This window comes from Ovis canadensis, chromosome 14, assembly GCF_042477335.2.
Source record: "Ovis canadensis isolate MfBH-ARS-UI-01 breed Bighorn chromosome 14, ARS-UI_OviCan_v2, whole genome shotgun sequence".
NCBI classification, from domain to species: domain Eukaryota; kingdom Metazoa; phylum Chordata; class Mammalia; order Artiodactyla; family Bovidae; genus Ovis; species Ovis canadensis.
In genome coordinates, this window is record NC_091258.1 from 70959257 (window position 1) to 71031345 (window position 72089).

A 72089-nucleotide genomic window follows, 5' to 3' on the forward strand; every position below is an offset into this window, starting at 1 on the left:
CCGCCTCTGCAGAGCAGCCGGGCCTATACATTCTTTGATATTTACTTAGTTTTGATTAAATTGTTAGGTAGGTAGAATAGGGAAAAGGAGTCCAAAATGGCGGTAGCTAAAAGACAAGAAATGGAAAAGGAAGGTCCAGGGACCAGAGTGAAGACTTCAGGTAGAAGAAATACCATCTCTGGCTAAGCCCAATTTGCACAGGGCAGGCCTAGGTGGAGGCAAAAACATATAAAAGGAGGAGCCAAAGCCCATGCTCACTCTCTCTCGCACGCTCTCTCTCTCTCTGTCTCTCTCTCTCCCCCTCTCCCCCACCCTCCTCCACTGTCTTCCCTTCAAATCTCTGGGTTGGCATGGCCCCACACTTTGAGGATGGATTCTCCTGCTATCTTCTAAATAAAATAGCGCTGTAACACTGATTTGCGTAAGAGCTATAACACGGTTTGTCCAAGACCGAGACCTGTGATGAGCTGAGGGCTCTAATGTCCGTTGCTCCAAATCTTTGTTGTGACCAGACAAAGAACCAAGGAACATACAATCCCGTGACATCTATGGTGCCGTGACTTGGAGATAACCTGGCTGAAACAATCTCCGCGTAGAAGAGGCCAAGCACAGCCGGAGCCCAACTCAGCGAAGCTCCCGCGGTAGAGGCAGAACGCAAACAAAATCCAGCACAGGGGAAGGCCCATCGTGCTGGAAACCGGGACAGCGGAAAGCCCACGTGGCCCAGTCTCAGATCCCAGAAGACCTCCAGTTAAGGTAAGAGGTCCTCGCTCCTCTGGCTGGAGGGACGTGCCTAACGAAATCTTAATTCCTTTACAATCTCTCGTTTCTTGTTTCCTCGAACCTCCCATGAACAGGCAGTTGGCAGGGGGCACAATTGATGGACTCTGGAGAGGCTACTCCTCAGCATGTCCCAAAGGCACTATCTGCCGAGCCCTAGTAGCTGTTACACAAGCCAGTGGGGGTTCTTCTGTCCTTTCTCTTCTCTGTGCCAAGGATCAGACCAATGAAATTGTGAGCAGCAGTCAGATATTTAGCAAATTTTCTGGCGGGCTATGAAGGGGATTCCTTGGCACGTTGTTCCCACTGCTTTTTCCTCCTGTCCTTCAGCTTTCTCCCCGTACTCAAGCTCAGCCAAAACTATTGAAACTCAGGCTCTGATGTCTCATTGCAAAAATTTATTGAGAGACAAAGAGGTGGATTTGCTCTTCCAACAACACAAGAGAAGACTCTACACGTGGACATCACCAGATGGTCAACACCGAAATCAGATTGATTATATTCTCTGCAGCAAAAGATGGACAAGCTCTATGCAGTCAACAAAAACAAGACCAGGAGCTGACTGTGGCTCAGATCATGAACTCCTTATTACCAAATTCAGACTTAAATTGAAGAAAGTAGGGAAAACCACTAGACCATTCAGGTATGACCTTAATCGAATCCCTTATGATTCTACAGTGGAAGTGAGAAATAGATTTAAGGGCCTAGATCTGATAGATAGAGTGCTTGATGGAATGAGGTTCATCACATTGTACAGGAGACAAGGATCAAGACCATCCCCATGGAAAAGAAATGCAAAAAAGCAAAATGGCTGTCTGGGGAGGTCTTACAAAGAGCTGTGAAAAGAAGAGAGGTGAAAAGCAAAGAAGAAAAGGAAAGATATAAGTATCTGAATGCAGAGTTCCAAAGAATAGCAGGAAGAGATAAGAAAGCCTTCTTCAGTGATCAATGTAAAGACATAGAGGGAAACAACAGAATGGGAAAGGCTAGAGAGCTCTTCAAGAAAATGAGAGATACCAAGGGAACATTTCATGCAAAGATGGGCTTGATAAAGCACAGAAATGGCATGGACCTAACAGAAGAAGATGATATTAAGAAGAGGTGGCAAGAATACACGGAAGAACTGTACAAAAAAGATCTTCCGACCCAGATAATCATGATGATGTGATCACTAATCTAGAGCCAGACATCTTGGAATGTGAAGTCAAGTGGGCCTTAGAAAGGATCACTACGAACAAAGTTAGTAGTGATGTAATTCCAGTTGAGCTGTTTCAAATCCTGAAAGATGATGCTGTGAACGTGCTGCACTCAATATGCCAGCAAGTTTGGAAAACTCAGCAGTGACCACAGGACTGGAAAAGGTCAGTTTTCATTCCAATCCCAAAGAAAGGCAATGCCAAAGAATGCTCAAACTACCGCACAACTGCACTCATCTCACATGCTAGTAAAGTAATGCTCAAAATTCTCCAAGCCAGGCTTCAGCAATACGTGAACTGTGAAATCCCTGATGTTCAAGCTGGTTTTAGAAAAGGCAGAGGAACCAGAGATCAAATTGCCAACATTTGCTGGATCATGGAAAAAGCAAGAGAGTTGCAGAAAAACATCTATATCTGCTTTATTGACTATGCCAAAGCGTTTGACTGTGTGGATCACAATAAACTGTGGAAAATTCTGAAAGAGATGGGAGTACCAGACCACCCTACCTGCCTCTTGAGAAATCTGTATGCAGGTCAGGAAGCAACAGTTAGAACTGGACATGGAACAACAGACTGGTTCCAAATAGGAAAAGGAGTACGACAAGGCTGTATATTGTCACCCTGCTTATTTAACTTCTATGCAGAGTACATCATGAGAAACGCTGGACTGGAAGAAACACAAGCTGGAATCAAGATTGCCAGAAGAAATATCAAACACCTCAGATATGCAGATGACACCACCCTTATGGCAGAAAGTGAAGAGGACCTGAAAAGCCTCTTGATGAAAGTGAAAGAGGAGAATGAAAAAGTTGGCTTAAAGCTCAACATTCAGAACACGAAGATCATGGCATCCGGTCCCATCACATCATGGGAAATAGATGGGGAAACAGCAGAAACAGTGTCAGACTTTATTTTTTTGGGCTCCAAAATCACTGCAGATGGTGATTGCAGCCATAAAATTAAAAGACGATTACTCCTTGGAAGAAAACTTATGACCAACCTAGTCAGTATATCAAAATCAGAGACATTACTTTGCCGACTAATGTCTGTCTAGTCAAGGCTATGGTTTTTCCTGTGGTCATGTATGGATGTGAGAGTCGGACTGTGAAGAAGGCTGAACAACGAAGAATTGATGCGTTTGAACTGTGGTGTTGGAGAAGACTCTTGAGAGTCCCTTGGACTGCAAGGAGATCCAACCAGTCTATTCTGAAGGAGTTCAACCCTGGGATTTCCTTGGAAGGAATGATGTTAAAGCTGAAGCTCCAGTACTTTGGCCACCTCATGAGAAGGGTTGACTCATTGGCAAAGACTCTGATTCTGGGAGGGATTGGGGGCAGGAGGACAAGGGGACGACCGGGGATGAGATGGCTGGATGGCATCATGGACTCGATGGACGTGAGTCTGAGTGAACTCCGGGAGATGGTGATGAACAGGGAGGCCTGGCATGCTGCGATTCATGGGGTCGCTAAGAGTCGGACATTACTGAGGGACTGAACTGAACTGTTAGGATCCAGAGAGAAGCCACTCTTCAGGGTGTGAACCATTGCCAAGGGCAAGGGCTGGGGCCTCGGAATTAGGCCTAGCTAGGTTTTGTGAAGGGATGGAATTCATATGCTAATGAGTGGGAGGATCATCCCTACCATTGGGGAACCACCCACTCCTCCCTCTTTTGCCTTGGAGCTGTCCTGCCACCTCTGGTTGTGTCTGTTGGCTTATAGATTGGGGATTAAGTACTTGAATTTTACTTTTCATCTTGGACCCAGTTGGTTTTAATTGGTTTACATTATCCCCTTGTGCTATGTCATTCTTTCAAAGGTTGTGCTCTGCCCCCTTCCCTCCTGTTTCATGCTCTTTCCCTGAGCCCCATCCAGACCCACAAGGTTGCCTCTACAATCTTCTGGAGAGACAACCAGAAAATAGCTGGCCTTGGGAGGGAAATACTCTATAATATCCAACCCCCTAATCCTACCCAGTACTGGTCACACTGGGGACCTTGTGGACGCCCAAACTCCAGTCCGGGTGTCCCAGGAGGTCATTTCGTGTTGACCTGCCTAGGGATCTGGTCCTCGAAAAGTTGTCACGCCTCAACCTGCTTGAGGATCCGCTAGTCCCAGTGGTCCCAGGAGGTCGTCACGCCTCGACCTGCTCAGGGACCCAATTCTTGGGAGGCCGTCATGCCTCGACCTGCCCAGGGATTCGATCTCTAGGAGGCTGTCACGCCACAGCCTGCCTGAGGATCTACACCCTGATCCGGGGACGCCTGGCTGTCAGGTTGCAACAGTACTAGGTAGGATTAACTTACATCATATCTATTTCCGTCCATGGTGGGCAAACTAGCAATGAGTTACAAACCCCTTAATTCTACCCAGCACTGGTCACGCTGGAGACCTTGGAGACGCCCAAACTCCAGTTCGGGGGTCCCAGGAGGTCATCACGCCTTGACCTGCCTAGGGATCTGGTCCTCAAAAGGTTGTCACGCCTCAACCTGCTTGGGGATCCTCTAGTCCCGGGGGTCCCAGGAGGTCATCATGCCTTGACCTGCCTAGGGATCTGGTTCTCAAAAGGTTGTCACGCCTCAACCTGCTCGGGGATCCGCTAGTCCCAGGGGTCCCAGGAGGTCGTCACACCTCGACCTGCCCAGGGATTCAATCTCTAGGAGGCTGTCACACCTCAGCCTGCCTGGGGATCTGCACCCTGACCCGGGGATGCCTGGCTCTCAGGTTGCAACAGTTCTGGGTAGGATAAGCTTCAGAAAGACTCACCCCCTAAAGAAGTGCACCCATGGAAACAGAAGGAAGCCTATTACTTGTGGGACTGTGCCCAGTCTCAGCAATAACTCAGGAACCCAATGAGAACCCCATTGCCTTTCTGGAAAGGCTAAAAGAGGCACTCCAAAAGTTTACCAATCTGGACTTAGACTCTTATGAGGGACAGGTGATTTTAAAGGACAAATTCCTGTCCCAATGTGCATCAGATATCAGAATTAAGTAACAACAGCTACAACAGCAGGACCCCGCTGCCTCTTTAGATGAGATGGTCCAGACAGCCACCAATACCTTTTATAACAGAGAACAGGAGAAGGAGGCCAAGGCCCAGGAAAAGGAAAGAAAGAAAGAGACAAGGCATGCCCAGATGCTGGCCGCCCTCCAGAGAAGCCCTATGGCAAACCCCGTGTCCTTGAAGGACAAGGCATGAGACAAATGCCGGATCTGTAGACAGGCGGGCCATTGGGCCAAAGAGTGTCCAAACCGGGACAAGTCTCCTAGAATGGCTTGCCACAAATGCCATCAACTGGGACATTGGGCGGCACTCTGCCTTCAGGACCCAAGAGCCTCAAGGTCAAGCGCCAAGCCTACCCTCATGAAGGTTCAAGAGGACTGAAGCGGCCCACTCCAGCCAGCCCGCCTGTCACAGATAACCATCATGGGGCGGGAGCCAAAGGTGCAACTGGATGTGGCAGGTAGGTCCAAAAATTTCTTGGTTGACACAGAGGCTACCTACTCTGTCTTGATCTCCTTCTCCAGACCCTTCTCCCAAACCTGTACCATTTTGGGTGCTACAGGAAAAGCAACTACTAAAAGATTCACCCGAGCACTTCTTTGTTGCTGGGATGGACAAATATTTTCCCACCAGTTTCTGGTGGTCCCTGAGTGTCCTACTCCCTTATTGGGAAGAGATATACTCACTAAACTGGGAGCCACCCTTGTGATGGGAAGTTTTTCAGCCCCTAGAGCTCTACAGCTCCTGGTTACTACTAAGCAACCCATTACACCTTCAATAGAGAAGGACCAAAAACCATGGGAAGACAAAATTAACCCCCAGGTGTGGGACCAGGGGATTCCTGGACGAGCCTACCAAGCCGAACCGGCCATCATTGCCCTCCGAGATCCCACTCTGTTTCCTAACCAGAAACAATACCCTCTCAAAAGAGAGGCTTGGGAGGGACTACAGCCTTTAATAAATAAATTCCTTGCTTGTGGGCTATTGGTCCCCACCAGTTCGCCATGTAACACCCCAATCCTCTCAGTAAAGAAAAAAGACGGAACCTGGTGAATGGTTCAAGATCTCTGGATCATAAATGAAGCTGTAGTCCCCCTCCATCCCACAGTACCCAATCGCTATGTAATCTTGGGAGAAATCCCACCCAGTGCCAAGTGGTTTACAGTCTTGGATCTCAAAGATGCATTTTTTTGCATACTATTGGCTAAATAATCCCAATATCTTTTTGCCTTTGAGTGGGGGGCCCCAGGAGAAAAACACCAACAGATGACTTGGACAGTATTACCTCAGGAGTTCAGAGATAGCCCCCACCTGTTTGGACAGGCCCTTACCCGGGATCTCCTAGATCTGGACCTGGGACCTAATGGGTAAATATTACAATACGTAGATGACCTACTAATCTGCTTTCCAGATGAGAAAACTGCCCAACAACATGCAATTCAGGTTCTAAACTTCTTGGCAGAAAGGGGATATAAAGTCTCCCGGGCTAAGGCACAGATGGTCGAAACAAAGGTCACTTACCTGGGAGTTCAGATTACACACGGGTCCAGGAGGCTGTCCTCTGATCAGGTACAAGGAATCCTCCAGTGGCCCTCCCCCATGACTCAAAAGCCATTGCGAGCTTTCCTGGGGTAAGTGGATATTGTAGAATCTGGATACCCAACTATGGTCTAATTGCCCAGCCCTTATATGAAAGCTTAAAGGGACGAGATGATTCAATCCCACTGATGTGGGGAACTCCTCAAAAGAAGGCAGAGGCTACACTAAAACAGACCTTAACTTGACCACCTGCCTTGAGGTTGCCAGACCCAGAAAAAGCATTCCAACTTTATGTCCAGGAAAGAGAGGGAATAGCTTTGGGAGTGTTAACTCAAAGGTTGGGATCTGAGCCCCAGCCTGTAGCTTACTTGTCCAAAAAGCTCGATCCAACTACCCGAGGCTGGCCACCCTGCCTTCGAAATCTTGCAGTTATTGCAGTCATGATAGAAGATGCTTTAAAACTCTCCTTTGGGGGCAAACTAACTATTTTTACCAGCCACCAAGTAAAACAACTCCTAAATGGGAGAGGCCATTTATGGATGTCTGATCAAAGAATCCTCAGATGTCAAGTAATGCTGATGGGAAATCCAGGCCTCACTATATCCCCTTGTGAGGTTCTTAACCCAGCCACCCTCCTGCCTACCCCTGAGGGCTCTCTCCCCTTTCACTCTTGTCTAGAAACCTTGGACCACTGGACAAAACCCCGAGAGGGATTGTCAGAAGATCCTCTGACCAATCCTGAGGAAATCTGGTACACTGATGGAAGCAGCTTTGTCTTGGATGGAAAAAGAAGAGCCGGGTATGGAGTATGCCACCAGGTACTTCAGCCCAATTAGCTGAGCTCATAGCCCTGACTCAAGCTTTAGAGCTGGGAAAAGGAAAAAGAATAGCCATTTACACTGATTCCAAGTATGCCTTTCTGGTGCTACATGCACATGTGGCTATTTGGAAAGAAAGGGGCCACTTGACCACCTGAGGGTCCCCAATCAAATATGGTCATCAAATTCTTCGACTCTTGGAGGCAGTCCATCTGCCCACTGAGGTTTAGTCTCCCACTGTAAAGGACAACAAAAAGGGAACAGAGAAGTGCCAGGAGAGAACCAAGCAGCTGATCAGGCAGCTAGGAGAGCAGCATTACAGAACCATGACCTAATAGGGGTTGCCACCTTAGTTCCACAGACTAATTTGCCAGAAACTCCTTCATATACTGAAGTTGAGACTCTTAAAGCTAAGAGCGAGGGCTTTCAAGAAGAGCATATGGGGTGGCTCCAAAAGGAGGGACTCCTTTTTCTGCCTGGGAACCTCCAATGGAAGTTGGTTAACTCCTTACATGCCACTACTCATTTAGGAGAAAAGGCCCTCCAGAGATTATTAGAAAGGTCCTTCAGGGGAACAGGCTTCCAAACAGCTATAAGACAGGCGGTGTCCTCTTGTCCCACTTGCCAATTAAACAACCCCCAAGGAGCTCGAAGACTCCAGCTGGCCCAGCGCATCCAATGACGTGGGACCTACTCAGGAGAGGATCGGCAGATGGCCTTCACCCAGATGCCAGTTTCTCAAGGGTATAGATACCTATTAGTCATGATAGATACATTCACAGGATGGATTGAAGGCTTTCCCACCCAGACTGAGAAGGCTGAGGAGGTGGTAAAAAAAGCACTCCATGAAATCATTCCAGGATTTGGTCTGCCCAGGTCATTACAAAGTGACAATGGGACATAATTTACTTCCAAGGTCACCCAAGGGGTCTCAAAAGCATTAGGCATTACTTATTATCTCCATTGTGCCTGGAGGCCTCAATCCTCAGGAAAAGTAGAAAGAGCCAATCAATTCTTAAAATCAGCTATAAAAAGGATAACCCAGGAGACCTCCTTGGGATGGAAGGAGGCTTTAGCAATAGCTCTCCTCCACACCCGCATTGCCCCTAAGGAACAGGTTGGTCTTAGCCCTTATGATATGCTATATGGGAGACCTTCTGTTTATGTCAATGACCTCTTCCTAGATCCAGAGGTTCAGACCCTCCAGTCTTATACCATAGCCATTGGGCAATTCCAACAGGATATACGCTTGTGGGGTATAAACCAGGACCCAAAAGATTCTAAGGAGTCAGCACTATATGCTCCAGGGACTCAAGTCCTAATTAAAGTCTGGAAAGATGGGTCCCCAAAAGCTCAACTCCAGCCCACATGGAAGGGCCTCTACCCTGTAATACTTTCTACCCCCACAGCAATCAAGGTACCAGGACATGACTCCTGGTTTCACTACTCATGAGTCAAGCTGCGGAAAAAAAACAGAAGCGGACACTCAAAACACCTGTGAGCCCCTGGGAGATCTCAGATACCTATTCAGGACTACCAATGAGTGCCATTCTAATGAACACCCCCAAAATCTAGTTTCTGGGGATAATAAGATTTCTCAAGATAGCTCTAAAGAGCCAACACAGCTTGACAGAGATTATACTCCAAAACAGACAAGAGATAGATCTTCTGATCCCTGAACAAGGAGGGACTTGAGACATCCTGGCGATGTGAATTTAAACTTGGCTAATGTCCCTACTAGTCCTTGTTATGCTATGTTGATGATGCTTATGATTATTCCATGTACTGTCAGTTGTTTAACCTCTTTTGTCTCTGCCCAGGTCAACAAGCTACAACATAGAGTGCCAGTTCAACAAAGATGGGAAACTACAGCTGACCACAGAAAATACCACTTACCCTTAAATGGACACGGGTATAAGGACTCTGAGGCTTGAGACTAGCAAGAGGAGGAGGCACAATACCCCTCGCCGCCCCAGTTCAGCAGGAAGTACCCAGAAAGACCTTGACGCCCCTTAGCCCAAAGAATTGGGCCTCCCATCTCTTGAGGGTGGAATGTTAGCTAGGCAGAACAGGGAAGAGGCGTCCAAAATGGTGGTGACTACAGACAAGGAAGGGAAAAGCTCGCGAAAATGAAACAAAAGACGGTCCGAGGACCGGAGTGAGGACCTCAGATGAAACAAACAACACTCCTGGCTGGCCCAATTTACATAGGACAGGCCCGGGGAGAGATAAACATATAAATAAAAGAGCCAAAACTAGCTGGCTCACTCTCTCTCCCACGTGCTGGGGCGCTCTCTCCTCGTGTCTTTAGATCGACTTGCCCTCACGCCTCAAAGATGGATTTTCCTGCTCTCTTCTAAATAAAATAGAGCTGTAAAACAGCTGTAACACTGATTTGTCTAAGAGCTATAACACGGTCCATTGGAGACCTGAGAGCTACAACACGGTCTATCCAAGACCTGAGAGCTGTGACACGCCAAGGGGTCTTTAAAGCCCGTCACTCCAAATCTTTGTTGTGATGAGACAAAGAATCGAGGAACATACACTCATGTGACAATTCCAAATAGGAAAAGGAGTACGTCAAGGCTGTATATTGTCACGCTGCTTATTTAACTTCTCTGCAGAGTACATCGAGAAACGCTGGACTGGAAGAAACACGAGCTGGAATCAAGATTGCTGGGAGAAATATCAATAACCTCAGATATGCAGATGACACCACCCTTATGGCAGAAAGTGAAGAGGAACTAAAAAGCCTCTTGATGAAAGTGACAGAGAAGAGCAAAAAAGTTGGCTTAAAGCTCATCATTCAGAAAATGAAGATCATGGCATCCGGTCCCATCACTTCATGGGAAATAGATGGGGAAACAGTGTCAGACTTTATTTTGGGGGGTTCCAAAATCACTGCAGATGGTGACTGCAGCCATGAAATTAAAAGACACTTAAGCCTTGGAAGAAAAGTTATGACCAACCTAGATAGCATATTCAAAAGCAGAGACATTACTTTGCCTACTAAGGTCCTTCTAGTCAAGGTTATGGTTTTTCCTGAGGTCATGTATGGATGTGAGAGTTGGACTGTGAAGAAGGCTGATCGCCGAAGAATTGATGCTTTTGAACTGTGGTGTTGAAGACTCTTGAGAGTCCCTTAGACTGCAAGGAGATCCAACCAGTCCATTCTGAAGGAGATTAGCCCTGGGATTTCTTTGGAAGGAATGATGCTAAAGCTGAAGCTCCAATACTTTGGCCACCTCATGCAAAGAGTTGACTCATTGGAAAAGACTCTGATGCTGGGAGGGATTGGGGGCAGGAGGAGAAGGGGACGACTGAGGATGAGATGGCTGGATGGCATCACTGACTCAATGGACATGAGTCTGAGTGAGTTCCGGGAGATGGTGATGAACAGGGAGGCCTGCCCTGCTGCAATTCATGGGGTCTTGAAGAGTTGGACACGACTGAGCTACTGAACTGAGCTGAACTGAACTGATGTGTATTCGTACACATTTAACTTAGAGAAGTTAGAAATGCTAGATCAAAACTGGTCATTTTAGAATTGCAGATGATTGACTAAAAACTGCAAAACTTGTCAATTTGTCAATTAATCTATTTTGTCTATTTTTCATGGAATTCATTTCCTTAAATGTTAGGAGGTTACGTTTTTTAAGGAACTTCCACACTGTGCTCGCCCCATGACTGCCCCAGTTTACATTCCCTCCAGCCGTGTAGGAGGTTCCCTGATCTCCAAGCCTCGTCAGCGTTTATGATATTATTAGTGGGCTCTTTGTTAACTGTTATTCTGACTGGCATGAGGTGATGCATCATTGTAGCTTTGTTTTGCATTTCTTATTGTTTAGCGCTGTGAACATCTTTCATTTGCCTCTTGCCCATCTAAAAGACCAAGTTGCCCCACCCAGGATCAGCAGTTGTGGCGCACAGGCTTAGTTGCCCCAAAGCATGTGGAGTATTCCTGGACCAGGGATCAAGCCCGTGTCCCCGGCACTGTCAGATGGATTCTCCACCACTGGGTGACCCGTCTGTTTAGCTTTTTTTCCTTTTGAGATGCATGTATATTTTGTATTGGAATATAATTGCTTTACAATGTTGTGTTAGTTTCTGCTGTACGACATCATCAATCAGCCATAAGTATACATGAATCTGCTCCCTCTTGAACCTCCCTCCTGTGATCTCCATTTCACCCCTCTGGTCAGCACAGAGCACCAAGCTGAGCTCCCCATGCTATCCAGCAGCTTCCCACTAGCTATCTGTTTTAACCATCAGTTCAGTTCAGTTCACTTGCTCAGTCATGTCCAAGTCTTTGCGACCCCATGGACTGCAGCACGCCAGGCCTCCCTGTCCATCACCAACTCGCAGAGTTTTCTCAAACTCATATCCATTGAGTCGGTGATGCCATCCAACCATCTCATCCTCTCTCTCCCCTTCTCCTCCCAACTTCTATCATTCCCAGCATCAGGGGCTTTTCAAATGAGTCAGCTTTTCACATGAGGTGGCCAAAGGACTGGAGTTTCAGCTTCAGCATCAGTCCTCCCAATGGACACCCAGGACTGGTCTCCCTTAGGATGGGCTGGCTGGATCTCCGAGCAGTCCAAGGACCTCGAAAGTCTTCTCCAGCATTTCAGCCATGGTGGTGTATGTGTGTCAGTGGGGCTCTTCAGTTTGTCCCCCTCTTCTTCTCCTGTGGTGTCCGCACATCTGTTCTCTATATTTGTGCAAATATTGTCTTAACAGATATATATGGAATATAAAAAAATGGTGTTGATGAACTTATTTACTGAGCAGGAATATAGGCGCAGAGGTAGTTCTTAAGCTTTTGGATGTTAGGCTTTCAAGGCATAAAATACATGGACAATCATTCCATGCATTTTACGAAGTGAAAGAAGGCCATTCAAAAATTCTAAAGAAAGTAGGAATTTTACAATATGACACTTTGGTGTAGGTAAATGTTCATATGTGCTCAGTTGTGTCTGAGTCTTTGGGAGCCCAGGGGCTGTAGCCTGCCAGGCTCCTCTGTCCATAGACTTCCCAGGAAAGGATACTGGAGTGGGTTACCAATCTTCCTCCAGGGGATCTTCCTGACCCAAGGATCGAACCCGCATCACCTGGATGTCCTGCATTGGCAGGTAGATTTCTTCCCACTCAGTTACCTGGGAATCTAGTAGGAAATATAGAAGAGATTAGAAAGATCTGTGGTTGCCCTGGGTTTCAAAGGAAGGACTCTGAATATCCTAAATCTAGAGAACTTTCAGGGCCGTGAAATAATTTGTGTTAAGCTGTTGTGATGGACTCATTTTATTATACATTTATCCAGAGGTATGGAGTGCACATCCCTAGAAGAGAAACATAAGAGTTTGTTGATTTACTGTCCTTGTAGCTTCATCAGTGGTAACAAATGCTCACTCTGGTGGGGAAAGGTAAGGAGGGAGATTGTCCACGTGTGGGAACAAGAGTTATATGGAAACGTCTGTACCTTATTCTCAACTCTGCTGTGAAACGAAATCTTCTACAAAGTTGGTACTGGTGCATGCACACTGAATGTTTTTTAGAATATATAATATTAGAAAGATGGACATGCTTCTAACTTTAATTTTTCCTTAGTCATTATACTTTAAAGATGTGAGAAAATAGAGCTCTCTAAATGGCGCAGACAACAAACTGTAGCAGTTGATTCATAAAACCTAGAAAAACACACACACACAGGAAGTAGAACAACGCTCTCACGTGTTAATCCATGTGTAATGTAACTTACGACAAGACAGATCATTATTTCCTTGGTTGGTCATCAGATAGCATTTAGGGCATCATTTCCAAAGGCATTTGTCTCTGCCCACACACACTTGTTAACCTAGCGTGTCCTGCTCAGTTCAGTTCAGTTCAGCTGCTCAGTCCTGTCCTACTCTTTCCGACGCCATGGACTGCAGCTCGCCAGGCCTCCAGCTGCCTCCGGTTTATTGTCAAAAGAAAGCTGTGATGGAAATACCTCCAGGCTCCTGGTCTCTGAAGTTGGAGGTGCCACACCTGCAGAGAGGTGGTCACAATACAAATCATTTTGTGAAAACTTGTGTCCCCAGGCTGCAGAGGAATGTGAAAAAAACTAAGGACGTCTTTGGGAAGAATTCTGCAAGTAAAGCCTGGCAGGAACCCAAGTCCCCCAGGTGATTCCCACCAAACACTCACCGCACCCCTCCCCTACCCCAAGGGCTCAGGCGCAGGCTGAGGACAACCACACCCATCCTAGAAAGAGCCCCTCCCCAGGAAATCAGGTTGAGCTTTGCTTCTAGAAGTTCCCGCCCTAAATCCTCCCTTCCTGAGGTCTCAGATGTACCAAATGTGAGGTTTCCCTCAGGGTCCTGAATGCAGGTCTTCCTCTTGCATTTTTTCAAAACCCTCATAGCCAGGTAGCCCAGAAGTAGGGTCCATTGTCTTTGGTGAATTGTTCTGTGGTCTGCTCTCTGTAATGCAAAAAGGAAGGAGAGGAACCAGCCAGGAAGATCTGCAAATAGAGTAGAACACCAGCATGTGATTAGCAGTCAAGTTAGTCTTGGTTACCCACTACAGATCAGGAACACAGAAAGTCAGCAAAGAGCTCAGAAAAGGGTGAGAGAAACAAGAAAACTTCTTCTTTTTCACTGCAGCAGTTGCAGGTTAAAGGGCTGTATGTGTTATGCCCAAGTCACGAAATCTCCCAATAACCACCAGGGAGCCGATATCCGATGCAAAAGCAAGAGAGTTTTTATTACCAAGCTCCAGCTGGGGCTCCCAAGGATACCTACACAGCGGCTATAGGGAGGAGCTCTAGGTTTTGGATTACATTGATTATATAGGGAGTATACATGGAAAAAAAGGATTTCTAGGTAGGGGAACGTCTGATTGGTCACTTTCTTTCAAAGGGTTCTGTGTGGGTTCTTGATTGGTCCCTATTGTCTAGGTAGACTACAGGTTCCTGAGCATTAAGTCAGCAGATTTTGGTCTGGGGTCCGATTGGCACGTGGGCGGTGGAGTGAGGTCAGGGGATTTCCAAAGGCTCTTTTCCTGGAACCTTACAAAATGGAGTTTTTCTGTTAACAAAATGGAGTAGCTTAGATTCTTCATATGGATGCCTTTGAAGGTATTTTCTCAACATGCAGATGTGAGTTTGAGACATCGTATCCCCACAGAAGACGCAGAGCAGGAGGAAGAAGAGGAGGAAATGGCAGCTTCTCAGGTAATTGTCCTGTCCCGGGTGTGGGGCTGTGTCTGCCTTTCCTCCTGACATGCCTGGACTGAGAATCTGCAAACCTTTAGTTCTCTGCTTCTAGGTTTTCTGCCTGGAGTGCTTGTTATCACCTTCTTATTTTTTCCTTTTTTTTATTTTAAATAGTGAAAAGCAGCTCTTCATGTTTCGTTTCCCTCATATTCCAGAGCCTTTTCTCCATTGTCTGCATCCTGGCTTTCTATAGAGCATGATGAATTCTCAATATGAAATAGTGACTTTCAATGTTGAATACATTCCCTTTGTGAGAGATCAATATGGGGATGCACTGGTATCTGAGAGTCCCATTGGGATGTGGTTCAGTGTTAGGATCTTAGGGAAGTCGGGGAAATGCTGTGATGAATTTACATGTGGATGCAATTCAGCTCTCTAGAACAGGAGTAAGATAATGCCCTTGGTAATAGAATGAACTCAGCATTCCAGAATTTTTCAGAAGTAGCAGAGACAATCCTCTATACCGATAAGAAAAATATACTAATTAGATGGACTATTAAGCTACAGATCATGGGAGGTATATAGGAGGTGGAATTTGCAGAAAACTGACATTTTTCATGATAGCTTGAGATCATGGTTTTCCTAATATTGCCAAGATGCCTGGCAGTGATATGCATCTTTCCATGTACTCTTACCCCATGACCTCTGATGTTCACTGCTTCTGTGAGATTTCCACGCTATGAAATTCTTCTTTTTTTTTTTTTTCTTGAACAAGGGTCTTGGAAGGAATAAGTGATGTATATGCCTGTCACAGTTAATGAGGAAATGCCGTATCTTCTTAGTTACTCTTTGCTTTGAAAAATGAACACTGACAGGTAAAACAGATGCACAATTTGAGAGATGTCAATTAAGTTTTATTTGGGGCAAAATGAGGACAGCCGCCCAGGAGACAGCATCTCAGAGAACTCTGAGAAACTGCTCCAAAGAGACAGTGGGGTAAGGTCAGTATGTGAGTTTGGTGAAGGGGGAGTTCAATGCAGTCAAGCACTTGCTTTGCAAAAGGTTTCCTGCCAGTCGTGAGGAATTGAAGTCATCATTTAGTGGTTTAGTGTATTTCTAGATATGAAGAGATGCAAGGATTGGCATCATGAAAGCAGTTCCTGAAAATATCTTACTCTAGAATTTATGCTTTTGAACTGTGGTGTTGGAGAAGACTCTTGAGAGTCCCTGGGACTGCAAGGAGATCCAACCAGTCCATTCTGAAGAGATCAGCCCTGGGATTTCTTTGGAAGGAATGATGCTAAAGCTGAAACTCCAGTACTTTGGCCACCTCATGAGAAGAGTTGACTCATTGGAAAAGACTCTGATGCTGGGAGGGATTGGGGGCAGGAGGAGAAGGGGACGACAGAGGATGAGATGGCTGGATGGCATCACTGACTCAATGGACGTGAGTCTGAGTGAACTCTGGGAGTTGGTGATGGACAGGGAAGCCTGGCGTGCTGCGATTCATGAGGTTGCAAAGAGTCGGACACGACTGAGCGACTGAACTGAACTGAAAGACTTGTTCCAGCAGATTCCCTGGAGCAGAGTGCCTCAATCCACCCTGAACTCCCTTAAGGGAACTGAAGTCAGTTGCAGCACCATAGGGTTCATTCTCCCCAGAGACAGATGGCAAACGCCCTTGTTGTTATTCAGTTCAGTCATGATGTACTCTGCATAGAAGTTAAATAAGCAGGGTGACAACATACAGCCTTGATGTACTCCTTTTCCTATTTGGAACCAGTCTGTTGGTCCATGTCCAGTTCTAACTGTTGCTTCCTGACCTGCATACAGATTCCTCAAGAGGCAGGTCAGGTGGTCTGGTATTCCCGTCTGTCTCAGAATTTTCCACAGTTTATTGTGACCCACACTGAAAGGCTTTGGCATATTCAATAAAGCAGGAATAGATGTTTTTCTGGAACTGTCTTGCTTTTTCCATGATCCAGCAGATGTTGGCAATTTGATCTCTGGTTCCTCTGCCTTTTCTAAAACCAGCTTGAACATCAGGAAGTTCATGGTTCACATATTGCTGAAACCTGGTTTGGAGAATTCTGAGCATTACTTTACTAGCATGTGAGATGAGTGCAATGGTGCAGTAGTGTGAGCATTCTTTTGCATTGCCTTTCTTTGGGATTGGAAGGAAAACTGACCTTTTCCAGTCCTGTGGCCACTGCTGAGTTTTCCAAATTTGCTGGCATATTGAGTGCAGCACTTTCACAGCATCATCTTTCAGGATTTGAAACAGCTCCACTGGAATTCCATCATCTTCACTAGCTTTGTTCCTAGTGATGCTTTCTAAGGCCCACTTGACTTCACATTCCAGGATGTCTGGCTCTAGATGAGTGATCACACCATCGTGATTATCTGGGTCATTAAGATCTTTTTTGTTCAGTTCTTCTGTGTTTTATTGCCACCTCTTCTTAACATCTTCTGCTTCTGTAAGGTCCAGACCATTTCTGTCCTTTATCAAGCCCTTCTTTGCATAAAATGTTCCCTTGGTATCTCTAATTTTCTTGAAGAGATCTCTAGTCTTTCCCATTCTGTTGTTTTCCTCTATTTCTTTGCATTGATCTCTGAAGAAGGCTTTCTTATCTCTTCTTGCTATTCTTTGGAACTCTGCATTCAGATGCTTATATCTTTCCTTTTCTCCTTTGCTTTTCCCCTACTTCTTTTCACAGCTATTTGTAAGGCCTCCCCAGACAGCCATTTTGCTTCTTTGCATTTCTTTTCCATGGGGATGGTCTTGATCCCTGTCTCCTGTACAATGTCATGAACCTCATTCCATAGTTCATCAGGCACTCTATCTATCAGATCTTGGCCCTTAAATCTATTTCTCACTTCCATTGGAAAATCATAAGGGATTTGATTTAGGTCATACCTGAATGGTCTAGCGGTTTTCCCTACTTTCTTCAATTTCAGTCTGAATTTGTTAATGAGGAGTTCATGATCTGAGCCACAGTCAGCTCCTGGTCTCCTTTTTGTTGACTGTATACAGCTTCTCCATCTTTGGCTGCAAAGCATATAATCAATCTGATTTTGGTGTTGACCATCTGATGATGTTCTTGTCTAGAGTCTTCTCTTGTGTTGCTGGAAGAGGGTGTTTGCTATGACCAGTGTATTTTCTTGGCAAAACTCTATTAGTCTTTGCCCTGCTTCATTCCGCATTTAAGGCCAAATTTGCCTGCTACTCTAGGTGTTTCTTGACTTCCTACTTTTGCATTCCAGTCCCCTATAATGAAGAGGACATCTTTTTTGGGTGTTAATTCTAAAAGGTCTTGTTTAGTGGCTGGCAATGCTCTTGGCAAGTGCCGATTTGCAGTTGACAACACTCCTGTGTGTTTAGGAGAGATGCTGGGATTTGGGAGTGGGGATTTTCATCACTCAAGCCCAGGTCTGATCATTTCTAGTACACTCCATGCTCACATTACAGATAGAGTCTCATCACATTTCTGTATTTTCCAAAATGTTTACAAGAATCATATTACTGCTAATCTATGTTCAGCTGTGCTAAATTTTAACATATAGTTCCATGCAAATAGTAGATTTTTCAAGAAATTAAAAAATTCAGAATCAGAGCTGTCTATTTTTTTAGTCACTGTGCATGTCTGCAGCCTAGTCTATTTTTAAAAATTAAAATAATATTGTCACACAAGTGTATGTCCCTTGGTTCTTTGTCTCGTCACAACAAAGATTTGGAGTGACAGACATTAACATCCTTGGCGCGTCACAGCTCTTGGGTCTTGGACAAACCGTGTTATAGCTCTTAGGCAAATCAGTGTTACAGCCCTATTTTATTTAGAAGATAGCAGGAGAATCCATCCTCGAAGTGTGAGGGCATGCCAACCCAAAGACTCAAAGAGAAGAGATTGGAGGAGCGCGTGGGGGAGGGAGAAAAAGAGAAAGAGCGCGCGCGCACACACACACACACACACACACACACACACACACACACACACGGGAGAGAAAGTGGGAGAGAGAGAAAGCACTTTGGCTCCTCCTTTTATATGTTTTTCCCTCGACATGGGCCTGCCCTATGCAAATTGGGTTTAGCCAGGAGTGCTGTTTGTTCAGGAGAAGGCAGTGGCATCCCACTCCTGTTCCTTGGACCCTCCTTGATGTTCCTTGTCTTTTAGCCACCACCATTTTGGACTCCTTTTCCCTATTCTACCTACCTAACAATATCATCCTCAAATATTTATGTAAATTTTCAATCAGTTAAAAAATATCCTGATGTTATTGACATGACAATTTGTCTCTTAATAAGTACACAGTCCCATTTTAGTGTATGTCTGTATGCATGAACATGTTAACATCATTGATTGATTTTTTCTTTTTCTTTTCTGAAGATTCCCTGAAGCAGGGAATAGCTACCCACTCCAGTATTCGTGCCTTGAAAATCCCATGGACAGAGAAGCCTGGCAAGCTACAGTCCCTGGGGTTGCAAAGAGTAGGACACGACTGAGTGACTAACACTTTTCTTGTTTTTAGTATTATTTACAAATACAGAAATTTCTATAAACTTTCATTAGAGTTAGCTCTGTGCATTTGTCTGTGTTTGATTAAAGTCTAGAGTCACAAACTGAAGTAAAAGTTGCTGCTGCTGCTAAGTCGCTCCAGTCGTGTCTGACTCTATGCGACCCCATAGATGGCAACCCACCAGGCTCCCCCGTCCCTTAAGCTGTCATTTAAAGAAAGTTCGTTAAAATATTTGCCAAAAGATGCTACAGCAACATTATTGATTTTAATTTGTTATACATTCAAGTCTCTGAAAACTGTCAGAAAGTAGTATATACCAGATCGTTAAAATGATTCTTGTTCCCGAGGTTACTATCCTATCAGACATGTAAAATCTGTAAAGCACTTAAAGTTCAAAGTTAAATGTGAATTCTTTCCTTGCTATTCTACTTCGTTGCTGTTCAAACATTGTCACTCATGGAGCAGAATTTTCAACATTACTAGTTCAAATACGCTTGTGAAAAATGTGGCACACTGAGCTCACTCCAGAACAAAGTGCTTTTAAAAAATATTTCCTGTTTCTTTTGATAGTTTATTCTCTGTCAACTGAGTACAACACTCAAAATAAATATGCCAATGTTGATCTGATTATAATTTCTCTTCCAAATCAGAATAATTTCTGTAGTTGTTGATGGATCATATCTCATCCTCTTTTCTTGGGGTTAAAAATGTGGTAGAATATATTACTGTGTAAAAATTATATTCTTGTGTAACAACAGACATTCTCCTAAATCAAAACCATTTCTCTTGCTGGTTTCCTCTTGGGTCACATTAGGGAGTCTTCCCATGGCCACATGGAACCTGTACTTTGTATTTCAGGGACGGCTGACATTCCAGGATGTGGCCATAGACTTCACTCAAGAGGAGTGGGAACGCCTGGACCTCAGTCAGCGAGAGTTGTACAGGGACGTGATGTTAGAGAACTACAGCCACCTGGCCTCCTTGGGTGAGGATAACTGCCTTCCAGAATCCCTTCTCTACCCACTGGGTTTTGGTTCCTGCATTTCTAGAATGTCTCCTAGAATCTTCTGCTCCTTGTAATAGTTTCAGATCCCTGCTTTCTATGGGAAAATGGATATTTATGAGTTGAGAAAGAAGGCTTCATGATGATTCACTATGATTCTAACTTTTCCTTGATGGAATCTGCCTCCTTCTTCTAGGTGATTGGTAATTCTGTAGGTTCTGTGGTATAAAAGGGTGCCACTCTCCTTTATAAATCAGATTCTCCTACTTACTTTGGCCTTAGTAGTACTTGACTAGAATCTCAAGATCTTTTCTTTATACATTTGTTAGTTATAAAAGTGCTTTGATAAAGCATTTGAGGATATAATTTTCTAGGCTATATTAGCATTCAACCATGCCTTCTCTAGAATGTTAATAATGTAATAATGTAATGAGCAAGATTACAGTCATGTCTGACTCTTTGTGACCCTACGGAATAGTCCATGGAATTCTCCAGGGCAGAATACTGGAGTGGGTAGCCGTTCCCTTCTCCAGAGGATCTTCCCAACCCAGGCATTAAACACAGGTCGCCCACAGTGCAGGTGGCTTCTTTACCAGCTGAGCCACCAGAGAATGTTAATACAGCTTAGGAAATTATGTCCCCAAACACTTTAGTTCTAGGCTGTATTAACATTCTACCATGCCTTCTCTGGGCTTCCCAGGTGGCACTAGTGGTAAAGAACCTGCCTGCCAATGCAGGAGACATAAAAGAAGTGGATTCGATCGCTGGGTTGGGAAGAACTCCTGGAGGAGGACATGGCAACCCACTCAGTATTTTTGCCTGGACATTGCCATGGACAGAGGAGCCTGGCGGGCTACAGTCCATAGGGTGGCAAAGAGTCAGACATGACTGGAGGGACTTAGCACATGTGCCCTGTTTTCTCACTTCAATACATATTAGATTGGAATCTGATGAATCTCTAGCAAAACAAATATTCCTTTTCCTGAGCAGGTCTTGTGGTGTCTAAGCCAGACCTGGTCACTTTTCTGGAGCAAATGAAGAATCCCTGGGATGTAAGGAGACTGGAGACGCCAGCATTATACACAGGTAGGGGTCAATGGATGGAGCCGATGAGTCAACGACAGGTCCAAGGATTAGTGAGGAATTCATCCTTTGCATGTGGTTTGGGAAGATCTGCTTCAGTGGAAATGATTGTAGAGAAGTCTGGGTTTCTTTCTGTTGCTGTCAAAGGCGGATATCACCTGCCCCATTCTGTCTCTTTAAATCTGTCTCTTTAAATTCACCTCCAGTGATTACTTTTCTCAATCACAGTGAGAACTGAAATCCCTCTCTTGGCCTGTGACAACCTGCATGAATCGATTACTATTTCCATTTCTTGGGGGGCGGCGGGGCCCTAGGAAAACTGCACATTTCTGAAAAACTCTAAGACGCTCCTATTAAAGTTTCTACCTCTAGATGGCAGTGTGTGAGCGGAATTGTAGACATGCTGCCAAAGTTCTAGGAATATTGGGGACAGAGGTTTTTATTTTTCTTTTTTCTGACATAATTTCTAAAAGACTGGAAGCTTCAAATATGATCTTATAAATTTTAAATTCAAGTAATTTCTTCACTGCATAAACCAAAATCTCCCTAAAGAGAAAAAATGCCAATCTCAGGGTTACTTCAAAATTTCTGTTTTCTTCATACGAACTCATATGAAATGTTAAGTGTATCTGCCTCAATTCCTCAATGCTAAAAGACTTAATTGAACTGAACTGATCTGAAAAGACTTAAATATATTCAATTAACTCAAAGAATTTTCAAATAAATTGGCATAAGAGCTTAAAACATTTCCCTCCATATTTTTAATAGTTTCAAAGTATTACAATGTTTAGATAATATAATCTTTTTAAAACGTTCTTATTGGAGTATAACTGGTTTACAATGTTGTACAGCAAAAAGAATCCATTTTACGTAGAGATATCTACTCTTCTCTTAAGATATCCTTCCCGATTAGATCTCCACAGAGCATTGAGAGTGCTCACTCCATATTTTGAAAGTCTTATTTCTTAATTTCTCAAGAACTGCTTATTTAATGAATCTTGTTATCAACTTCCCCAGACTTTGTCCTACATGTCCTCGCTTTCTGATTAGACCTATGTCAGTATCATTTATGATTTTTATATTGAAACCTCATATAGAACATGCTAAAATAAAAAGTGGGTTAAAGAATTGGAGGGCACCTAGTGGCATCTGCATTTAAGATGACTTAAGTGGAAGAGTAATCATTAGACTGCCGGTCTCTTCATTTAGTGGTTCTTGTAGCTTTTTGTCTTGCTCCTTCCTCTACACCATACTTCTTTGTCCTCTCATTTTGTCACATTTTCTGGGTTTGTGGTCTGTTCTGCAGGCTGCAGGATCCTAGCTCCTCTAGCTCTGTTGTCTTCCCCCTAGGGAGTGAGGTTGGTCCACAGGCTTTACCCTTATCCCCTTGATCTGGGCTTTGATTGTTGTTATTGTGACCCATGCCTCCCCAAAATATTGAGGGGAGCTTCCCCTTGGCTCTATGGTTGTCACTGCCCTGTCAGGGGTGGGGTCTGCTCCCTGATTGGTGGAGAAGAGCCCCCAGATACGTTTCTTCACTGTGATTCTGATCTGTGGTCAAGGCAGGTAGTATTGGAGGACACCCACTGGGATAGAAGCCACTAAGGATTGCTCCTCCGGGATTGTTCACCTTGGCGTGTGCTCATGCGCTGTGTGAGCCTCATGGGACCCCATGTTGGCACTGCTCTTGGCCCCCCTTCAACCATGAGCATGCTGGCACATTGCTCTGGTGCCAGCAGCTTTCACTTTTAGGGATTTACATCCACTGTTTGTGAAAGCAGAGAGATTTGCCTCCTCAGATGTTCTTTTCACTGGAACACCAGCAGAGATCCAGTGAACTCAGGTCCCAGAATTGCTTTCATGGAGCTGGACCTGCTGTGGTGATATGGGGGCAGCTCAGACTCTGGCCTAGCCCCAAACCCTAGTATACATCCCCACAAAGTCTACAGCTGCTAAAGCTACACCTCCCACGACAGGGGGAGCCCTGGTTGTCCATTCAGATGTTCTGTACAGGCTGAGTTGACAAAGCCAGTTGCAGGTATAAAAGCATGGTTTGTGTAACCGTGAGGAGAGACTTCAGTTTTCCTTCCTTAACCCTGGGGCTCAGCTGAGCTTTCAGCTCCTTCTCTTTGTGGGCCACCCACAGGTGTCTGCTCCAGAAGCTGCCCCAGAGCACAGCAGTCTGCTGATTGTGGAGGAGGTGCATGGGGTGAGGCAGTGGCTGGAGCTCAACAGAGCCCACCCGGGTGGTGGCCCTTCCTAGTGCTGGGAGAGGAGGGGCCAGCACAGGGGGAGAGGGACTGAAATGGTGGGTCTTCCCTTTGGGCATCACTCAACAATGGCGCTCTGCTGTCTGGTGGTTTGCATTCTAGCTTATAGAGCTCCTCCCTCAACCCATTCCCTCAGGATGTCTCCTCACAGCCCACAGCAGTCCTCTGCCTGGCAATGCTCTCCAGAACCCATATTTCAGCACCCAGCCTTTGTCTGCAGCAGCTGATACCCTCTCAGGCTGGGTGGGCAGGACAGGGGTCAGTACCCTGTGCACAGGTCTCACTCTGTCCTGCTGCCACAGACTGTTGCCGTGTTCTCTTCCCACAGAGAATGAGGCTCCCCTTTTGTCCCAGCTGAGCTCACACCAGCCCCAGTAGATAAGAATAGTAGATAAGAAAACTTTCATTTGATATCTTTCAGCTGTGTCTTCTCACAACACCCGTGGTTTGATGTCAAAGAATCCAAGATTAGAAAATTTAATCCGGAAAGGAAACCTAGGAATATATGAAAGAGCTCACCTTGGAAACGAACATTTAATGAAAGACCAGGAATATACGGGGGTATGTGAAAGACCTAGAAGATGTTTATATGGACAGAAAGAAACCAAGACAGTTTCACACAATGCGGACATTACTGCCCAAAGAAATGGGCAATGTGAGTCAAACTGTGGAAAACACCCATTTCAGTTATCAACATCTGCAGAGAAGTCTATCTCTTCAAGCAAAGGCTTAAATCAGTTTTTAAAACATACACATTCTCTGAAGGGAAATGTGGAAAATCTGGAAAGTCATCCAGTCTCTACTGCAAATACTCATGCAAACCACTCTGAACACAGGCTTCAATTACACATACATTCAAGCATGTCTGAAAACCAGAAATTTAAAAATGATGGGGAAAGCTCACAATATAATCAGTTTGAGGGATCTGTGAGCAAGGCGTCATTATTCTTCCACCAACAGACAGTTTCTCTCTGTTCCAAAATGTGTAATGTTGATAATAATGGAATAGAGTTAATCCCACCATCATTGATCACTACACATCATGATACGGTTAATACGGAACAACTTCTCATGTGTAATAACACGAGTCAGGCCTTAAGTAAGAGCTCTACTCCCAATAATTACAAGAATATTTATGATGGAGTGAGAAGCCATTCATGCAATGAAACTGGGTGTAAAACTACACAAGACTCTAACTCTATGAAACATCAGGGACCTCAATCTTCAGACAAAGATTCTAACAATAGTACATGGAGGAATATCTTTTATCAAACATCAGGTCTTCCACTATATGAGAGTACACACACTGGAGAGAAGACTTACAATTGTGAATATGGTGATGTTTCTAATCAGTCTTCAAATCTCACTCAACAGCAGAGTATTCCGAATCTGCAGAAAAGTTACAAGTGTAAGCAATGTGAGAAAGCCTTTACTAACTCAACCAGTCTAAGTAGACACAGGAAAATTCATTCAGGATGGAAACCTTTGAAATATACAGAGTGTGGCAACACCTATAATCAGAATTCAGAGCTTAGTCGAGATCAACAAATCCACACTGACAAGAAACCTTATGAATGTAAAGAATGTGAAAAAGCATTTAGGTCTTACTCAAACCTTAGTCGATATCAGCTAATTCACACTGGGGAGAAGCATTATAAATGTACAGAGTGTGGCAAAGCCTTTAATCAGAAGTCACGTCTTACTGAACACCAGAGAATTCATACTGGAGAGAAGCCTTATAAATGTAAAGAATGCGGAAAAGCCTTCAGTCACAACTCATCTCTTACTCAACACCAGAGAATTCATACTGGAGAGAAGCCTTATAAATGTACAGAGTGTGGGAAATCCTTTCGTCAGAACTCATCTCTTACTCAACACCAGCGAATTCATACTGGGGAGAGGCCTTATAAATGTAAGGATTGTGGCAAAGACTTTAGCAAGCACTCAGGTCTTACTCGCCATCAGAGAATTCATACTGGAGAAAGGCCTTATAAATGCAAGGATTGTGGCAAAGCGTTTAGACAGCACTCATGTCTTACTAAACATCAAGTAATCCATTCGGGAGAGAAATTTTATAAATGTAAAGAATGCGGAAAAGCCTTCGGTTACCACTCATCTCTTACTCAACACCAGAGAATTCATACTGGAGAGAAGCCTTATAAATGTAAAGAATGCAGAAAAGCCTTCAGTTACTACTCATCTCTTTCTCAACACCAGCGAATTCATACTGGAGAGAAGCCTTATAAATGTAAAGAATGCGGAAAAGCCTTCAGTCACTACTCAACTCTTACTCAACACCAGAGAATTCATACTGGGGAGAGGCCTTATAAATGTAAGGATTGTGGCAAAGACTTTAGCAGGCACTCAGGTCTTACTTACCATCAGAGAATTCATACTGGAGAATAACCTTATAAATGTAAAGAATGTGGAAAAGCCTTCAGTCACCACTCAAGTCTTATTCGACACCAGCAAATTCATATTGGAGAGAAGCCTTACAAATGTAAAGAATGCGGAAAAGCCTTCATCAAGCACTCACGTCTTACTCAACATCAGAGGATTCATCCTGGAGAAGTGGCAAAGGGTTTAATCAGAGCTCTCACCTTGTTAGACATCAGAGAGCACGTACTGGAGAGAAACCCTAGTAATAAGTGATGGAAGAGGTTTGTCCTAAACATACACTTCAGAAAATACAAGACCATTTATCTAAGAAAGAAAAGGAATGACATAAAGAAAATGTAGAAAAGTATTTAATAAAAATTAAATCTAAATAAAGAGAAATTGTACACTAGAAAAAGTGAAAGTCACTCAGTTTCCAACTCTTTGCAACCCCATGGACTGTGTCCATGGAATTCTCCAGGCCAGAATAGTGGAGTGGGAGGTGGATTCTTTAGCAACTGAGATATCAGGGAAGCCTATACAATAGAAAGCATTTCATCAATCCTGGTTTTTGAAGTTCCTCTTCGGGAGAAGTATTGTAGATAGTAATCCATAGGTAAAACAGATAAAAAATTGATATGTTAGTATAGATCACAAGATGAAGGTTGGTATTTAGAAATGTACCATTTTTAGCAATATGTCTTTGTTTATATTAACATGATTTGTGATTAGTTGAAAACCAAAATAAATGTGATTCAACTCTCAAATTACTCCATGCTGCCGTGCTTCATTTCTAGTGTGTATGCAAATTTATGTTTTTGATGGTTGCTATCTCAAAGATGAGACAAGGCCTTCAATCCTAGGGAGAAATCATTTTTATTTATTCTCCATTAGAAGATTAAGGACCCAGCAATGTAACATGTACATTTAAATGGAGGTGTTAGTCATTCATGTCAAACATCCCTGTCGGTCACCGTGAGGTAAGTGTTCAGGGAGTAATTCCACATACTAAAGTAAGATGTACATTTTCAATAGTTATGTCACTTGCTTTTTAAGTAAAATACAATGACAGTTCACTGAAATCTTGATGTATCTTTATATCAACAGAAGTCATGAATATTAGTTGACATGTTTCAAATAAAGACATTTCTGATCCCCTAGAAATGTATGGAAATCGGTCACAGAAAAGTCATGTAATTAGTGTATGTCTTGTTTCGTAAACGATTAACCTCCATTTTGTAACCATAAGAATCACAGTTTGCAGATCATTGTATCAGAGCAATGAATATCATTGTTTATGCTTGTAATCTGTATTTTATTCAGTTACACAGTGGGTTGGAAAAGGTTTTATTCTGACTGTGTGATATGACATGTTAATAAAACTGGATGGTTTCTTGTGATGAAGTTGGTGTGTAATGAAGTGTCAACCTACGGATTTAAGGTTGAATGGAAAATACCTAACAATAAACTCTTTGTTAGCACAGAGGGATGCTTTCTGTAACAGTTAGTTTCCATACTGCCTTTAAGCCTCAAATAATTGGATATTTCCCATCATTTCTCCATTGTACTTTTTTCCCCTCTCTGTAACTGCTGGGACATTGTGATGGTTCTAAGAAGGATCATACAGAGTATTGTTGAGAGTTTACCTGAACTACTCCATGCTGTTGCTGCCTCAGTGTCTGTCTGGGGAGCAGGCAGCCTGCAGGTCCTTGAACTCACACCAGCCAGTCCTGGGAACACCTGCACTAGATGACCACCCACCTTGAGACCAGCAGTCTTGCTGAACCCCAGGGTCTACTGCACAGGCCCCCCTTCAGTGACACCCTCAGAGCTCACCAGATCCCTGCTCCTCTTGGTTTGAATGGACCGATCCACACTCAGCCTGGGGAGCCCACAGCACTGCACCCAAGGTCTCTTATAAAGGCCTGAACCCCAAGTACTGGAGCTTTCTCTGCTTGGTCCTAACCTTGACCTAGGAAATTCCTGCCCTAGAACCTCCTCTCCTGAGAGGTCTCAGGTGCGCTGAGACTGAGGGCTGAAGATCAGGGCTCCTGAGTGTGGGTCTTGGGGGAGAAGCTTCAAAATAAACAGGGAACTTGCTGAAGAGTCATTCATGGCCCCTCTTCAGATCTGCAGATTTATAACTTCTTAGAGTGGGGACCTGACCTCGAGGGGTTCATATTCACTGAAATGGTTCAGAAAGAACCTTGTAAGTGGTTTCAGCCCAGTTTCCAATCAAGATCACCTGACCAGTGTTAAGCGATAACCTCCCCACAGAGTTCTCTCTTGGTCCTGTGGGGGCATCTGTGTAGGTGTGTAGGAAGTGCTCCAGGGGCTTCTACGAGGAGGCCTGGGATGAGGACGTGGCTCCTGGTTCATCTGCGAGAGCTGAGGCCTGGCTTCAGTCTGAGGAGACACTGCAGGGATGGTCTAGCCGGATTTGGACCAGGGAAATCAGTCAGCTCACATCATCTGTGTGAGCAGAGGGTTAGGAGCTCTTTCTGAGGAGAGAACAGTCAAGAAATAAGTTCAAAGGCTGGTCTCCAAGAAAGGAAGTAATTGTTCCTGAATCTCTCCTGAGACAGGACAGGAGAGGTAGGTCTTTTCAGCTTTTCAAGGTTCTTCTGTCTGTAGGTGAAGTAATTGCAGGTTAAGGAGCTGTGCAGATGCCTTTGAAGGTATTTTTTCAATGTGCAGAGATGTGTTTGCTACATAACATCCTCAGAGAAGACAGAGCAGGAGGAAGAAGAGGAGGAAATGACAGTTCTGACCTGGGTCTGGGGCTGTGTCTGCTTTTCCCACTAAAATGCTTGAACTGAGGAAACCTGCAAACCTTTAGTTCTCTGCTTCTAATTTTTCTGCCTGGGGAGTCTATTATCAACTTCTTATTTTTTCCTTTTCTTATCATAGTGAGGACCAGCTCTTTAGATCACTTCTCCCTTGTGTCCCAGAACCTTGTCTCCCTTGCTGTATCCTGGCTTTCTTTAGAGCATGATGAATTCTCAACCTGAATGAGTGACGTTCAACTGGTGAAAATATTCCCTTTGTGAGAGATCAACATGGGGAGGCATAGGTTCTGAGATTCTCATTGGCATGTGGTTCAATCTTGGGACCTTAGAGAAGAAGGGGAAATTAGGGATGAATTTACATGTATATGCAGCTTGAGACATTTAGAACAGGATTAAGAAATTGTCCTTATTAATAGAATTACCTCAGTGGTCTAGAATTCTGCAGGATGTTTGGGGAATAGAAGGAGAAAAGTATGAGAGACCTTTCTCTATACTGGTAGGAAGGATTCACTCTTAAGTGTAGTCTTAGGATACAGAACATGGAAGTTGTATAAGAAGTGAATTTTGTACAAAACTGATATTTTTCAGGATTCAGATCACTGCTAACATTTATCTCACTACATCTCACGTTCTCTGGTTCTGGTGCTTCTGCGATATTGTGATATTGTGAACTGTGATGTTCCTGCTTTTTTACTTTAATAAGGATTTTTGAAAGATTTAGTGAGGGATGTGTATAAGCTGCCAAAATTAATGTAGCAAACTGTGCCTTCTTAGTTCCGTTTGCTTTAGAAAATGAACACTCACCTGTGTTCAGTAAGGTTCTTGCATTTTGGGAATGGAGGTTTTCATCACTCAAGCCCAGGTCTGATCATTTCCGTTAGTAATATACTCCGCACTCATTTTCCAGACAGGGTTCTTATCACGTCTTTGTATTTTCTACAACATTTACAAGAATGTTATTACTTATGTATGTTTAACTGCTAAAATTAAGATATAGTGCAACACAAATGATAGAGATATTCAGAGGAATAAAAGATTCAGAACCAAGAGCTCTAATATTTTTCATTATGTGTTTTTGCACCCTGGTGTATTTAAAAAATACAGAATATTGTCACAAATAAATTATAAGATTGAAGCACAGAAATCTATTCCTGATTTTATAAACATGAATCATTTTTCTCCCAACTAGTGTATGTTTGTGTGCATGAAAATGTTAACAGTATATGGCATTTTTTCTGTTTTTTATATTTTTGCCAGTTACCTCAACTGGTAAAACATCCATTAGAGTGGTCTCTGCATTCAGTCCAATTCAGTCGCTCAGTCAGGTCTCTGTGTTGACTTAATTCTTTTTACATAAAATCGAGCTCAGATCCATTGAAGTAAATCCCAAGCTCTACATTTTCTGAATATTTGATCAAATATTCCAAATAATTTTGAACAGCAATATTTTTTAATCTAAAATTATTTATGTGGCTCATTCAAGATTACAAAGTAAAAAACTGTTAGAAAGTTATATAGTTCAGAAATGGTCAAAAGGATTGTTTTCTCTGCTTACTAATCGATTAAACCTATAAAATCTGTGAAACGCATAAAGTTCAATAATAACTATGAATTCATACCTGGCTCTTTTCAGTTCAGTTCAGTCTCTCAATTGTGTCGAACTCTTTGCGACCCCATGGACTGCAGCACACCTGACAATCACCAACTCCCAGAGCTTACTCAACCATGTATCCATTGAGTCTGTGACACCATTCTGCCATTTCAACCTTTGTTGTCCCCTTCTCCTCCCAACTTTAATCTTTCCCAGCATCAGGCTCTTTTCCAGTAAGTCAGTTCTTTGCATCAGGTGGCCAAAGTATTGGAGTTTCAGCTTCAGCATCAGTCCTCCCAATGAATATTCAGGACTGATTTCCTTTAGGATGGACTGGTTGGATCTTCTTGCAGTTCAAGGGACTCTCAAGAGTCTTCTCCAACACCACAGTTCAAAACCATCAATTCTTTGGTGCTCAGTTTTCTTTATAGTCCAGCTCTCACATCCATACACGACTAGTGGAAAAACCACGGCTTTGACTAGATGGAACTTTGTCAGCAAAGTAATGTCTCTGCTTTTTAATATGCTGTCTAAGTTGGTCATAGTTTTTCTTCCAAGGAGCAAGCATCTTTTGATCTTATGGCTGCAGTCACCATCTGCAGTGACTTTGGAGCCCAAAACAATCAAGTCTCTCACTGTTTCCACTGTTCCCCCGTCTATTTGCCCTGAAGTTATGGGACTGGATGCTGTGGCTGTTTGCCATGGCTCTTTTACCTCCGTGCTATTCACAATGGCCATTTATCAACTGGACATTTAGTTAAAACTAAGCTTGTTCAAGATGAAAAACTGTGGCCCCACCCTAGAACTCTTGAATCACAATGTGCTTTTTAAAAATATTCCTGCTTTGACTGATATTTATCCTGTGCAACACAAGGAAAACACTCAAAACAAAATATGCCTCTGTTGAGCACATTTAGTAATTTTTCTCCCAGATGAATGAATGACTCCTAGTCACTCAGTCACGTACCACTCTTTGTCACTCCATGGACTATAGCCTGCCATGTTCCTGTCTCCGTAAGATTCCCCAGGCAAGAATACTGGAGTGGGTTGCCATTCCCTTCTCCAGGGGACCTTCCCAACCTAGGGACTGAATCCAGGTCACCCACATTGCAGACAGATGCTTTACCATCTGAGCCACCAGGGAAGCCCAAGTGGCTTTCTGGATCATCTGTCATCCTGTTTTCTTCAGGTTAGAAATGCGCCAGAGCATATCACTAGGTAAAAAAGTATATTATTGTATACCATCAGACACTCTTCTCATTGCAAATCTAGTTCTCTGTACTTGCTGTTTTCAACTTGGGTCACATTAGGAAGTCTTCCCACAGTCACATGGCATATGTCCTTTGTAGTTTAGGGATGGCTGACATCCCGGGATGTGGCCATAGACTTCAAGAGTGAGAGAGTCAATTCCTAGGCAGGTTGATAAGAAGTCCGGGGGTCCCCAAGGAGAGAGGGGTCTGGAATTCTCAAGGAGAAGGAAGGAAAAACTTTTGTGTCTACATTCCTTAGTCTTACTCAATTACACAACTCAGTTTAAACCCTGTACTAGGGATTTTACAACAACAATGTATCCTGCTTGAGGACAGTTTCTTCTTCCTGAAAATCTTCTGGCTAATCCTGTTATCTTAAAATGTAAATCATGGGAGTGGGTCTAGTAAGATCTTTACAACCTCCAGACATTCTTTTGTTTCATTGGGATAACTAATTAAAAGGTATATAACTCCCTTGCTAACACTAGTGAGTGGGCACTCTTTCTGCCCCCTTTGATGTTTACATCAGAAGCTTTCTCTATCTCTTTTATACCTTAATAAAACTCTATTACCCAAAAGCTCTGAGTGATCAAGCCTCGTCTCTGGCCACGAATCGAATTCTCCTTCAGAGGCCAAGAATCCGGGCATCTTCTGTGGCTCAGCAACAACCTTTCAAGAGGAGTGGGAGCGCCTGGACCTCGGTCAGCGGGAATTGTACAGGGACGTGATGTTAGAGAACTATGGGAACCTGGCCTTCTCGGGTGAGGACAGCTGCCTTCCAGAATCCCTTATCTACCCTCGGGATTTTGGTTACTTCACTTGTAGAATGTCTCCTGGAATTGTCTGTGTCCTACAATAGAGTTTATGATCTCTGCTTTTGAGGAAAAAATGGGAGTTGGTGAGAATAGACAGAAAGCTTCCTGATGATTCACATGATTCTAACCTTCCTCTTTCTTGAGCTCTCTGCCTCCTTCACTCTAGACTAGAGGTCACTCTCTCAGCTTACTGGTATAAAATCATGCTGCCTTCCTCATAAAGACAGAGGTCCACCCTTATTTTTGACTGAGTGTTATTCTGATGGAGATCTCAGGATCTGGGTTTTAACTATTGCCTACTACAGTGAATGTGCTTTCTATAAATTTTTTTGGGAAGTCATGTCCTGGACTCTTTTCACATTCTACAATGCCTTCCTCTCTCCCGAGACCACAATGTTGTTCAGTCGCTCAGTCATGTCCGACTCTTTGTGACCCCATGGACCGCAGCATGTCAGGCTTCCCTGTCCATCACCAACTCCCAGAGCTTGCTCAAACTCATGTCCATTGAGTTGATGATGCCAACAAAGCATCTCATCCTCTGTCGCCCCCTTCTCCTCCTGTCCTCAATCTTTCCCAGCACCAGGGTCTTTTCCAATGAGTCAGCTCTTCCCATCAAGTGGCCAAAGTATTGGAGTTTCAGCTTTGGCATTAGTCCTCCCAGTGAATATTCAGGACTGATTTCCTTTAGGGTGGACTGGTTTGATCTCTTTGCAGTTCAAGGGACTCTCAAGAGTCTTCTCCAGCACCACAGTTCAGAAGCATCAATTCTTTGGCACTCAGCCTTCTTTATGGTCCATCTCTTACATCCATACATAACTACTGGAACAACCCATAGCTTTGACCAAATGGACCTTTGTTGGCAACGTAATGTGTCTGCTTTTGCTTTCTAGGTTTGTGATTGCTTTTCTTCCAAGGAGCAAGCATCTTTTATTTTCATGGCTGCAGTCATGCTCTACATTGATTTTGGAGTCCAAGGAAATAAAGTCTCTCCCTGTTACCATTGTTTCCCCTTTTATTTGCCATGAAGAGATGGGACTGGATGCCATGATCTTAGCCTTTTGAATTTTGAGTATTAAGTCAGCTTTCTCACTCTCCTCTTTCACTTTCATCAAGAGCCTCTTTAGTTCCTCTTTGCTTTCTGCCATAATGATGGTGCAATCTGCATATCTGAGATTATTGATATTTCTCCCGGCAATCTTGATTCCAGGTTGAGCTTCATCCAGTCTGGCATTTTGCATGATGTTATCTGCATATAAGTTAAATAAGCAGGGGACAATACACAGGCTTGATGTACTCCTTTCCCAATTTGGAACCAGTTCATTGTTCCATATCCAGTTCTAACTGTTGCTTCCTGACCTTCATACTGATTTCTCAGGAGGCAGGTCAGGTGGTGTGGTATTCCCATCTTTTGAAGAATTTTCCACAGTTTGTTGTGATCCGCACAAAGCCTTTAGCATAATCAATGAAGCAGAAGTAGATGTTTTGTGGAATTCTCTTACTTTTTCAGTGATCTAGTGGATGTTGGCAATTTGATCTCTCGTTCAGCTGTCTTTTCTAAATCCAGCTTGTACAGCTGGATGTTCCCAGTTCTCATACTGTTGAAGCCTAGCTTGAAGAATTTTGAGCATTACCTTGCTAGCATGTAAAATGAGTTCAATTGTGCAGAAGTTTGAACATTCTTTGGCATTGGTCTTCTTTGGGAGTGGAATGAAAACTGACCTTTTCCAGTCCTGTGGCCGCTGCTGAGTTTTCCAAATTTGCTGGCACATTGAATGAAGCACTTTAACAGCATCATCCTTTGTAATTTAAAATAGCTCAGCTGGAATTCCATCGTCTCTACTAGCTCTGTTTATAGTGATGCTTCCTAAGACCCACTTGACTTCTCACTCCAGGATTTCTGGCTCTAGGTGAGTGGTCACACCATCAGGATTATCTGGTGTCATAAGATCTTTTTAATATAGTTCATCTGTGTATTTTCACCACCTCTCCTTAATAGTCATGTCCGACTCTTTGTGACCCCATGGACTATACAGTCTGTCGAATTCTCGAGGGCAGAATACTGGAGTGGGTAGCTCCAGGGGATCTTCCCAACCTTCCTAGGGTTTGAACCTAGGTCTCCTGCATTGCAGTCGGATTCTTTACCAGCTGAGCCACAGGGGAAACTCAGTATAGTTCGTCTGTGTATTTTCACCACCTCTCCTTATTATCTTCTGCTTTTGTTAGGTCCATACTGTTTCTGTCCTTTATTGTGCCTGTCTTTGCATGAAGTGTTCCCTTGGTATCTCTCTTCCTCTTTTTTTCTTTTTTCGTTAATTTTTATTTTCTATTGGAGTAGAGTTGATTTCTGTTGTGCTTGTTTTACGTTTATGAGAACATGATTCAGTTATGCACAGATGTATATCTATTGTACGTATCCAGTTGACTTCCCTGTGCTATTTGGTAGGTCCACTGGCATTATCTATATGGTAATAAATAGTGTGTTTTTGTTCATCGCAACCTCTCAAGGTCTCCCTGCCACTACATTTTTTTTTTTAAGTCATAACGTGTGTTTCTAAGTCTGTGAGTCTGTTTCTGTTTATAGTTAGTTAATCTGTATAAATTTATAGATTCCCCCTCTAAGTGATACTTCTTCTTTCATCTCTGACTTCACTGAGTATGATACTTCTCAGTCCACTCATGCTCCTGAAAATGTCATTCATTCATTCTTTTGGATGGCTGAGTGTATGCCAGTTTTGAGAAGGACACGTGACTCTTCACTTCTCTATAGATGGAACTTCGGTTGATGCTCTGTCTTAGATATTGTCAATAGCACTGCCCTGAAAATTGAGGTGCAACTATCATTTTAAATCATGATTTTCTCCGGGTCTAAGGCAAGGAGTGGGATGGCCAGATCATGTGGTATATCTATATTTAGTGTTTTAAGGAATTTCCATACTCTTTTCCTTGTGGCTGCACCCAGTCAATTACACTTCCGCCCACAGTATAAGAGGATTCTCTGTGATCCTTGCCCTGAGCAGCAATTAATCCTTGTAGGAAGCAGATGATTTTTTTGTAGACCTTTTGGAAGATGGATATTCTGTGAGGTGTGAGGTGATACCTCATTGCAGTTTTGATTAGATTTCTCTAAAAGTGATCCTGAGCATCTTTTCATGTGTTTTATGGCCATCTGCATGCCTTCCTTGGAGACACATCCATTTAGATGTTTGTGGTTTTTCTATTAGATTGATAGGGGTTTTTTGCAGCTTTATCATGAGCTGCGTGAACAGTTTGCATATTGGGAGATGAATTCATTATTTTAAACATCTGTTGCAAACATTTATTTTCCCATTCTAAGGGTTGTCTTTTTCTTTTCTTTAGGTTGCCCTTGCAGTGCAAAAGCTTTTTAGGTGATGAGGTGCCTTTTCAAAGTTTTGCTTTAGTTTTAATTATTCTAAGCATAGATTCAAAAAGAACTTGCTTTGATTCATGTCAAAGTGTGTTTGCCTATATTTTCCTCAAGAGGATAAAGTAATCTTCCTTCCATTTAACTCTTCAAGCTATTTGGATTTTTTCTTCTGTAAGCAGTTAGGGAGAGACGTAAATTCTTTCCCTTTCCCCTTGTTTAATGAAGCTTCTCCCTGTCCATCCTGACTGTTAACAGCATACATTGCCAGCATCATTGTATGAGACTTCCCATGTCTCCACGTCTTCTCTGCCATTTTGTTAGTAAACCTCAGGAGATAGGCCACTCTGAGCTGGGTGAGGTGAGATGTTCTTGTAGTTTTGATTTTAATTTCTTTAATAATTAGCAATGTGAGCACCTTTTCATGGGCTTTATAGCCACCTGGATGTCTTCTGGGGAGAAATATCCATTTAGATCTTTGCCCTCCACCACTTTTTTAATTGAACAGCATGGGTTGTTTGCATATTTGGGGGATGAATTCCTCATTTTCACCTTGGCTGTAACACTTTTTTATCCTGAGGGTTATTTTGTTTTTCCTTTAGGATTCCCCTCCTTTTGATCTCTGGTTCCTCTTCTTCTAAATCCACCTTGAACATCTGGAAGTTCTCAATTCATATACTGTTACAGCCTCGCTTGGAGAATTTTCAGCATTACTTTACTGGTGTGTGAGATGAGTGCAATTGTGCAGTAGTCTCAGTATCCTTTGGCATTCCCTTTCTTTCAGATTGGAATGAAAACTGACCTTTTCCAGTCCTGTGGCCACTGCTGAGTTTTCCATATTTCCCTGCATATTGAGAGCAGGACTTTAACAGCATTATCTTTTAGGATTTGCAATAGCTCAGCTGGAATTCCATCACCTCCACTAGTTTGTTCATGGTGATGCTTCCTAAGGCCCACTTGACTTTGCATTCCAGGACGTCTGGCTCTAGGTGACTGATCACACCATGGTGGTTGTCTTGGTCATTAAGATTTTTTTGGATAGTTCTTCTGTGTTTTCTTGCCACCTCTTCTTAATATCTTCTGCTTCTGTTAGGTTCTTACCAGTTCTGTCCTTTATTTTGCCCACTCCTGCATGAAATATTCTCCTGGTATCTCTAATTTTCCTGAAGAGATTTCTAGTCTTTCCCATTCTATTGTTTTCCTCTATTTCTTTGCACTGATCACAGAGGAAGGCTTTCTTATCTCTCCTTGCTATTCTTTGGAACTCTGCATTCAAATAGGTATATCTTTCCTTTTCTCCTTTTACATTTTTGATTTGCAGTTTTATAACATTTCACAAAGTTGAAAGCTTTTCATGTAACATTTTTAAGAACAATGTGAGTAAAACTGAGCATTGGAGATTGGCCTCGTGATCGTTTGCACTAATTTGATTCTTTTCCCCCGACGCACCTAGGACATTTCTTCAGGCAGGTGTTTCTTCCTTAGAGCCCCTCAGTCCTGATGAATATGAAGTGCCATCCGCACAGGATTTTCCGTTGCTGTTCCAGAAGTGGCCACAAAGTGGCAGCATTTCCTTATGCTGCACAATTAGGTGTTTATTGCAGGTAACTTTTATTTTCTATTGAAGTAGAGTTGATTTCTGTTGTGTTTGTTTTAGGTTGACAGGAACTTGATTCAGTTATACATAGAGGTACATCTATTCTCCTCTTTTTCGGGGTCTTTTCCCATATAGGTTGTTTGAGTGTGTTCAGTAGACTTCCCTGTGTTATTCAGTAGGTCCATTTCAATTATCTCTCTGACAATAAGTAGTGTGTCTCTGTAAGCCCCAATCTCTTATTGTTCCCCTTCCCCAACCTTTAAAAAAAAATCATAAACTCGTGTTTCTGTCTGTGAGTCTGTCTCAGTTTATGAATTGGTTCACTTGAGGAATCTGTCGATTCTCCCTGTATGTCATCCCTTGCTTTCCCTCTCTGACTGGCTTCACTCAGTGTGATAAATCTCTCGGTCCATCCATGCTCCTGAAAATGACTTTTTCTTTCATTCGTTTCGATGGCTGAGTGGACTGCAGCATTTTGATGGACAATTTCCTCCTTATTTCTCTGTTGATGGACAGCTTGGTTTATGCTCTGTCTTGGATATTGTCAGTAATGCTGCCCTGAAAATACGGGTGCAGCTATCATTTTCAGTTTTGATTGTCTACTGATCTAAGACCAGGAGTGGGCTTGCCGGACCATGCGGTAAGTCTGTTTAGTGTTCTAAGGAATCTCCTTACTGCTTTCTCTTGTGGCTGCACACACCCGTTTCCATCCCCCCACAGGGCAGGAGGAGTCCCTGTTTTCCTTGCCCTCTGCAGCATTGCATCCTTGGAGATCTTCTGGAGGATGGCTCTTCTGAGGGGCGTCAGTGATAGCTGGTTGCAGTTTGACTGGCATTTCTGTAAGAGTGGTCCTGAGCATCTTGTCATGTGCTTTATGGACATCTGGGTACCTTCTTTGGAGAAATGTACTTTTAGATTTTTGCCAGTTTTTCTACTGGGCTGATTGCTTTTTTGATCATGAGCTGTGGGGGCTTCCCTGGTGGGTCAGCTTTAAGGTAAAGAATCCGCCTTCAATGCAGCAGACCTGGGTTCGATCCCTGGGTTGGGAAGATCCCCTGGAGAAGCAAAAGGCGGCTCACTCCAGTATTCCGGCCTGGAGAAGTCCATGGGCTGTACAGTCCATGGGTCTCAGAGAGTTGGACACAACTGATCGACTTTCAGTTTCACTGTGTGAGCACTTTGCATCTTTGGAGATGAATTCCTTGTTTCTAACTTCAGTTGCAAATGTTTATTTTCCCATTCTGAGGGTTTTCTTTTTCTTTCCTTCAGGATTGCCCTTCCTGTGCAAAAGCTTTTCAGGTTTATGAGATGCCTTTTTAAAGTTTAGTTTTATTTTGAAATATTCTGAGTGTAGATCAAAAAAAAAAAAAAATCTTGCTGCAGTTTATTTACGTAAAGTGTGCGCTGCCTATATTTTCCTCTAGAGGTTTAGAGTAATTGTCCCTCCAGGTAACTCTTTATTCGATTTGGAGTTTGTCTGTAAGGAGTTAGCCAGAGATGTAAATTCTTTCACTTTCCCTTTGTTTATGGAACCTCCACCCCGTCCTCTATCGGGGCTGTTAACAAATTACATTCCCAGCATCAGCGTAGGAGGGCTCCCTTTTCTCCACAACCTCTCCAGCCGTTATTTTTTCTAAGACTTTTTGACAGAGTCCATTCTGACCAGTACGAACTCATACCTCATTGTAGTTTTGATTTACATTGCGATAACATTTCACAAAGGTGAAAGCTTCTCATGAGATGTTTTAATACCAGTGTGAGTAAAACGAGCTTCGGAGTTCGGCCCCTTGATCTTTTGCCCTCTTTTGAAAAACTTCCCGGACGCACCTAGGACATTTCTTCAGGCAGGTGTTTCTTCCTTGGAGCCCCTCAGTCCTGGTGAATAGGAAGTGCCCTCAGCCCAGGATTTTCTGTTGTTGTACCAAAAGCGGCCACAAGGCGGCAGCATACTGCACAATTATTTATTTCAGTGAATTTATTTACTGCTGTTAATTTTTGTTTTCTATTGAAGTAGAGTTGATTTCTGCTGTGTTTGTTTTAGGTTGACAGGAACTTGATTCAGTTATACATAGAGGTATATCTATTCTGTTCTTTTCCGGAGTATTTTCCCATATAGGTTCCTTAGTGTGTTTTGTACTTTCTTGTGCTATTCAGTAGGTTCTATTTCTGTAAGTAGTGTGTATCTGTTAATCCCAGTCTTTTATTGTCTCCCTTCCCCAACCTTTTTTAAAAAAATAATCATAAACTTATGTTTCTAAGTCTGTGAGGCTGTTTCTGTTTATGAATTGGTTCATTTGAAGGATTTATCGATTGCCCATGTGTGTGATAGTTTGCTTTCTCTCTCAGACTGATTTCGTTCAGTATTGTAAACTCAGTCCATCCATGCTCTTGAAAATGACGTTTTTCCATTTGTTCTGATGGCTGCATGTCTTCTGGTGTTTCGATGGACAGGTTCCTCTTTATGTCTCTATTGATGGACACTTTGGTTGATGCTCTGTCTTGGAGCTTCAATAGTGCTGCCCTGGAAATAGGGGTGCAAGTATCATCTTCAATTATGCTTTTCTCTGGATATAAAGCAAGGGGTGCCCTTGCCAGATCAGGTAGTAAGTCTATGTTCAGTTTTAAGGAACGTCCATATTGGTTTTCTTGTGGCCACACCCACCCATTTCCTTCCCCGCCCACAGTGTAGGACAATTCCCTGTTCCCCTTGCTCTCGCAGCATTTAACCTTTGTAGGTCTTCGGGGGGCTGTCTGAGGGGTGTGAGGTGATACCTCATTGAGATTTCAATTGACATTTCTGTAAGAGTTGTCCTGAGCATCTTTTCATGCGCTCTATGGCCATCTGGATGCCTTCTTTGGAAAATGTCCATTTAGATCTTTGCCTGTATTCCTGCTGGGTTCTTTTTTTTTTTTTTTAATCTTGAGCTGCGTGAGCAGTTTGCATCTTTGGAGACGAATTCCTTATTTTTAACTTCGGTTGAAACATTTATTTTCCCACCTCCAGGGGATCTTCCCAACCTAGGGATGGAACCCAGGTCTCCCACATTGCAGGTGGATTCCTTACCAGCTGACCCACTGGGGAAGCTCTCTATTAAATGTTGTCAATATTGCTGCCTTGAAAATAGGGTTGCAAGTATCATTTAAATTAGGTTCTCTCTGGACCTAAGGCAATGGGTGGGCTTGCCCAATCATGCAGTAACTCTGTTTAATGTGTTTCAGCAATCTTCACACGGCTTTCTTTCATTGCCACCCCCACCCCTTTACATCCCCGCCCACAGTGTAGGAAGACTTCTTGTTTGCCTCACCTTCCTCATCATTTAAACTTCGTAGAGCTTTTGGAAGATGGCCATTCTGAGGGGTGTACATTCATACCACGCTGCAGCTTTGATGGGCATTTCTTCAACACTGATGCAAATCATCTTTTCATGTGCTGTATGGCCATCTGGATGCCAGCTGAAGACAAAGGCCTATTTAGACCTTTGGCCTATTTTTCTATTGATTGATTTTTGATGTTGAGCTGAATGAACTGTTTGCATGTTTTTGGAGATGAATAAATTGTTTTTTATTTTTATTTTTATATAAATTTATTTCTTTAATTGGCAGCTACTTACAATGTTGTATTGGTTTTGCCATACATCAAAATGAATCCACCACGGGTGTACAAGTGTACACCATCAAGTGTAACCATTTTTCCCAATTTAAGTGTTGTCTTTTTCTTTCATTTAGGGTTGCCTTTGCTGTGCTAAAGCTTTTGAGGTTACTAACGTTACTTTTGTTGAGGTTTTCTTGCTGTTGTTATCCTAAGAAGGAAACAAAGAACTTGTTGTGATTTATTTCAAAACCTGTCTTGCCCATATTTTCCTCAAGAAGTTTAGAGTATCCATCCCTCCATTTAGTTCTTTCATTGATTTGGAGTTTCTTTTCTGGATGAGGTTAAGGAGAGATGCAATTTCATTGACTTTTCACTTGTTTCAGGAGCCTCCACACGATCCTCTGCTCTGGCTGTTAACAATGGACATTACTAGCATCAATGTAGGAGAATTTCTTTTTCTCCAAAACCTCTCCAGCATTTACTGTTTGTAGAGTTTTTGACACTAGCCATTCTGACTGGGACTAGCTCATTCCTAGTTGTAGTTTTCATTTGAATTTCTCTAAAATTACTTCATATTGAAAGGTTTCCATTTGATTAAAAAAAAAAAAGTGTCATTAAAACTGGCCTCTCAAGATTGGCCTCTTGACTATCTGCCCTGTTTTGAATTCTTTTCCCCGGACACACCCGAGGACGCGAGTTGAGGAGAGGTGTGTTTTCCTTACGTCCCCTCGGTCCATCCTGCTGCCGCCAATGCCACTTTCTCCTTCTGTTGCTGGTTGAATGTATTCCGGTGTCTAGATGGACTAGTTACCTTCATTTCTGTATCGATGGACATTTTGTTGGACACTCTGTCTTCAATATAGTCAATAGTGCTGTCCTAAAAATAAGGGTACATGCACATATCATTTAAATTGTTTAGTTTTTCATGGTCTAAGGCAAGGAGTTGGCTTCCAGGGCGTTAGTAACTCCATGTTTAGTGTTTTAAGGAATCTCCATGCCATTTTCCTTCTTGGCCGCACTTACCCATTTACATCCCTGCCCCCAGGGTAGAATGATTCCTTTTCCCCCTGCTCCTGGCAGAGTTTAATCTTTGTAGTTCTTTTGGAGGATAGTCACTCTCAGTGATTTTAGCTGATACCTCAGTGTCGTTTTGATTTGCATTTCTCCAATCATTAAGGATGCTGAGCATGTTTTCATGCGCCTTATAGCAAACTGGATATATTCTTTGGAAAACTTTCTGTTGCTTTTTTTTTCTTCTTCTTCTTTTTCATTTTATTTGTTTATTTATTCTTTGAGCTGCATGTGCTGTTTGCTTGTTTTGCAGATGAATTACTTGTTGATATATTTGCTTGCAAACTTTTTTTCCATGCTGAGGGTTGTCATTTTCTTTTGTTATAGTTTTCCTTGCTGTGTACAGCTAACCTCCGGAAAGTGGCTTCTTGAAAGTCAGCCCTGTTTTGCGCTGTCTTCATGTACATACTTAGGCCTGACCTGGCTCACACTAAGGTGTGAATCTCGTCCACGCTAAGGCCTGGATCTGGTTCTCACTATGGCCTCGCCTGGTCCTGAGTTAGTCCTGACTCGGTACTGACTCAGGCCTGACTGTGGTCACACTCAGGCCTGACTGTGGTATGTACTTAGGCCTCACTCTGGTATGACTCTGGTTCTGACTTAATCCTGACCCTGGTAAAAGCAACTGTAAACATCTGCTGGGCAGCTAATACCCACCAACCCTCACGCGTGCTCAGTCACTTCAGTCGTGTCCAACTCTTCGTGACTCAATGGACTTTGGCCCGCCAGTCTCCTCTGTCCATTGGATTCTCCAGATAGGAATTCTGGAATGGGTTGCCAGGCCCTCCTCGAGGTATCTTCCTGAGCCAGGTAACCAATCAGTGATGTCTGCTGCATTTTCTGCATTTCAGGCAGATTCTTTACTGCTGAGCCACCCAGGAAGGCCCTCACCAAGCCTGGGGACCTGCTAAACAAACAAGCAAACAAAACCTACACTCAACAACTGTTCTCTGAAAGGTAGTGGACAAAGAGCCTAAGACCCAAATCACTAAGGCCCCACCTCTCAGCCCTTTCCTGGAGGACCACCTTGGCAGGGCCCACCCTGCCCTACTTCTCCACAGGAGGCACCCCACCCCTCCCCACTCCATTCCTCTCCTCCCGAGGGTCCCACCCCACCCTCCCCTCCCCTCCCCTCCCCAGGGGTCCCAACCCTCCCCTCCCCCACTCCTCTCACCACCACCTCCGCCCCAAGGCACCCCCCAACCCCACCCTCCCCAGGGTCCCCCACACCACTCCACCCTCTCCTCCCTAGGATCCCACCCTCTCCTCCCCTCCCCTCCCCTCCCCTCCCCCCTTCACCTCTCCCAGAGTGACTGATGTAGGTGTGACAGACTCAGTTTGAAGTAGCTGGAGTAGGGATAACCTGAACAGTAATAAGCAAAATAGATCTCTTTTTTTTCCCCCCAGGAGAGTAAGCCTGAGTTCCAGTCTAGACCTGGCACTTCAGGGAGACCTTTAGCCTGGTAGCCAGTTGTCTAGATTTATCTAAATAGAGTTTAACCTCTGATGTGGTATTATCAACGCAAAAAAATCACAAAGCCCAAAGCCGTTTGCACAGTTACTGACTTTAGTGCTTCTCTAGGCCTGAGAAGAGGCAAGAATCTGGGCTCATGAAAATCTTCCCTGAAGACATCTAACCCTCTGAAGGCTTGCTCTGCCATCTTCTCCAGAGCGCAGTGGCAGTGGCCCCTGATTCAGTCTTCGCAGGAGCAGACGGCGGAGCCCGTCTCCTGTCAGCGTGGCCCCTCCTGGCTGTCGGTGTGACCACGGTTTTGGTGGCATCTCACATCCGTTTTGAGCCATGGTGCTAGGCACGCTCGTTCCCAGGTCTGGCAAAGATTCCGCTGACAGGCCACTCAGTGTGGCGTTACTGGACAAGGCCATAGAGCAGCAGCCAGGAGCTGCTGGACCACCTGTCTCTCCAGCCTCTGTGGTCCATGAAAATATTCCCATTTGGAGCTTCTTCCCATATTTAGAGTTAAACCACTACCATCACTGAGCTCATGAGGAATTATACGATATCATTGTGTTATCAGAGGCTCAGTCGTATATTTGGTAATGCAAGAAGCAACTCGAAAGCAGGCAGAAAAAGAAATAATACAGCTCGCAGTCGGGTCACAAGCAAGAATCTGAGAACCTGTGTGAAGTGTAGCCAGTGTAATCCAGGTCCTACGTCTACCAAGATGAAAAAGTCTTAGTAAACATAGACCTTCATTAATGAAACTAGAATTTAATATTTAATGAAACAAGTTTTTTCTAAAATTACCCCCATTTTTATTAAACTAGGCCAAGACTAAGTTGTTTTAAAAGTAAGTTTGGTGTACTGAGCACACAGCTTCTTTACACGGTCTCTGCTGTAATTCCTCAGGAGTCTTGGACTAAAATTTCCCAAGGCCTCTCAAGGCCAAGAAAGTCATGCCAAAGACCTGCCATCAGATTCTGCCTAAGTGGATTTTCCTCTCTTCTAAAGGTCCCTCAAATCTCAAAATCTTTGAGATTCCTGTACGTGTCAGGAGACGGTCTTTTCATTTACCTGATAAGGCTGCTCAGAATCCAAGTGTCTCTAATTTCTGGAGGGACAAGGCAGAGAGAAAAGAAAAAATGTTTGAATTTTATCCAGAGGTGTAAATTACCAAACTGTTGTAAGTCTTAAGTAGCTTGAGGAGAAGAGCTTCTTTATACCTGAAAAGAGTGGAAGCCAGTAATACGTCACCCCAAAGGTCATGAACATTATAATCACGTTTAGCAGTTTATTTAACCCCACGTAGTTCATCTTTGTTCTGCTGTCCTTGACTGATGATTGAGTATGATGATGACGGTGACAGCTGTAAGAACTTTGTGACATTTTTGTTAAGGCTTGCATGGTTTGTCCAGTGAAGTGGGTGCCATGATCACTGGAGACTGTGGTAAATGTACCCCAGTGGAAAACACATTTTAAACTATGTTTTTCCATTGTGAGGCCATCAGACCTGTAACAGGTACCCAGGAAAGGCTGTAAGCCATCAAATGTAAATGAGGTCTGTCCGGGAGCTGGGAAGAGCTGAGTGGCCGTCTTGGATTTCCCGTGGCCCTGAGTTACAGCTAGTGTTTACCAGAGTAAATTCCTTGATTTAGGAGACTATTGCCAAGTCCTAAGGACATCAGAAAAACAAAAGTCTGACAATGAGGGGTTAATTCTTTGTAGAAGCAGAATTGGCTTTATCTACATGTACCACAATCTTCATAGGTCACTGTGAAATAATATTTACTTCACCAAAGTAATCAAAGATTTTAAAAACAAATATAAATCACTTGAAGGCAAAGAAATTCACATAGACCATTATCAAAAGCCACGTTCCAAGAAAACTTTATTCTCTTAATGGAGAGAAAACCAAATTCCAGTCTGGTCACAGCTTACTGTCAATCACAAAATTTATTTACCTAATCAAATTTAGTGTAGTCTTAGAGAGTCCTGACCACATATAACATTATCTTCCCTATCTTCAGTTCAGTTCAGTCGCTCAGTGGTGTCCGACTATTTGCGACCCCATGGACTGCAGCTCGCCCGGCCTCCCTGTCCATCACCAACTGCCGGAGTTACTCAAACTCATGTCCATCGATACTCCTTTCAATCATGTCCATCCCAATGTTGTTTTAATGCAAACCTTGAACTCCCAGATTTCTGGTTTCAGCACCAGGTGGTCTCGCAGGCAGCAGTGAGCCATCCTGAACTGAATGTGGGGAGCCCACATGAGAACCAGGAGACCTTGCTGCCAAACCAGCAGGGGCCAGAGGTGAGAAGCAAAGTGACCCTGGGTCTTTCCTCTGCTTGAAAGCAAGAATGTGTCTCAAAGAGGCACACCCCGTAAAAACAGATACAAAGGTCACTATTAGAGACACACAGAACGTCTGGGCAAGCACACAGAAGCAGTTTATTTATTTAAGACCGAGACTAGGTAGCGCACACCGGGTGAGAAGTGCCAGAGTCCTGGGTGAGAGCCCAGTGAGAGGGGACTCACATCACTCACACAGGACGCCCTTCTGGACCTTTGTCTGCATTTGGAAAACACATATATCCTATAAGACCACTTCTAGGTAGAACCTAAACACGGATACAAGTGAACTTCTTTACAAAACAGAAACAGCATCACAGACTTAGAAAATAAATTCATGGTTCCCCAAAGTGAAATGTGTGGGGCAGGGAGAAATTAGCAGGTTGAGAAGAACATAAACACACTACCATTTATACTTCTAAAATAATCCACAAGGACCCACCACAGAGCACAAGAAACCCTCTCAAAACTCTGTAATAACCTCTATGGGAAAAGAAAACAATAAAGAATATATGTACTTCCACAAATAAATGAATCAAGCCACCACAATGTAAGTCACCTGTAAACTACAATTCAAAAACATTTTTTTAAAAAAGAGAAAAGAACTGCTGACTCTGTTCCCATCTGGCCTTGGGGACCTGAGCTGGTGTCACATGCCTGGAGTCTGAGCAGGCTTGGGTCCCCAGGTGGGACTGTCCTGGGGCTGAGGGTGCTGGGGAGGGTTTGCCAGGCAAACAGCCCCCCACCCCCCACCCCATGGACTTGGACTGCCTATTCCCCTCTGCATGAGCCCACAGTCTCCAGATCCAGGGGACCCTCTTGCAGCAGAGCCAACCCTGGTGCCCCCAAAGGATGGTGGGGTCTCCAGGCTGGAAGAGCTTTGCAAAGTGCTCTGGGTACCATGTCTCCTGGTGACAGGGTTCCCCCATCTCCAGCCTCCTTCCTTAGGGTCACCCCACTGAGAGGACAGCTTCTTCTGCAGAGAGGTGTGGCAATCGTTGAGATCTGTCCGGGGATAAAGGCTCAGAGAGAAGGAAGGAGACACAGCCTTGGGTGTATCCATTCTAATTAGCAACCCAGAACAGGACTTGCCCTAAGGCTCTGGTGGGCATGAAGAAATGCTGCCGTCTTGTGGCCGCTCTTGGTAACATCAGCTGAAAAACCTGCGCTGATGGGCACTTCATATTCACCAGGCGTGCTAGGATGTAAGGAAAAAACACCTGTCCTCAGCTAGTGCCCTCGAGTAGATCCTGGAAAGAGAATTTAAAGCAGAGCAGACGGTCCAGAGGCCAACCTTGAGAGGTCAGTTTTACTCACACTGTTAAAAAAAAAAAATCACATGAACAGCCTTCACATGATGAAATCTTATAGAAATCCAAATCAAAACTACAATTGGTTAAATGGCCTTTGTCAAAAAGTCTACCAACAGGAAATGCCGGAGCGGTTGTCGAGAAAAGGGAACCTTCCTACACTGATGCTGGCAAAATAAATTGCTAACAACCAGTGTGGAGGAGAGGGTGGAGGTTCCTTAAACAAGTGAAAAGTGAGGAAACTGACAGTCCCTAACCAATTCCAGAAAAAGACATTTCAAATCCATTTAAGAACTAAACTGAGGGACTCTTAAGGAAAATATAGGCAGAACATGGTTTGACACAAATCACAGCAAATTGTTTTTGGACCCACTTTTAAGATAATGAAAAATAAGACTCAACAAAAGGGACTTCGTTAACTTCAAAAGCTTTTGCACAGCAAGGGAAACCCAAAACAGAAGAAAAAGACAACCCTGAACATCAGGGGGGAAATGCAACCGAATTTAAAAGCAACGTATTCATCTCCAAAACATGCAAACAGCTCCTGCAGCTCAATATCAAAATACAATCAACCCAAGAGAAAAAATTGACCAAAGATCTAAATGGATGTATCTTCAAAGAAGGCATCTAGATGGGCATAAAGCCTATGAAAAGATGCTCAGCATCTCTGTTAGAGAAATGCCAATCAAACTGCAACAAGGTATCAGCTCACCCCCTCAGAATGACCATCCTCCAAAAGATCTACAAAGATTCAATGCTTCAGAGGGCGAGGGGAACAGGGAGGCCTCCTACACTGTGGGCGGGGATGGAAATGGATGGGTGCAGCCACAAGAAAAACAGTATGGAGATTCCTTAAAACATTAAATATAGTTGCCACCTGATGAAGCAAGCCCACTCCTTCCCTTAGGTCTGGATAAAATCATAATTTAAAATGATACTTGCTCCTCTGTTTTCATGGCACCACTATTTACAAATTCTGAGGGAGAGCTTCAGCCAAAATGTCCATCAATAGAGAGAAATGAAGAGCAACTGACCCATCTAGACACTGGAATACACTCAGCCATCAAAAAGAACAACAAAAATAATGCCATTAACAGCAGCATAGATGGACCAAGAGAGTTATCGTCCTGAGAGAAGTCAGGGAAAGAGAAAGATTATATCACTTACAAGTGGGATCTATAAGTTCTTTCAAGTGAACAGATTTATAAACAGAAATAGACTCAGACTAATAAAACTCACCTATGATTATTTCAAAAAAGGGAACGGTAGGGAGACATTAAGAAGTTGGAAGTAACATACATACTATGTATTATCAGATAGCTAATCCAAAAAAATACCTACTGAAAAGGTCAAAATGACATTTGTCAAAAAGTCTACAAACAATAAATACTGGAAGGTTTTGGAGAAAAGGGAATTAATTCTCCTGCACAGAGGCTACCAAGTTACATTTCTAAGAGTCCATACAGAGGAGAGGGTAACAAGATAACAACAAGATAACAGTGAATGAAATTGTGACATTCCCCATCCTCATACAGAGAAAGTAGCTCCAAACCAATTAAAGAGCTTAATGGAGGGACAATTACTCTAAACCCCTTGAGGAAATTATAGGAAGAACAAGCTTTGACAGAAATCATAGCAAACGCTTTTGGATCCACTTTTAGAAAAATGAAAAATTAAACAAAACTCAACAAAAGACTTGAGTTTCTCTAACCTCAAAAACGTTTGCACTGCAAGGGAAACTGTAAACCAAACTAAAAAAAAGAAACCCTCGGAATGGGAAAAAAATGTTTGGAACTGAATTTAGAAACAAGGAATTTATCTCCAAAATATGCAAGCAGATCATGCAGCTCAATATATATATTTTTAAAAAATCATCCCATTAGAAAAAATGGACCAAAGATCTAAATGGGCATTTGTCCAAAGAAGACATCCAGGTGGCCATATAAAGCACCTGAAAAGATGCTCAGCATCACTAACTATTGAAGAAATAGAAATCAAAACTGGGCCATGGTATCACCTCCCACCCCTCAGAACAGCCATCCTCCAAAAGATGAACAAGGATTACCTGCTGCCGAGGGCGAGGAGAACAGGGACTCCTCCTACACTGTGGGCAGGAAATGAAATGGGCAGGGGCAGCCACGAAGGAAAACAGTATGGGCGTTCCTTAAAACACTAACTATAGACTTAGTACATAATCCGGCAAGCCCACTCCTTGGGTTAGATCCGGAAAGAACATGAATTTAAAATGATACATGAAAATAAAATAAAATAAAGTGATACATGCACCCCTCTCTTCAGGGCAGCACTATTGACAATATCCAAGACACAGCATCAACCACAATGTCCATCAATAGAGAAATGAAGAGAAAATGGTTCATTTGTACACCAAATACACTCAGCCATCAACAGAACGAAAAAATGCCACCGGCAGCAGCATGGATGGACCGAGAGATTTATTATACGGAGTAAAGTCAACTAGAGAAGGAAAGAGAAATATATCACTTACAGGTGGAATCTATAAATTCATCAAAATGAACTAACTTATAAACAAACAGTCTCACAGACTTAGAATACTCACTTATGATTATTATCTTTTTTATGGTAGGGGAAGGAAGACATTAAGAGGTTGGGATTAACATACTCACTGCTTCTTATCAGATAGGTAATCCAAAATAACGCAATAGCACAGGAAGGTCTACTGAACACACCGAGAGAACCAATATAGGAAAAGAACCCGAAAGGGAACAGAGATCCGTTCATGCGTAACTAAACCAAGTTCCTGTACACTTAAAACAAACACATCGGAAATCAACTCTACTCGAACAGAAAATAAACACTAAAAAACAAACAACAACAAAAAACCCAACAGTGGAGCAGGAAGAGATGCTGCCACCTTGTGGCCACGTTTGGTAACGACAGAAAAACCTGTGCTCACGGGCACTTCATATTCACCAGGTCTATGGGGCTTAGGGAGAAGGCAATGGCACTCCACTCCAGTGCTCTTGCCTGTAAAATCACATGGACGGAGGAGCCTGGTAGGCTGCAGTCCATGGGGTGGCTGAGTCGGACACGGCTGAGCGACTTCACTTTCACTTTTCACTTTCATGCATTGGAGAAGGAAACGGCAACCTACTCCACTGTTCTTGCCTGGAGAATCCCAGGGACGGGGGAGCCTGGTGGGCTGCCGTCTATGGGGTCGCACAGAGTCGGACACGACTGAAGCGACTTAGCAGCAGCAGCAGCAGCATGGGGCTTAGGGAGAGGGAAATGGCAACCCACTCCAGTATTCCTGCCTGGAAAGTCCCATGGACGGAGGAGCCTGGTAGGCTACAGTCCATGGGGTCGCAAGGAGTCGGACAGGACTGAGCAACTCCACTTTCACAGGGCTGAAAGGAAAAAAAAAAAATCTATTCTGAACAAATGTCCTCTGGTAGATCCTAAAAAAAGAATTTGAAACAGGGCAGTCGGTCAAGGGGACAGAGGTGTTTTACTCACACTGTTCTTTAAAAAAATCATATGAAAATATTTCAACATGGCGAAAGCTTAAGAGAAACGCCAATCAAAACACACACAGGTCAGAATGGACACTGGCAAGAAGTCTAAAACTAATAAACGCTGGAAAGAGTTGCAGAGAGAAGGGACCCCTCCTACATGTTGGATGCTGGCAATGTCAATTGTTAACAGCCAGACTGTAGGACAGTGCGGAGGTCTCTCAAGTGAAAAGAGAATGAAATTCCCACACTGCCTAAACCCAGACAGAAAAAGAAACTCCAAACTGATGAAAGAGCTCAAAAGAGGGCTGATAATCTCAACCTCTTGAGGGAAATATAGGTAGGACAGACAGACAGAACATGCTATGCTATAAACCACAACTCTGTTTGGATCCGCCTCTTAGAGTAATGAAAAGAAACAAAATAAAGTTTTTGGGGCTCCAGAATCACTGCAGATGGTGACTGCAGCCATGAAATTAAGACACTTGTTCCTTGGAAGAAAAGTTATGACCAACCTAGACAACATATTAAAAAGCGGAGACATTACTTTGCCAACAAAGGTCTGTCTAACCAAAGCTTTGGTTTTTCTACTAGTCATGTATGGATGTGACAGTTGGACTCTAAAGAAAGCTGAGTGCCAAAGAATTGATGCTTTTGAACTGCAGTGTTGAAGAAGACTCTTGAGAGTCCCTTGGACTGCAAGGAGATCCAACCAGTCCATCCGAAAGGATATCAGTCCCAAATATTCACTGGACAGACTAATGCTGAAGCTGAAACTCCAATACTTTGGCCACCTGATGTGAAGAGCTGGCTCATTGGAAAAGACCCTGATGCTGGGAAAGACTGAAGGCAGGAGGAGAAGGGGACAAAAGAGAACAAGACAATGGATAGCATCACGAATTCAATGGACATGTTTGAGCAAGTTCCAGAGGTGGTGATGGACAGGGAAGCCTGGTGTGGTACAATCCATGGGGTTGCAAAGTCAGACATAGCTGAGCGACTGAACAACAACAACATGATTATACAGTGGAAGTGACAAGTAGATTCAAGGGATTCGATCTGATAGACAGACTGCCTGTAGAACTATGGACAGAGGTTTGTAACCTTGTACAGGAGGCAGTGACCAAAACCATCCCCAAGAAAAAGAAATGCAAAAAGGAAAAATGGTTGTCTGAGCAAGGCTTACAAAGAGCTGAGGAAAGAAGAGAGGTGAAAGGCAAAGGAGAAAAGGAAAGATATACCCATCTGAATGCAGAGTTCCAAAGACTAGCAAGGAGAGATAAGAAAGCCTTAAGTGAACAATGCAAAGAAAGAGAAGAAAACAATAGAATGGGAAAGACTAGAGGTCTCTTCAAGCAAATTAGAGATACCAAGGGAACATTTCATGCAAAGATGGGCTCGATAAAGGACAGAAATGCCATGGACCTAACAGAAGCAGAAGAGATTAAGAAGAGGTGGCCAGAATACACAGGACTGTACAAAAAAGGTCTTAATGACCTGGACAACCACAGTGGTGTTGTCACTCACCTAGAGCCAGACATCCTGGAGTGTGAAGTCAAGTGGGCCTTAAGAAGAATCACTACCAACAAAGCCTGTGGTGGTGATGGAATTCCAGCTGAGCTATTTCAAATCCTAAAAGACGATGCTGTGAAAGTGCTGCGCTAGGTATGCCAGCAAATTTGGAAAACTCAGCAGTGGCCACAGGACTGGAAAAGTGAAGTGTTCATTCCAGTCCCAAAGAAGGGCAATGCCAAAGAATGCTCAAACTGCTGCGCAGTAGCGCTCATTTCACATGCTAGCAAGGTAATGCTCAAAATCCTTCAAGCCAGCCTTCAACTGTACGTGAACCGTGAACTTGCAGATGTACAAGCTGGATTTACAAAATGCAGAGGAATCAGAGATTAAAATGCCAACATTCATTGGATCATAGGAAAAGGGAATTCCAGAAAAACATCCAGTTCTGCTTTATTGAGCAGACTAAAGCCTTTGACTGTGTGGATCACAACAAACTGTGGAAGATTCTCAAACAGATGAGAACACTAGACCACCTTACCTGCCCCCTGAGAAACCTGTAGGCAGGTCAAGAAGCAACAGTTAGAACCAGACATGAAACAACAGACTGGTTCCAAATGGGGAAAGGAGTATGTCAAGGCTGTATATATCATCACCCTGATTATTTAATGTATATGCAGAGTACATACTGGAGAGAAATTCTAGTAATGTAAGATATGCAGATGACACCACCCTTATGGCAGAAACTGAGAGGAGCTAAAAAGCCTCTTGATGAAAGTAAAAGAGGAGAGTGAAAGAGTTGGCTTCAAGCTCAACATTCAGAAAACGAAGATCATGGCATCCGGTCCTATCACTCCATGAGAAATAGATCGAGAAACAGTGGAAACAGTGTTAGACTTTATTTTGGGGGGCTCCAAAATCACTGCAGATGGTGACTGCAACCATGAAATTAAAAGACGCTTATGCCTTGGAAGAAACGTTATGACCAACCTAGATAGCATATTCAAAAGCAGAGACATTACACTGCCCACTAAGGTCCGTCTAGTCAAGGCTATGGTTTTTCCAGGAGTCATGTATGGATGTGAGAGTTGGACTGTGAAGAAGGCTGAGCGCCAAAGAATTGATGCTTTTGAACTGTGGTGTTGAAGAAGACTCTCGAAAGTCCCTTGGACTGCAAGGAGATCCAACCAGTTCATTCTGAAGATCAATCCTGGGATTTCTTTGGAGGGAATGATGCTAAAGTTGAAACTCCAGTACTTTGGCCACCTCATGCGAAGGGTTGACTCATTGGAAAAGACTGTGATGCTCGGAGGGATTGGGGGCAGGAGGAGAAGGGGACGACCGAGGACGAGATGGCTGGATGGCATCACTCACTCGATGGACGCGAGTCAGTGATGGACAGGGAGGCCTGGCGTGCTGCGATTCATGGGGTCGCAAAGAGTCGGACACGGCTGAGCGACTAAACTGAACTGAACTGAATAAGTGATGAAAGAGGTTCATCCCAAATGTAGTTTAGAAAACAGGACAGGGTGTATACAAGAAAGACAAGTGAGTGATGTGAAAACAAAAAGTACAAACTATTTCATCACATCTAAATAAATATCAAAGAATGTAGAGGCCCGGCTGGTCCGCGGCAGCTCTGCGGGGGCTGGGGCGGCGAGCCGGGGACCGAGCCACCGCGGCCTGAGCGCCGGCACCGCCCGCACCGCCCTTCCGCCCGCCCTCCGGACGCGCAGCCCCGCGGCCTCCGCTGCAGACCCGCCCCGCCCCGCCCCGCGCCGCCCCGCCCCGCCCCGCCCCGGCCCGCGCCGCCCCGCCCCGCCCCGCCCCGCCCCGCCCCGCCCCGCCCCGCCCCGCGCAGCCCCGCCCCGCCCCGCCCCGCCCCGCCCCGCGCAGCCCCGCCCCGCCCCGCGCCGCCCCACCCCGCCCCGCGCCGCCCCGCCCCGCCCCGCGCCGCGCCGCCCCGCCCCGCGCCGCCCCGCGCCGCCCCGCGCCGCCCCGCCCCGCGCCGCCCCGCCCCGCCCCGCGCCGCCCCGCCCCGCGCGCCTCTGCCGCCTCTTCCTGAGCCCCCGCTCGCCCAGCGGCCGCCGCCCCCGCGCCAGGTTCCGGCCGCGGCCCGCCTCTGCCGCCCAGGGCCCTTCCGTCCAGGCCCCGGGACCCCGGCTCCCCGCCAGCCCCGGCCCCGGCCCCGGCCCCGAGTCGGAGAAGAGCGTGGAGGCAGCGGCCGAGTTAAGCGCCAAGGACCTGAAGGAGAAGAAAGAGAAGGTGGAGGAGAAGGCAGGCCGGGAAGAGCGGAAGAAAGAAGTGGAGGAGGACGAGGAGGACGGCGCAGAGGAGGAGGAGAAGAAACTGCCGAGGACGGCGAGGAGGAGGATGAAGGGGGCGAGGAAGATGAGGAAGAAGAGGAGGAGGACGAAGGGCCCGCGCTGAAGAGCGCTGCTGAAGAGGAGGATGAAGCGGGTCCCACGCGGCAGAAGGCAGAAAACGGGGCGTCGGCATGAGCCCCCCGCCAGTGGGCTGGGGGTGGAGGGAGGCCGCTGGGGGCCCGGAGGTGGGGGTGGGGAGCGCCGCGGGCAACCCCTCTTCACCTGGCTCCCTGCTCTGGGCCCCGCGCCAGAGTTGCCGCCCTCTCTCCCCCCAGCCTTCTCATGCCGCACCTGCATCCTCACTGCCATCTTCCACCTCCTTACCTGCTCCATCTGAGCTCCCCAGCTGGTCCCCAGTCACCCCCTCCCTCTCCCTCCTCTCTTCCCGCCCTTCCCACACCCAGCCTCTCCCTCCTTCAGTAGCCTCTCCTTCCTAAGCTCTGCATCCCAGCCTCAGGTCATTCTGCCCAGCCCATCCCTACCCTGCCTGATCCCTGGGTCTCCTCCCTCAGATCCGTTTCTCAGACAGCGCCAGGACGGGGTGGGGCCAGGGTTGGGGCGGAGCCCCACAGCTGCCCCCCTCCCGTCCTCTTTTTTTTGTACAATTTAATAAAGAAACGGTCGCGCTTCTGTTTAAAAAAAAAAAAAAGAAAAAGAATGTATAGGAAAGCATTTCATCACTTTCTCTTTTCTGAAGTTCCTGGAGGAGAATTAGTGTAGATAGTAATCCATAGTTAAGACAGATAGAAAATTGATATGTTACTCTGCATCACCGGACAAAAGGTTGGTGTCTCAGTTCAGTTCAGTCGCTCAGTCTTGTCCAGCTCTTTCCAACCCCATGAACCACAGCACGCCAGGCCTCCCTGTCCATCACCAACTCCCGGAGTCCACCCAAACCCATGTCCATTGAGCTGGTGATGCCTTCCAACCATCTCATCCACTGTCGTCCCCTTCTCCTCCTGCCTCCAATCCCTCCCAGCATCAGGGTCTCTTCCAATGAGCCAATTCTTCACACGAGGTGGCCAAAGTATTAGAGTTTCAGCCTCAGCATCAGTCCTTCCAATGCATGGCTGTAGTCAATTTCCGCATAGATTTTGGAGTCCAAGAAAATGAAATATAACCCTTTTCATATTTTCCTCATATATTTGCCCTTTTAAATGCTCTGGTTCTGTCTCTAGACAGAAGTGTGTGAGTGGAGTCATGGACAAACTGCCAAACTTCTAGGAATACTGGGACAGATAGTATTTATTTTCTGCTTTATACTTTCCAATCCCCTGCACACTACACATATGACTTGATAAACTTCACACTCGGCTGACTTCTTCACTGCATAAGGGACCTCTCTCCAGTGAGAAATACAAACCTGAAGATTTCTTCAAAGTTTGGTTTTTCTTTGTACAAACTAATGTCAATAATGTTAAATGTATCTGCCCCATTTCCACAAACCTAAAATACTTTTATATTTATTCAACTCATGGAATTTTTAAATTGTTGACTTGGGAAATTAAAACATTTACCACCTAAATGTTTGTGGTTAATTCTCACTATTAAACTTGTTAGATTATATAAAGTATTTTTTTAATGAAAAAAATAATTTGAGTATAGTTGCTTTACAATGTTGATGTTAGGTTATGCTGTACTGCAGAGTAAATCAGTTATATGTATATATACATGTATATATATGTGTGTGTGTGTGTGTGTGTGTATAATCCCTGGAGGAGGGCATGGCCACCCACTACAGTAGTTTTGCCTGGAGAATCCCATGGGCAGAGCAGCCTGGCGGGCTACGGTCCACAGAGTCGTAAAGAGTCAGATGTGACTGAAGCGACTTACCAGCATGCACATATACAATATTTATCCACTCAATTTTAGATTTCCATACCATTTAGGTCACCATAGAGCAATGAGTAGAGTTCCCTGTGTTAAATTAAACAAGAATCGAGACTTTAAAAAATTCCACCATATTTTAAGCTCTCAATTCTTGTTTGATTTCGTAAGAACTATTACTTTGTTAAGTTTATCTTGTTTGTTATGAAGCTTACCAGGACTGTGTCCCCTACGTTCTTACTTTCTGATTAATTATATATCAAGATCATTTAATATTTTAGATTCAAAACATCTACTAAAACACACCAAAATAAAAACACTTCTGTGAAGAACTGCATTACAGAATTTGTAGGCACCTTGCATTGGTGAAAATGTTTGCTTTGTAAATTTAAGATTGCTGAGGAGGAGGCAGCAGCTGGGGTCATGAGATTGCCATGCAGTCCATGGGTTCGCAGAGAGTCGGACACAACTGAGCGACTGAACTGAACGGACCGTGCTTGGAGCCCTCGCTGGTGCCTAGTGAGGCAAAGGCTGGAACACGCAGACAGAGGATGGGATGGCTGCCCTGCACTTCGGGCATCACTCAACAACGCTGCTCTGCTTCTCTGGTGGTTCAGGCTTCCTCCACAAGCATTCCCGTTTGCAGAGCTCTTCCCTCCCTCCTGTCCCCTCAGGATGTTTCCTTGCAGTCAACTCCAGTCCTCTGCCTGGATCTGCTCTCCAAACCCCACATTCCAGCACCCAGCCCTTGTGTGCAGCAGTGGACACCCCTCTCAGGCTTGGGGAGCAGGGCTGTGGTTAGTACCATCTGTAGAGGTCTCACTCTGTCCTGCCTGCCTCTAGCTGGTACTGCCTACTATTCCCATAAGAGAATGAGGCTCCCTTCTGTCCCACTGAGCTCCCCCAAGGGTTGCAGGTCCCATCTCACTTCCTCTCCTCACCAGTTTCCTTCTTGTTTCTTTGGTCCTACCTGGCTATGAGGGAATCTTTTTTGTCCTTTTAGGTGTCAAGGTCCTCTGCTCGTGTTCAGCAGGGGCTCTGTGAATATTGTTCCATGACAGATGTATTCTCGATGCATCTGTGGAGCAAGACGAACTCCACATCTTCCTAATCCTCTGCCGTCTTGACTCCTGTGTCTGTTTTATTCCTAACCTAGCTAAGCGAGTATCAATTTTATGTAAGTTGTAAAGTAGATTCCCTGAGAATAGTAAGTGGTGGAATAACTTGTTATTTGCTTTCAGCTGTGTCTTTTCATGACATGCAGGGTTTGATGCCTCAAAAGCCAGGCTTAGAAGATTTATTCCCCAAGAAAAGTTAACAATGTATAAAAGATTTAACATTGGAAATTTACATTTAATGAAAGGGCATGTGAAATACTGAGAGGATGTTATGATGGACATAACCAAATGAGGACAGCTTCTCACAATATAAACATTACTGTCAAAAGAAAAGGAGGATATGAACCAAACTGGGAAAAACGCCCATTTCAGTCATAAACATCAGCTGAGAAGTGTATGTTTGTAAGCAAAGACCCATGCTTTTTTGAAACGTACATGTTCTCTGAAAGGAAATATGGAAAATCTGGAAAGTCACCTAATCTATACTGCAAATACTCATTCAAACCTTTCTGAATGCAGGTTTCAATTTAACACACAGTAAAATATGCCTGAAAACCACGTATTTAAAATTCAGTTTAAAAATTCCCAGCATAATCCATTTGAGGGATCTTTTAGCCAGAGTTCAATATTCTTCAACCAACAGCTATTTTCTCTTTGTTCCAAAGTCTGTAATGTTGCTTATTTTGAAAAAGACTAATCCAACCATACATGGTTGAAGACATATCACAGTATACTCAATGTGAAAGAATTTTTCATGTGTAATAAAATGGGGAAAGCTTTAAGCAAGAATGCTACCTCCAACAAGCACAAGAATATTTACAGGGAAGGGAGAAGATTTTCATGCAATGAAACTGGGCATAATGTTGACTGAGACTCAAGTCTTATGAAACATCAGGGACCTCAGTCTTCAGACAATGATTTTAAAAGTAGTAAGTGTATGAATATCTTTTATCAATGATCACATCTTTCTCTATATAAGAGAAATTAATCTTTAAAACTTATTCAACAGCAGAGTATTCAAAATCTGCAGAAGCATAACAAGTGTAATAAAGGTGGTAAAGTCTTGCTAAACCATTAAGTCTAAATAGACATAGGAAAGTTCATATAGGAAGGCAACCTTTCATATGTACAGAATGGAGCAAAGCTTTTAACCGGTACTCATATCTCACTCAGCATCAGCAAATTCATGCTGGAGAGAAGCCTTATAAATATATGTAATGTGGAAAAATTAATCTGATATCCATTCTTGCTAGACATTTGAAAATTCATGTTGGTAATGCAGAGAAGACTTAAATGTACAGAATGTGGCAAGGCCTTTATGCATTGCTCAAAATTTATTCAACATAAGTGAATTCATACTGAGGAGAAGCCTTATAAATGCACAGAGTGTGGCAAAACTTTAATTATAGCTCAACTCTTAATAGGCATCAGATAATTCATACTGTAGAGAAACCTTATAAATCTAAGGGTTGTGGCAAAGCCTTTAACCAAATTCCTAGCTTTATTCAACATTGGCAAATTTGTACTGGAAACCATTCCTATGTAAAAGAATGTGGCAAAGCCTTTACCTAGAGCTCAAGTCTTTGTCAACATCAGAGAATTCATCCTTCAGGGAAAACTTAAAAACTTAAATGTAAGGAAAGTGGCAAAGGCTTTAATCAGAGATCTCACCTCACTAGACATCAGAGAGCACGTACTGGAGAGAAACTCTAGGAATGTCATAAGTGATGAAAGAGGTTAGTCCTAAACGTACACTTTAGATAACATGAGAGCATTTCTGCAGGAAAGATATGTGATGATGTACCCAAAAAAGTAGGAAAGTTGTAATAAAAATCAACTCTAAATAAATATCAGAGAAGGCATACTAGGAAGCATTTCATCAATTCCTCTTTCCTGAATTTCCTCTGAAGGTGAATTACTGTGCATAGCAATCCACAGTTAAAACACAGAGAAAATTGATATGTTAGAATGAAGGGCTGTGTGTGGAGTGGTACAAGTATTAGCAATGTATTCTTGCTTGTTTTTGACATATTTGAGATTATTTGAAAACCGAATGAAAGTAACTCAGTCTCAAAATACTACATGCTATGGTTTGTTCTACTGTGTATATGAACTCAAGTTTTCGATGGTTGCTGACTCAGTGATAAGAGAATCTCTTCTATCTGAGGTAGGAACCATTGGTATTTATCCTCCATTAAGGACATTACGGACGTACTAATATAACCTGTACGCTGAACATCTAAATGGAGGTGTTTGTCATTGGCGTCAAACAACCCTGTAGGTCACCATGATGTAAGTGTTCAGGGACTAATTCCACGTATTAAAGTCAGACAGAGGTTTGTTCTAAATTTTCAATGTCACTGGCTTTTTAAGGATAATATAAATGACAGTTCACTGAAATTTTGATATATTTTTATAATAGCAACAGAAGTCATGATATTAATTGACATGTTTGAAACAAAGATTTCTCTGATACCCTGGGAAAGTATGGGAAACCCTTCCCAGAAAAATCATGTAATTAATCTATGCCTTGTTTATTAAATGATTAGCCTTCCTTTTCTAACCATAGAAAGTGCAACTCTCAGACCATTGTATTAGAAAAATGAATATCGTTGTCTATGCTTGTAATCTGTATTCTAATCAAGGGTCACACATTGGATTGTAAAAGGTTTCGTTCTGACTATGTGTGATATTCATACATGTTAATCAATAAAAGTGAATGGTTTCTGGTGATACAGTTGCTGTGTAATGAATGAAGTGTTTACCTACCACCGACATTAACCTCTCCAGCCTTATTTAAGGTTGCAGGGAAGAATGCATAACAGTGAACTATTAGCTAGCACAGTGGGATGACATCTGTTACTGTCCTTAAGCCTCATATAATTTGATCATGTATTTCCCATCATTTATCCATTTTACTCTTTCCCCCTCTCTGTAACTGCAGGGACATTGTGATGGTTCTAATAAGAAGGATCAGACAGAGTATTGTTGAGAGCTTCCCTGACTGCCCCGTGCTGTTGCTGCCTCAGCGTCTGTCTGGGGAGCAGGCAGCCTGCAGGTCCTTGAACTCACAGCAGCCAGTCCTGTGAGCACCTCCACTAGACGACCCCCTTCCTTGAGATCAGCAGTCTTCCTGAACCCCTGGGTCTACTGCACAGGGCCCCCTTCAATGACACCCTCAGAGCGCACCAGATTCCTGCTCCTCTGGTTTGAATGGACCCATCCACGCTCAGCCTGGGGAGCCCACAGCACTTCACCCAGGGTCCCTTAGAAAGGCCTGAACCCCAAGTACTGGACCTTTCTCTGCCTGGTTCTAGCCTGACCTCCCTCAGAAATTCCCACCCTAAACCCTCCCCTCCTGAGATGTCTCAGCTGTGCTGAGTGAGAAGGCTCAAGCTCAGGGCTCCTGAGTGTGGGTCTTGGGGAAGAAGTATCAGAACAGAGAACTTGCTAAAGACTTATTTAATGACCCCACCTCAGACCTGCAGATTCATAACTTCTTAGAGTGGGGACCTGACCTCGAGGGGTTCATATTCACTGAAATGGTTCAGAAAGAATCTGAACCAATGGCCAAGTGATTTCCATCTGTTTCCCATCAGGGTCACGTGACCAGTGTTAGGAAAGGACCTCCCTGGTGCCCGCCCCACAGAGTTCTGTCTTGGTCCTGTGGGGGCATCAGTGTGGTGTGTAGGAAGTGCTCCAGGGGCCTCTAAGGGGAGGCCTGGGTTAAGGACTTGGCTCCTGGTCCATCTGTGAGAGCTGAGGACCAGCTTCAGTCTGAGGAGAGGCTGCAGGGTTGGTCTAGCTGGATTTGGACCAGGGAAGTCAGTCAGCTCACATCATCTGCGTGAGCAGAGGGTTAAGAGCTCTCTATGAGGAGAGAACAATCAAGAAAAAAGTTCACAGGCTGGTCTTCAGGTAGGAGGTGATTGTTCCCGAACCTCTCCTGAGACAGAACAAGAGAGGTGGGTCTTTCCAGCTTTTCAAGTCCTTCTGTCTGTAGGTGAAGTAGTTGCAGGTTAAAGAGCTCTGCGGATGCTTTTGAAGGTATTTTCTTAAGATGCAGAGGTGTGTTTGCTACATGACATCCCCAGAGAAGACAGAGCAGGAGGAAGAAGAGGAGGAAATGGCAGCTTCCCAGGTACAAGTTCTGTTCCGGGCCTGGGGCTGTGTCTGCTTTCCTCCTGAAATGCCTGGACTGAGAATCTGCCAACCTTTAGCTCTCTGCTTCTAATTTTTCTGCCTGGGGTGTTTGTTATCCACTTCTTATTTTTCCCTTTTCTTCTTATCATAGTGAAGACCGGCTCTTTAGCCCACCTCTCCCTTGTGTCCCAGATCCTGTTCTCCATTGTCTGTATCCTGGCTTTCTATAAAGCATGATGAATTCCCAACCTGAATGAGTGACTTTCAGCTGGTGAACATATTCCCTTTGTGAGAGATCAACACGGAGAGGTACTGGTATCCGAGATTCCCATTGGGATGTGGTTCAGTGTTGGGATCTTCAGGAAGTAGGGGAAATGCCATGATGAGTTCAGACGTGGATACAATTCAGCTCTTTAGGAGTTAGAAAATACCCTTATATATTGAATCAACTCAGTGATCCAGAAGTTTTCAGAAAATGCGCAGAAATAAAAAGAAAACTAGGAGACACTGTCCTCTGTGATGCTAAGGCTTACAAGTTAAACACACTGTTAGGATACAAAACAGAGGAAGTATATATAAAATGAATTTGCATAAAACTGATATCTTTTTGTTAGGTTGAAGTTATAATTTCCTTATTTTTTTCCTAAATGCCCAGGCTCTGATAGTGCATCTTCCGTGTGATCCATTTACACCATGACAGGTGATGTCCACTGGCTCTGGTGATTTCTCTGAGATTATCAGGCTAGGAAGTTCATTTTTTCCCCTCTGTCTTTAGCAAGCCTGTGGAAAAATGGAGTGGGGAGCGTGTGAAAACCCTCACAGTTAATGGAGAAATTCCGCGTTTTTTTGGTTTCTCTTTGCTTTGGAAAATGAACGCTCACTGTGTTGATGATAGATACTGGGTTTTGGGAGTGGGCATTTTCATCACTGAAGCCCAGGTGTGATGTTTCCAGTACACTCCACACTCATATCACACATAGTCTTCTTATTCACTTTTTTTTTTTTCAAAATATTTGCAATAATCATATTGGTGCTAATCTGTTTTCACCTGTGTTGAATTTCTCAGATACAGCTCAACAAAATGATACAGTTTGTCAAGAAATTTAAGTTTCAGAACCAAGAGCTCTAATTTATCTTATACCGTTGTATATGTTTGCACCCTAGTGTATTTAAAATAAACAAAGAATATCACTCACAAGTAGATGTATATATTTTAACCCATTAAAAATAATCTTGATTTTATTGACATGAATCAGTTTAGTTCAGTCACTCAGTCGTGTCCAACTCTTTGTGACCCCATGAACCACAGCACACCAGGTCTCCCTGTTCATCACCAACTCCTGGAGTTTACTCAAACTCATGTCCATTGAGTTGGTGATGCCATCCAACCATCTCATCCTCTGTTGTCCCCTTCTCCTCCTGCCTTCAATCTTTCCCAACACCAGGGTCTTTTCGAATGAGTCAGCTTCTCACATCAGATGGCCAAAATATAAATGTACAGCATGTGGCAAGGCTTTTAAGCAGAGTTCAACTTTAACTGAACATCAGCGAATCAATACTGGGGACAGACCTTATAAATGTACAGAATGTGGCAAATCCTTTACCCATTATTCACTCCTTACTCAACATCAACGAATCCACACTGGAGAGAGACCTTATAAACGTACAGAATGTGGCAAAGCCTTTAACTGGTATCTGAGTCTTACTGTACCTCAGCAAACTCATATTGGAGAGAAACCATACACATGTAACAAATGTGGCAAAGCCTTTATCCATTGTTCACATCTTACTCGACATCAACGTGTCCATACTGGGGAGAGACTTGATAAATGTACAGACTGTGGCAAAGCCTTTCCCCAGAGTTCAGGTCTTTCTCAACATCAGAGAATTCATACTGCAGAGAAATGTTAGACATGTAAGGAATGTGGCAAAGGATTTCGTCACAGCCATCACCTCACTCCCCGTCAGAGAATACATACTGCAGAGAAACCCTAAAAATGAATTAGTGATAAAAAAGGTTGGTCCTAAATATACAATTTTGAAACAACGAGTGTTTACTTTGGAAAGATACATGAATGAAATACAAAAATACAGACAAGAGTTTAATCAAACATCAGAAGTAAATCAATGTCAGAGAATTCATACTAGAAAGCATTTCATTTGTACCACTTTTGTTGAATTTCTCTAAACAGAAACACTGTAACAAGTATTCCATATTTAAAACATGTACAAAATTGATATGTTCATATGCATCACAAGATGAAGGGGTGGATATTTGCAGAGGTATAATTATTAATCATGTATCCTTGCTTATATTAACATTATTTGAGATCATTAAGGAACCAAAATGAATGTCATTCAACTCTCAAGTTACTGTGCTGTGATTTGCTTCTACTGTATATATGAGCGTCTATTTTTGATGGTTGTAACCTCAATTGTAAGAGAAGCCCTTCTATACTAGGTGGGAATCATTTATATTTATTCTCCAATTTATAAGATTAAGAACACAGTCATGTTATATGCACACTAAACCTCTAGTTGGAGGTATTTGTCACTGATGTCAAACATCTGTGTTGTCACCATGATCTAATTGTTCAGGGAATAATTCAAAATAAGACGGAAGTTTGCTCTAAGATTTCAATAACTATGTCAATTTTTTTTAACCATAAAACAAGGATTGTTCATTAAAATCGAAGGTCTTTTTATAATATCAACATAGAGAAATCATGCATATTACCTGGCAGGCTTGAAGTAAGGATACCTTCTCTTCTACCTGATGTAAGTATAGAAAACTCTTTCTGGAAAATTCATATTAATATAATTAATGTCCATCCATGTTTACTACATTAGCCTCCATTTTGTAAACCACATAAATCACATGCACTGATCATTTCATCAGAGAATCAGGAAAGTTTTTAGAAGCTTGTAATCTGTATTTTAATCAAGGATCAAACAACAGTGGTAAAAAGTTTTATTCCCTCTGTGTAAAATTAATGTACATTCATTAATAAAAGTGAATGATTTTTTAGTGTTACAGTTGATGTGGAATGAAGGAAGGGTGAACGCACCACCAGCATTAACCTCTCCCACCTGTTTAAGGTTGCAGGAAAGATAACGTTATAAGAAACTATTTGTGGCACAGGGGGTGGCATCGGTAGAAATTAGTTCCTTACTGGTGTTAAACTCTCATAAATTCATGTATTTCCCACCATTTCTATGTTGTATCTCCTCTCCCATTTTGAAACTACTCGGACATTGTGATGGTTTGAATAAGAAGGATCATACAAGGTACTGCTGAGAGCTTCCCTGAGTGTTCCGTGCTGTTGCTGCCTCAGCGTCTGTCTAGGCAACAGGCAGCCTGCAGGTCCTTGAACTCACACCAGCCAGTCCTGTGAGCACCTCCACTAGATGACCCCCTTCCTGGAGACCAGCAGTCTTGCTGAACCCCAGGGTCTACTGCACAGGCCCCCCTTCAATGACACCCTCAGAGCTCACCAGAATCATACCCCTCTGGTTTGAATGGACCGATCCACAATCAGCCTGGGGAGCCCACAGCACTTCACCCAGGGTCCCTTAGAAAGTCCTGAACCTCAAGTACTGGAGCTTTCTCTGCCTGGTTCTAGCCTTGAGCTTCCTCAGGGGCCCTCAAGGATTCCTGTGAATTCTCTCAGGACCTAGAGTCATAAACTCACCTGCTTCAATTGCCCTTTGTTCTTCTGTTAGCTAAAACTTTCCAGGGGCTCATTTAAGCAAATGTCAATTTAACAAAGTCACAAAAAGCATAATTAAAAGCCATGATGGGAAAGTTCTGAACCAAGATTTATAAAATCTTACCCTGTATAACTCTTAGCACAAGTTTCTTGTCTAGGCTTAAAGGAACTGTTTTCTCAAAGCCTTGGCATACTTTGAATGCAAGATATAAATATCTGAAGATATATACATCATATAATTTATGTAACACTATTGAATACAATATATAAATATCTGAAGGTATACACGTTATCAGTGAGAAAACCAAGAAGGAATATGTGAGTGTATGTGTATTCATACACATTTAACTTAGAGAATTTAGAAATGCTAGATCAAAACTGGTCATTTTAGAATTGCAGATGATTGACTAAGTACTGCAAAACTTGTCAATTTCTCAATTAATCTGTTTTGTCTATTTTTCATGGAATTCATTTCCTTAAATGTTAGGAGGTTACATTTTTTAAGGAACTTCCGCACTGTCCTCCCCCTGTGACTGCCCCAGTTTACATTCCCTCCAGCCATGTAGGAGGTTCCCTGATCTCCAAGCCTCCTCAGCGTTTATGATATTATTAGAGGGCTCTTTGCTAATTGTTATTCTGACTGGCATGAGGTGATGCATCATTGTAGCTTTGTTTTGCATTTCTTATTGGTTAGTGCTGGTGAGCATCTTTCATTTGCCTCTTGCCCATCTAAAAGAGCAAGTTGTCCCACCCAGGCTCAGCAGTTGTGGTGCACAGGTTTAGCTGCCCCAATGCATGTGGAGTATTCCTGGACCAGGGATCAAGCCCATGTCCTCGGCACTGTCAGATGAATTCTCCACCACTGGGCGACCCGTCTGTTTAGCTTTATTTCCTTTTGAGATGCATGTATATTTTGTATTGGAATATAATTGCTTTACAATGTTGTGTTAGTTTCTGCTGTACGACATCATCAATCAGCCATAAGTATACATGAATCTGCTCCCTCTTGAACCTCCCTCCCGTGATCTCCATTTCACCCCTCTGGTCAGCACAGAGCACCAAGCTGAGCTCCCCATGCTATCCAGCAGCTTCCCACTAGTTCCCTGTTTTAACCATCAGTTCAGTTCAGTTCACTTGCTCAGTCATGTCCAAGTCTTTGCGACCCCATGGACTGCAGCACGCCAGGCCTCCCTGTCCATCATGAACTCGCAGAGTTTACTCAAACTCATGTCCATTGAGTCGGTGATGCCATCCAACCATCTCATCCTCGGTCGTCCCCTTCTCCTCCCCACTTCAATCATTCCCAGCATCAGGGGCTTTTCAAATGAGTCAGCTTTTCACATGAGGTGGCCAAAGTACTGGAGTTTCAGCTTCAGCATCAGTCCTTCCAATGAACACCCAGGACTGATCTCCCTTAGGATGGACTGGCTGGATCTCCATGCAGTCCAGGGGCCTCGCAAGAGTCTTCTCCAGCATTTCAGCCATGGTAGTGTATGTGTGTCAGGGAGGCTCTTCAATTGTCCCCCTCTTCTCCTGCTGTGTCCACACATCTGTTCTCTATATTTGGACAAATATTGTCGTAACAGATATACATGGAATCTAAAAAAATGGTATTGATGAACTTATTTACTGAGCAGGAATATAGGCACAACGGTGGTTCTTAAGCTTTTGGATGTTAAGGTTTCAAGGCATAAAATACATGGACAATCGTGGCATGCATTTTATGAAGTGAAAGAAGCCCATTCAAAAATGCTACAGAAAGTAGCAATTTTACAATATGACACTTTGGTGTAGGTAAATGTTCATATGTGCTCAGTGGTGTCTGAGTCTTTGTGAGCCCAGGGGCTGTAGCCCGCCAGGCTCCTCTGTCCATAGATTTCCCAGGAAAGGATACTAGAGTGGGTTTCCATTTCTTCCTCCAGGGGATCTTCCTGACCCAAGGATGGAACCTGCATCACCTGGATGTCCTGCATCGGCAGGTAGAAAGTTCTTCCCACTCAGTCACCTGGGAATCTAGTAGGAAATATAGAAGAGATTAAAAAGGTCTGTGGTTTCTATGGGTCTCAAAGGAGGGATTATGAACATCCTAAATCTAGAAAACTTTCAGGACCGTGAAATAATTTGTGTTAAACTGTTGTGATGGACACATGTTATTATACATTTATCCAGAGGTATGGAGTGCACATCCCTAGAAGAGAAACATAAGGGTAAACTAAGGAGTTTATTTACTGTCCTTGTAGCTTCATCAGTGGTAACAAATGCTCACTCTGGTGGGGAAAGGTAAGTAGGGAGATTGTCCACGTGTGCAAACAAGAGTCATATGGGTATGGGAAACGTCTATACCTTATTCTCAACTCTGCTGTGAAACGAAATCTTCTACAAAGTTGGTACTGGTGCATGCACACTGAATATTTTTTACAATATATAATATTAGAAAGATGGACATGCTTCTAACTTTAATTTTTCCTTAGTCATTATACTTTAAAGATGTGAGAAAATAGAGCTCTCTAAATGGCGCAGACAACAAACTGTAGCAGTTGATTCATAAATCCTAGAAAAACACACACACAGGAAGTAGAACAAGGCTCTCACGTGTTAATTCATGTGTAATGTAACTTAAACGACAACACCGATCATTATTTCCTTGGTTGGTCATCAGATAGCATTTAGGGCATCATTTTCAAAGGCATTTGTCTCTGCCCACACACACTTGTTAATCTAGTGTGTCCTGCTCAGTTTAGTTCAGTTTAGCTGCTCAGTCCTGTCCTACTCCTTGTGACCCCATAGACTGCAGCTCGCCAGGCCTCCTGCTGCCTCTGGTTTATTTTCAAAGAAAGCTGTGATGGAAACACCTCCAGGCTCTTGGTCTCTGAAGTTGGAGGTGCCACACCTGCAGAGAGGTGGTCACAATGCAAATCATTTTGTGAAAACGTATGTCCCCAGGCTGCAGAGAGGGGTGAAAAGAACTAAGGACAGGGAAGATCTTTGGGAAGAAGTCTGCAAGTAAAGCCTGGCAGGAACCCAAGACCCCCAGGTGATTCCCACCACTCACCTCTCCCCTCCCCTCCCCCAAGGGCACAGGCACAGGTGAGGACCACCACACCCATCCTAGAAAGAGCCCCTCACCAGGGAATCAGGTTGACCCTTCCTTCTAGAAGTTCCCGCACTAAATCCTCCCTTCCTGAGGTCTCAGATGTGCCAAATGTGAGGTTTCCCTCAGGGCTCCTGAATGCAGGTCTTCCTCTTGCATTTTTTCAAAACCCTGGTAGGCTGGGTCAGGTAGCCCAGAAGTAGGGTCCATTGTGTCTGGTGAATTGTTCTGAGGCCTGCTCTCTGTAGTGCAAAAAGGAAGGAGAGGAACTAGCTGGGAAGATCTGCCAACAGAGTGGAGCAGCAGGATGTGATTAGCATATCAGGTTAGTCTTGATTACCCACTACAGATCAGGAACAGAGAAAGTCAGCAAAGAGCTCCGAAAAGGGTGAGAGAAACAAGAAAACATTTTCTTCTTTTTCACTGCAGCAGTTGTAGGTTAAAGGGCTGTATGCATGCTTTTGAAGGTATTTGCTCAAAATGCAGATGTGAGTTCGAGACGTCATATCCCCACAGAAGACGCAGAGCAGGAGGAAGAAGAGGAGGAAATGGCAGCTTCTCAGGTAATTGTCCTGTCCCGGCTGTGGGGCTGTGTCTGCCTTTCCTCCTGAAATGCCTGGACTGAGGATCTGCAAACCTTTAGTTCTCTGCTTCTAAGTTTTCTGCCTGGAGTGCTTGTTATCACCTTCTCATTCACCACCCCCCCTTTTTTTTTTTAATTTTAAATAGTGAAAACCAGCTCTTCAGGTTTTGTCTCGCTCATATTCCAGAGCCTTTTCTCCATTGTGTGTATCCTGGCTTTCTATAGAGCGTGATGAATTCTCAACATGAAATAGTGACTTTCAATGTTGAATACATTCCCTTTGTGAGAGATCAATACAGGGAGGCACTGGTATCCGAAATTCCCTTTCGGATGTGGTTCGGTGTTAGGATCTTAGGGAAGTCGGGGAAATGCTGTGATGAATTTACATGTGGATGCAATTCAGCTCTCTAGTACAGGAGTAAGAAAATGCCCTTGTTAACAGAATGAACTCAGCATTCCAGAATTTTTCAGAAGTTAAAGTAGCAGAGACTATCCTCTATACTGAAAAGAAAAATATACTAATTAAGTGGACTATTGTCATGCCAGTGCATGTTCCTTGGTTCTTTGTCTCGTCATAACAAAGATTTGGAGCAATGGACATTAGAGCCTTCGCCGCATCACAGCTCTCGGGTCTTGGACAAACTGTGTTATAGCTCTTACGCAAATCAGTCTTACGGCTCTATTTTATTGAGAAGATAGCAGGAGAATCCATCCTCGAAGCGTGGGGGCATGCCAACCCAAAGATTTGAAGAGAGGAGAGTGGAGAAGAGCCTGGGAGAGGCGGAGAGAGAGAGAAAGCACTTTGGCTCCTCCTTTCATATGTTTTCTTCCACCTGGGCCTGCCCTGTGCAAATTGGGCTTAGCCAGGAGTGCTGTTTGTTCTACCTGAAGTCTTCACTCTGGTCCTTGGACCTGCTTTAGTTCTATTATCGCGGGCTTTGCCCTTCCTTGTCTTTTAGCCACTGCCATTTTGGACTCCTTTTCCCTATTCTACCTACCTAATATTCCCCCCTCAAGAGATGGGAGGCCCAATTCTTTGGGAATAGGGGTGTCGAGGTCTTTCTGGCTACTTCCTGCTGAACTGGGGCGATGAGGGGTATTGGGCCTCCCCCTCTTGCTAGTCTCAAGCCTCAGAGTCCTTACAGCAGTGTCCATCTTAGGGTGTGATATTTTTCATGGTTGGCTGGAGTTTTCTATCTTTGCTGAACTGGCACTGCATGTTGTAGCTTGTTGACCTGGGCAGAGACAAAACAGGTTAGACAATCGACAGTTCATGGAATAATCATAAGCATCATCAATGCAGCATAACAAGGACTAGTAGGGGCATTCGTCAATTTTAAATTCACATCATCAGGATGGCTCAAGTCCCTCCTTGTTCAGGGATCAGAAGTTCTATCTCTTGTCTGTTTTGGAATACAATCTCTGTCAAGCTGGGTTGGCTCTGTAGAGCTATCCTGAGAAATCTTATCCCCAGAAACCAGATTTGGGGGGTGTTCATTAGAATGGCACTCATTGGTAGTCCTGAATAGTATCTGAGATCTCCCAGGGGCTAACAGGTGTATTGAGTGTCCTCTTCTGTTTTTTTCCATGGTTTGACTCATGAGTAGTGAATCCAGGAGTCATGTCCTGGTACCTTGACTGCTGTGGGGGTAGAAAGTATTACAGGGTAGGGGCCCTTCCATGTGGGCTGGAGTTGAGCTTTAGGGGACCCATCTTTCCAGACTTTAATCAGGACTTGAGTCCCTGGAGCATATCGTGGTGACTCGTTAGAATCTTTTGGGTCCTGGTTTATACCCCACAAGCGTATATCCTGTTGGAATTGCCCAATGGCCATGGTATAAGACTAGAGGGTCTGAACCTCTGGCTCTAGGAAGAGGTCATTGACATAAACAAAAGGTCTCCCATATAGCATCTCATAAGGACTAAGACCAACCTGTTCCTTAGGGGCAATGCCAGTGCAGAGGAGAGCTATTGGTAAAGCCTCCTTCCACCCCAGGGAGGTCTCCTGGGTTGTCTATTTTATAGCTGATTTTAAGAATTGATTGGTTCTTTCTACTTTTCCCGAAGATTGAGGCCTCCAGGCACAATGGAGATAATAAGTACTGCCCCATGCTTTTGAGACGCCTTGGGTGACCTTGGAAGTATATGATGTCCCATTGTCACTTTGTAATGACCTGGGCAGACCAAATCTTGGAATAATTTCATGGGGCAGTTTTTTTACCACCTCCTCAGCCTTCTCAGTCCGGGTGGGAAAGCCTTCAACCCATCCTGTGAAGGTATCTATCATGACTAATAGGTGTCTATACCCTTGAGAAACTGGCATCTGGGTGAAGTCCATCTGCCAGTCCTCTCCTGGTTAGGCTCCACGTCGTTGGATGGGCTGGGCCAGCTGGAGTCTTCGAGCTCCTTGGGGGTTGTTTAATTGACAAGTGGGACAAGAGGACACCGCCTGTCTTATAGTTGTTTGGAAGCCTGTTCCCCTGAAGGACTTTTCTAGTAATCTTTGGAGGGCCTTTTCTCCTAAATGAGTAGCGGCATGTAAGGAGTTAACCAACTTCCATTGGAGGTTCCCAGGCAGAAAAAGGAGTCCCTCCTTTTGGAATCACCCCATATGATCTTCTTGAAAGCCCTCTCTCTTAGCTTTAAGAGTCTCACCTTCAGTATATGAAGGAATTTCTGGCAAATTAGTCTGTGGAACTAAGGTGGCAACCCCTATTAGGTCATGGTTCTGTAATGCTGCTCTCCTAGCTGCCTGATCAGCTGCTTGGTTCCCTCGTGCCTTTTCTGTGCTCCCATCTTTGGTGTCCTTTACAGCGGGAGACTGAAACCTCAGTGGGCAGATGGACTGCCTCCAAGAGTCAAAGATTTTTGTCACCATATTTGATTGGGGACCCTCGGGTGGTCAAGTGGCCCCTTTCTTTCCAAATAGCAGCAAGTGCATGTAGCACCAGAAAGGCATACTTGGGATCAGTGTAAATGGCTATTCTTTTACCTTTTCCCACCTCTAAAGCTCGAGTCAGGGCTATGAGCTCAGCTAATTGGGCTGAAGTACCTGGTGGCAGAGGCTTAGCCTCTATGATCTGGAAATTGGAGACTACTGCATACCCGGCTCTTCTTTTTCCATCCAAGACAAAACTGCTTCCATCAGTGTACCAGATTTTCTCAGGATTGGTCAGAGGATCTTCTGACAATCCCTCCCAGGGTTTTATCTAGTGGTCCAAGGTTTCTAGACAAGAGTGAAAGGGGAGAGAGCTCTCGGGGGTA

At 43.8% G+C, this 72089-nt stretch overlaps 1 protein-coding gene and 1 pseudogene across 1 annotated transcript; both read left to right on the forward strand.

Annotated features, from left to right (window-relative positions):
- The first annotated feature begins 13252 nt into the window (after positions 1 to 13252).
- On the forward strand, positions 13253 to 26051 carry LOC138419594 (zinc finger protein 724-like). Its single transcript, XM_069552451.1, is given in 8 exon segments — positions 13253 to 13466; positions 14483 to 14505; positions 14508 to 14546; positions 19902 to 20028; positions 21037 to 21132; positions 23821 to 24862; positions 25031 to 25448; positions 25533 to 26051. Coding segments are annotated over 8 exon segments (2478 nt in total).
- A 22940-nt stretch (positions 26052 to 48991) lies between these two features.
- LOC138419595 (chromo domain-containing protein cec-1-like) lies at positions 48992 to 54488 on the forward strand (annotated as a pseudogene).
- Positions 54489 to 72089: the final 17601 nt, after the last annotated feature.